Source organism: Megalops cyprinoides, chromosome 11 (assembly GCF_013368585.1).
Source record: "Megalops cyprinoides isolate fMegCyp1 chromosome 11, fMegCyp1.pri, whole genome shotgun sequence".
Classification (NCBI taxonomy): Eukaryota; Metazoa; Chordata; class Actinopteri; order Elopiformes; family Megalopidae; genus Megalops; species Megalops cyprinoides.
This window is the reverse complement of record NC_050593.1, coordinates 33,588,575-33,646,789: the sequence shown is the minus strand read 5'-3', so window position 1 is coordinate 33,646,789 and position 58,215 is coordinate 33,588,575. Positions and strand designations below refer to the sequence as shown.

At 42.3% G+C, this 58,215-nt stretch overlaps 1 protein-coding gene across 1 annotated transcript; it reads left to right on the top strand.

Annotated features, from left to right (window-relative positions):
* The first annotated feature begins 39,685 nt into the window (after window positions 1-39,685).
* Window positions 39,686-52,870, top strand: LOC118786036 (cysteine/serine-rich nuclear protein 3-like). The gene is made up of 5 exons (XM_036541055.1): window positions 39,686-39,720; window positions 43,935-44,094; window positions 49,411-49,670; window positions 50,237-50,533; window positions 51,760-52,870. The coding sequence occupies exons 2-5, from the start codon at window positions 43,950-43,952 to the stop codon at window positions 52,861-52,863; spliced, it is 1,806 nt and encodes a 601-aa protein (XP_036396948.1). The 5' UTR covers window positions 39,686-39,720; window positions 43,935-43,949; the 3' UTR covers window positions 52,864-52,870.
* Window positions 52,871-58,215: the final 5,345 nt, after the last annotated feature.

The window sequence follows — 58,215 nt, the reverse complement described above, 5'->3', positions numbered from 1 at the left end:
GCTGAGATTTGAAATTTCCTAACCTGACTGATAACTCGAGAGGTCTGCCACAGAATCCATACCACCGGGTGAAAAGAGCCTAAGCACAGCAAGCTTTAATATCACACTCAAAAATTAATTAGTGCTTGTCGAGCAGAAGACGTCCCTACAGCCACAGGTGTGTGGTGTTAAACCAGCCCAGACCTCACTGTTAGACTCCCCCAGCACACAGGATGCTGTGGAGTGTATGAATGGACTGGGGGGAGCAGGCCAGTTCGCCTAAAAGCAGGAAAAGTCTTCCTGAAAATGGCAGAGAGATCACTCAAGGTCTGTGATTCACTTGGAGGGCTTTATTTTAAAGACTGGCTCTCTGCTTCCCCCCCCCCACCTTGTTCTTCTCCCTCCCCACTGTAAATCACACAAATGTGTCACAGCCAGAAACATCAGCTTCAAATATTTCCATTTCAGGTACGTAAGCGAGGCAACCATTAAAATCACTATTCTCAATTCTTATTACATTCCTACTGCTACCCATATTATTTCTGCTGGTATTGTAGTATGTTTTATTTAGGCTTCTATCCAAAAGTATTTTTATGCTTTCAAAAGTCACACAAGTCCTGTTGAAAACCATTAGGAAAGTTTTCAGGAGCTTTTAGAAGCTTTAAAAGCAGAAAAGAATAGGAAAAGGTCTCTGTGCTGTACGCTGAAGCCTCAGTTGTGTATACTTTCCTTAACTAGCATACAGGAAATTGTCAACATTTATAATTTTTCATTCCAGCACTGTGAAAGGGGTCACACCTCATCCTCATATGACCCACTGACTATCCTACCCACAGACATTCAGCCAAATATTAATAGCCATATACATCCTGAGACATTAACACATTCTATATATGGTATGTTATGCACATCTGTTGAATATCTGTTTTCTAGCTCTAGTTTAGTGTGCAAGTCACATTCTGTGTTTGCTTTCAAACACTAATAGAATGACAACATGATATCAATTAATACTAAATTATGACATTCAATAAAAGACAGGGGAGATATACAGTAGAAAATATACCTTATTTAGCTGACCTACAGAGTGAGATAAAAGAATGCATCATACAGAGATATTAGGACATAATACTGAATGCTTAAAGCAGAAAATATTCACTGCATGCATATTTATCATATCAATATGGAAATCTGTAGTCATTCATTTTTAATCAAAAACTTGCCATGCCCAGAGTAGCTTGCTTCCCTGACACACTTCCATGGCAGGAACTCAGAACTGAAAGCTAGTTTCCCTTTGTCAGTAGCTGATGAAAAAAAAAAACTAAATAAGTAAATAAGATGAAAAAGTGTTTGCTTCCCAGTTCACAACCAACAAGTCCTACCTCATGCATTTTGCAGGTTCTTCCTCTACAATAGCTTCATCGATCTAATGCCCTAATTGCCTGCACATTAAAACCCATAAACACTGACAAAAAATAGCATTTTTTAATGTCCAAATCCATTGAGTTATTTGGCATCTACGCAAACAGATTCATTCTGCGAATGAGCCTCAAAGCAGCCAAAGGCAGAAGAAGAGGTGCGTCACGTCTCACACTGACCGCGTTCTTGGTTCTGCACGGAGCTCATCCTCTCTCCTGGCGATTGCTGGTCACTCGGGTCTATCGGCGCGGCACCGAACCTTCCTGCTGGTGCTCTCCTGTTTGCATTTACTCTGGCTCCCCTGTCCGCCCTGGTTCCCTGGACAGGGGGAAGGGAGCGGTTATCAGGGGAAACACACGCAGCTTTCCTGCAGCGGGGAGAGGTGGCCTCGCAGGCCTGTGTCCCACACCCCCCCGCCCTCACAAACAGCCAAATTGTTCCATGCTGTCTGGGTGAGGTTAGAAGAAAACACACCGATACACTGAAACCAGACATCACATAAAATATGAAAAAAGGGTGTCCAGCAATGAGAGCGACTGGGTTTGTGGGATGAAATGGAAATGAAACGCTCTCACTGTGCAAGCAGAAATGACCTTAAACTGAATGTGCAAAATAGGCTTGGAATATTCAACCAGCTCAGGCTTCCCGAAAGTAAATACACAAGAAAGCGAAATTATTTTTCATGAATGGGCCTCCTCTCAAGGATTGTTTTGATGGTCCCTGCTAACCTTGTTTGCAGGCCTTAAATATCATGTATCCCAGAGGAATGCTGTGTTCTCTCCAGGACATTTCTCTCTTTGAACCCTGCAGCAACCCTTCAAGCACTCATCTAAGTTATACTATTCCGCTCACTTTCGTGTCACATATAAGACCGATTTTGTTCTGTGCATTCAAAGGACATCATTATTAGCTATTCTATTTGTGCAAGTTGTACTGTTGCACATTTTCGTCAACTATATTAATACACTGGACGTATTTATGGATGGGAGCTGCACTCTGAGGAGAGGATCGGATTGCACCGTGGAAGGGCTCGGAGCCGGAGTCTCTGAAACCTCACCCTCTCCCTGTCTGTCTTAGATATATTGAGCCAGGAAGTCAGGGGTCACCTGCTGTTGCAAGGCGGCGTCGGCGGCTTCCACGCATGTCATGAAATCAGAGGGAAGAGTCAAAGCCCAGAGGGGTTGCAACACTTCAACACTCATTTCTGAAAGTGTAGTGTTAAAGTGTAGTGAACAAATCAAAATTATTAAATTATAATTCAAACCTTCTGGGAAATGGAACTAGAGAGAGATATGGCGATTATATAATTATGCTAAAGCTTCATAGTACTGCATATTGTTAAAGGAATGACCCTTGTGAAGACCTATCACAGACCTAACCCTTATTTTATGCTCTGTAGCGCGTATGTTACATTACATGGTTCCTCAAAGCTAATGTTATCTAGAATGTTTCCAATCTAGTGTTCTAATCATACCGGTTTGACCACATGTGCGAAAGGGCTAATCACACGGGTGTGACCGTATGCATGAAAGGATGAAAGGGTTAATGTCAGATTCATATGACCCAATCAAACAGCAAAACATTGCGGATTTCATGAAGTCTCACTCTCACATATATTAAACACAATCTCAGTGTAGCCCCACCTCCCGCTTTGGTCTGTAAATCGCACGACAGGAAATGCACACACAATCCCTGAAGCTGGCATTGAGCTTTCCACTTCTAAATCAGACTGATGTCGTTCTCATTAGAAAGAGCGATGCGCTTGCACCATCCGATTGCACATCCTGATGTCCCCGACTCGGGATCAGGCAGAGACGCAGACCACGGGGACCGAGACTCAGCTGATAATAAACCACAGAGGGGTTCGTGAGGCAGAACGCAGGCTTTCCATTCCAGCGTGGCCGGAGCAGCACTGGGAAAGTGCCGACACGGAAATGCACTCTGTGGGCACCTCCCTGCTCGGAGGGATTGTTCCATTTAAACTGCAGGTCTCCATCGATCTCAGCACAAAGGCCTCGTGTGATTGCTTTTTGGACTGGAGCATTTCTCCGGTTGCGATCACTGCCGGGCTCCTTATTGCTTTTCTGGCACAGCACATATATAGGATGTATTCAGATTTAACACTCTGACGTCTGGTAATAAACCGGATAACACCACCTGTCTGCTCTCTGAGACATGAATTACACTGAAATTCAGTTTCATTTTCTCTTTTCATATCACTTATATGAAAGCATTTTCAGTGATAAAGGTTCAGCTCCATTCTATTTTACCTGTATGCTGTGAATTTTTTTAATTTTTTTTTTTTAATACTAATTAAAGTATTACTAATACTAATAAAACATTCTAAAAAAACTGAGAAGCATATTCTACAGTGCAATCAACCCTAAAGTGATCTGTAAGCTTGTTTAGATTTTAATCTGTACACAAAAGGACAAATACATAAATGAAAGTAGGAGGATGGGGGCCCAGTGTATGTGTTGCACTAATATTACTGCCTAGCATTAGTACTTTAACCAAGATCCTTCCACCCAGTTTGTGCTGTAAGTATGATGTCACTTTTCCTATGACATCACATCTCTGGACAGACTAAACATAACATCTAACATCTACAGTCCTACAGATATGGCTGGTGTGTGACTTTGTGTGTGATCCATGTTGCTCCTTCATGCGTTCCTGTTTATTACTTACAGTACCAATCAAAAGTTTGAACATGACTTCAGTACATAGGACATAACTCTAGTACATAGTATGCAGTGACCAAAAAAGCATTAAACAAATCAAATCTTATTTGGATTCTTCAAAGTAGCCAGCAACTTCACCATCTATACTTGTCTAAGAAACAAATTTCAAACATTTAAGCATAAGTCTTTAGATCAAAATGTCTTTCGATGCATGTGTCCCGTTATCTTAACCAGGTGTGTCCAAGCTTTTGACCGGTACTGAACAAATCCCATGATACACCACTGCAAGCACTTTTGAGCCAATCTGGGCACACGTGATGCCTTGCCTCTGCGGTAAAGCAAAAACATGCAGGCACACAGGCTGTTAGAACAGCCATCCCAAAGGAGCACCTTCACCTGGATAACGAGGGTGAGCTCCGTGCATAACGGGCTGGAGCTCAGTTGCCTTTGCCATCCCAGGGTGGTTAGCGCTGGGTCTGTAATTAGAGCCTCACTCTGGTCCAGCTGAGAGACGAACACAGCGCAGGTTGTTGGCCTGCGCCAGCGCGCGCATCTGCTTTGTGATATGGGCGGCACACAGCCCCTCTTTGGAAACGCTTCCCTCTCACACTCTCCCCAGCTATTCACAGCTAGGCTGCAGGCCTGGACCCCATGCTGAGCGCTAGCCTAAAGCGAACTTTACACATGAAACAGGGCCACAGCAACTCCCTATATTCATTTTTAACAAACTCATCACTGTGTAGAGGCAACGACTCTGAATACTGGTGGTTATTCAAAATTAGTAATTATTCACAATTAGTATTATTAGTGTTGGTTTCTCTCAGTCTCCATCGGGCCGACAGAGCTGAGCCTGTATAACGCACAGAAAAACAATCGATCAGTCATGCTTTGGTCTTGTGCTGTTGTACAGTTTACACGTATTATCTGAAACTGTTATGTTAATTAATCATTTTTCACCATCTGCACTAAAAATAAATTTCCAGAGAATCAGACGAAAGCAACCCACACACAGTGGTCTTTCCTTATTGTATATAATGGTTATTATTCACAAGCTAACTGGTGATACACAGGGGGTGCCTATAGCTAGAGTTCTATAACATACAACAGAATACACAGCCATTAACTTAACTCATAAAAAAGTTTAAGACCATCATAAAATATAGATAGACCCCATCAGTGAGGTTGTGCTGACAACCATAGATGGAAACTAAGCTATTGCACTACGAGTACCACATCTTTATTTATTGTACTATGGGCTCGTCATTTCAGCTAAGACATCATGCCAGGCTTTGAGTACATCTGTTTTAGACTGCCTCTGTCCTCCGCTTCCTCACTGCTCCCCTCATTGGTGCTGAGGCAAATCTGCAGCTCATATCAAACCACCAAATTCTGCTAATACCCAGCGCCTGCAGTCAGGCCTGTTAATCTGACAGCAGTCCAAAATGCCAAGAGAGAGCTCACTTGCTTGTATTTCTGAAGTTTTACAAGCTCTGCAGCTCACTGGGTATCCACTGAATCGACCTCCGGTTCAAGGAATATTTATTTTAATAACTACATAACCAGGCACAGCGAGTTAGCTATTCTGCGTACATCTTTGCAGAACAAAATAACCTTGACATTAATGCGCACAGTGGCACCTGCCTCCCGTAGCAGAGTTAATGTCTGACTTCGGCATTCTGCCAGAATGTGCCTCACATTCTCCATTAACAGCATTTATTTTTCCAAAGCATAACCATTTCCTTGCCTAAATAATTTTTAATGGTAAACAAAGCACCTCCGATTTCAAAATTTTCTTTGAATTTAGCCTCTCCATTCACGTTGAATAAGCAACAGTTGTTCATTGGTTGTTCTTTTGCAGAATCTTGATAATTATATTCATTGTTATTCTTTACATTACATTAAATTGTTGTTGATAAGCCTTCTTGTGTCATTCATGTGTTTTGTTTCTAAAAGGTACTTTGCCCAGTTCCCAAAACACCCACATGGCTCAAATCCTATCTTTCTCAGCGGAGGCCATGATTACACTGTGCCCAGAGATTACTTCTGTTACTATGGCTGATGCGGTAGAATTGCTATGCATGATGCAGGGTGCCTGGCTTCACTGGGAAGAGCTTGAAAAAAAAAAAAAGAATCTGTGTGAGACAAAATGAAGCCACTGACAATGTCTAAGCAGAAAGAAGAGAATGGAATTGGCCAATGTGAATTTAAGCAGTGGGACAGAAGGGATTGATGGGAATTTTGCACAACATTTCATGCGATGTCTTTTTTCTCCTGAGAGAGACTGAGAGTCAGTGTGTAAGGCCAAGGGCTGTAACACCACCAGGACCAGCTCTGCCCCCCCTTAACCACGATGGGAACACAGGTGAGAGGAAAGTTTTAACCAAGGACCGGTACAGCGAAAATTTCCACCAAAATCAGATCTTTGGCAGTCCTTATAGATGTTATAGCATGAAAAACTAGTAATTTTCTGAGTTAACTTCTTTAAAATGACATATCCGATATGACTGCTGAGGTAGGATTGCAGCTGAATTAGCTCTCTTTATAGGAAATTAATGCTCTGCTGTACACCATGCTACTGGATGACTCATAGCTGTAAACATATTTTGCGTTATATAGTGCATTCAACCTACCACATCAGAGTCAGGAAAATGATTTGCTACCAGCACTATCTGTGCAATAATGGTGACCGCAAATAATTCCAACATTATTTATCAAAGACATATCAAAGATTTTGACTTAGACAGTGTAGTTTAATGCCAGTATATTATTAAAGTCATTCTATAGAAAAATGGAAAGGCACACTAGGAGGAAAGGAGAGAAGACAACAGGTTTGGACAAACTTAAACACATTTGTGAGGGAGTGTTTTTTTTTCTAAGACAGCAACCTTCAGAACCTGTGATTTCATATGATATGATATGATATGATATGACATGACATGGCATGATTTGATATGATGTATGTGCAAGTGTGTTGTTTTCAGGTTCCATAGGACCTCTCTGTAAACACCCAGTAATAGCACACATCGTGATGGGGATTACAGATGCATCAGTGGCAGAGTGAAAACGCAGAAGCGAACAGCATGTCCAGAGTGTGGAAGAAGAACATACACAGCTAACCCTTGCAGAGGCGTGGCTTGCGTGAAGCAGAATGTGTCCAGTGGCCTGCAAACGGGCACACTGAACCTCAAACCTTAATGTCCAACATAGTAAGAATTACATTCACTTCTGTAAGAAATGTATGTCAAGCAAAGACGAGCATAATGTCTCCATTCATAGCAACAGCGCATATATTTAACCGCTCCTTATCCTGTGACATGATCAAGTCCGGCTCCTTATCTTAGAAGGGAAAGCCATGACAGAATCTTAGAAAACATCTAAAAATAACCGACTTGAGTGACAAAAGAGAAATTAAAGGAGGTGGGATGAGACATATTCTGTATGCAGCATAGTACATGTGATTTCATCGTATGTCTGCCAATGGCTAAATATAGGATAACTTCCTATGCATCTAAGCCTACTTGATCTTTGACCTTAACTGACCTTAGACATTTTGTTTCACGATATATCTTGCTATTAATTAGTTCAATGCAACAAAACACCCTCAAACCTATTTATAGTAGCTAACTTCATAAACCACTGCTCCTACAGATCATTCCTCCAATGTAACATATTTATTTGCCTGGTGCAACGGTATCATTCTTAACCCTAGTTATGTAAAGACACGCAAAGCCATACGCTCTGTGAGAGAGGTGTCATAACTACAGCCATATAAGTTAAAGACAGAATACAGCCACATGCTGATATCCTTTCTTCCACCAGACTGACTTTGAACCGGGAAGGCACAAAGCTTGCATCAGAAAATCCCTGTATACGAAATAGGAAATAACACCTCAAGTGCATGAACTTATACTTTAAACCGTGCTAGAGTTTGGTCACATCATGGTGGTCTAATTCTGTTTGAGCCAGGGTGTCTGACCAAGTTCAAGATGTAGCTTTGTTTTCAAAACTGCTCATATTTACCAGACAGTGGATGCAGATTCAGAAAGAAACTAAAACAACCCCCAAATACATAAATTCATTGATCTGGAAGATTCAAATTTTGTAATCCCAACCACTTGATCAAAACATGCATTGGCAGTTTTTTGAAAATGTAGCTCTAAATATGTGTGTTTCGTCTTCTTCAGACTTTCATGAACAATGATCTGAAAGAATCCAGGGATTCTGGGATCCAGGGATCTCAATGCCCATCACATTGAGAAGATGATTCATTCCATTTTCCACCTAGCTGTGGTAAGACCTGCATCTGTGATACTTGGCTATCTTAATGGCTAAAAAGAAAGCATACAATACCGTTGTAATACAATTTGATATTTTCATATATAACAGACTATAATATATAATAGACTATATTGACACTGTGAAGCTATAAAAGTGATCTGTAATCTCTCACCAGACATTACACTGCCATCTTATGGTTCATGTAGGTCATTACACCCTGTGTTGTTTTTTTTTTTTTTTTTGGGGGGGGGGGGGGGGGGTTGATTTCACAATTTTGAATTAATTTAACATTATTTTATTAGTTTTTTAGTCCCCCTTTCTCCTACAAACAGCCTTAAGCACCACTCCCACCTAAGTGGGACATACAGATGTGAATTGGTTTTTGTGTAAAAACTACAAACACCACTTTTCCCTTCAGAATGACCAGTAACCAGAATGAAAAATGTAAATAAAAAACCTATTCCCACAGACAACTATTTCTCAAAGCCATCTGAACTACAGAGGGCCAGCCATAGTCTTCCCTCCAACCCATTTATTTTTCAAGCTATCAAGAGAACTACAAGCATATTAAATATATGCCCCAGGAAAAATCCCTGGGATGGCAGTTAAAAAGGCAACATAAAAATTATATCTATAAGAACACAATATTATTCTATATATCTAAAATATCTGCATGTGCAACCTATCTAACCCAAAGAGTCCAGAAATTTCCTCTATGCATTATTATATTAACACTCAGAGCATACATCATCCTTATTTACTGCTTTATACCACACACTTCTCTCTGCTCTCAATAATTTAATGTGGTTAGATATATCACTGACAGATTTACACCTTATTCAATTCAGGTTAACAATTCTAAAAGCACAGCAAGCCAATAAATTGATCCCTCAATAAAAATAAAGGAGCCCCCCCCCCCCAGCCACACACACACACACACACACACACACAGACATGTACACATCCAGTAAGGCCAAAACAACATGGAGAAGATCTTGATCTATTGGTGATGCTGTACAAATGAACCAGTCAAGCAACAGAGACAGGAACTTAATACAGACAGACACTTGGAGGTTAAATGGTGCAATTCATTCACAGAAAGTAGTACAAGTTATTGTATTGACAGCTATATCTGAAGGCTGAACATGAACATTATTGAGATTGGGTCAGTTCTCCTTTCCTGTAATTAGGATCACTGTCAGAACCACTCTCAACTATAATCCTAGTACTAATCCTAATACAAGACAAATAGAAAACAAATCAGTATGTTTCTGATCCTTTCACAGCCACTTACCCACAGACACAAGCAATTAAGTCATGGCAGAGTAAAGGTGTAAACATTGTGTAAGGAAGTAATGATCATCCCCATCAGTGCATCTGCCATGGGATGTGTGGGATGGATGGATGGACGAGGTAAAACTGCAATTACAAGTAGGATGAAAATGACCATTGAATTCAATTAAGTCTTATATTTACGCATACAACAACGTTAACCCACAGTTGCCTCAGTAAATATCCAGCTGTATAAATGGATAACGTTGTAAAGAACTTTAACCTGTGTAAGTCGCTTTGGATAAAAGCGTCTGCCAAATGAATAAATGTAAATGTTAACAGCTCAGAACACACACTTCATGGTCACTCCAACATACGTTTTACTGTCTTTAGTCAATCGCCTGAGGACTGTCTCGGAACATCAACGGACGACTGTGACATAAGGAAAGATGGACGTTGTGTGTTACTGACTGTGTTCTCATGTGCTCCCTATAAGTATTCTAAGGTGTTCTCCTGTAAAGGTAAAAGCTGTTGGAAATGAGTTTTCTAATCACTCCAATTTCTCACAATGAAAATGACAGCATTGTTTTAGTTTAACATCAAATTACATGTGCTCTACTGATTTTTTTTCTCAGTTCACATAAATGTTTAAAAGGGTTTGTAAATGAAATATGTAAATATTAGTATTTAAAACACACCTAATTAAAGTATCCTTGGAACTTGTGGTGTTCTGGCTAATACAACCCCTCTTCACTGAAACACATTGTAGAAACTGTACCTTTTGCAAGGCAGTTCTCTCTCTCTGTCTCTCAGAAAACGCATTATCTCAACAGCAACCTATGAAAATATATGTAAGTATGCCATTCCTATTCCGGGTTTTGTCATTTTCTATCATTTTTTGTTTATTTTAAATTGTGACTGATGTTGCAACCCAAATGAACATATTGTGGTGCTACGCACATCAATAAATTCCATGAGGGATCTAAGTGAAGCAATGCCATCTCTTGAGGAATACATAAAGTGCCTGAGGCATACCCATTACAGCAGAGTGGCATACCTCTAATAACTTCTATGTAAATTGCACAGACTTGCTTCCAATTATACACAGGAGGATTTTCTTAGAAAAGGGTAGTGAGGAAAGCTCACCATGTTTAAAACAACCAGAAAGCGACGCAAATACTAAAAAAGCTCCTTAGGGGGTTTTTGCTTGTTCTTGGATCTTTGATATCTGCCTCTCTGCGTTTCGGCAGTACCCGCATGGGGCAGCACCGGGTCCATTCTAGGCCAGGCTGGGTCAGAGGGCCACGTCCTCTCCCTGCTTGGAGGCTTGGCCAGGCCAGTTCGGCAGGGTAGGCCCTCACTCTCAGCCTCTCCAGACATGCCAATTAGCGGGATATTTTTAAAACCCCAGAGTTGGCCGTAAAACCCCAAAAATAGAGCTCAAATGGCACAGTGTCATGTTTCTCTCTCCCCCCGTGTCATGTCTGCATGGCACAGAGACAGGAACTGCCACCTACAAGCCTGAGTCAGCTGTGCGGAATTGGGGGGGTGCGTGAAAAGGAGGCACGGATTCCTCAGATATTCCAGGATAATGGTTCCAGCCACCTGCTCCAGCTCTAACAGTACCACCGGGCTGCTGAGCTATTTGCTCTAATGGCTTGCTGACTCACTCCCGCATTAAAGGCGCAAGACGCCGTGAAGGGAATTGTTCCCTCAAGCAGGGCGACGTTATGACTGTCGGCAAGAATCAATTGATCTTATTAAAGCAAAAAAAAAAAAAAAAGCCCTCTTAAAATATGCAGTGCACTTCCTGTTATTGTGTTTGAGGAGTATAATGACAGTCAGCTGTGTTCAGCCTGTTAGCCTCTCAATATGCTAACAGTATGGCTAGTGGGAGGGGATACCCTCCCGGCATTCCAGCAAACACATCAAATCTGTTTGCATATTAGTATGGCTCGTTATCAGGCTGTGATTCACAAAGAAAGAATAATGGGTACATCAGCAAAATTTTTAGGAGCAAAGGATTAGCCCAGCGTACAAAGTAAGGTGAATGTCTTGGTTCCTAAGCAAACTTTAATTATGAAATAAAGACAACTTTTTTTATCCAAATGGATTTTTGTCAAGTCTGTTCTGTGTCTTTGTTAGATAAAATAATGTTGTCTTCCTAGGAGCAAAGTAAGGTGAGGGCTTTATTCTGTACTTTACAATATAATGCACAATTAACACACTCAAAAACACACACGCACATAGGCACACACACACACACACACACACACACACACACACACACACACACACACACACACACGCACACACACACACACACACACACACACTTTTAGGAACATTCTGTTACATTTTAACAAGTAGACCGCTAACTAAATCAACCATGCAGAGGTCACTGATGAAAGGGAAGAGTAATATTTAGTGTTTCAGATGTTTAATGAATCAATCTGCAAGCTAGATGAAAAGAACCCTTAATCACAGTGAGGGTGCAGAGTGCACACCTCCGCTTTTTGGGGAATCAGATCTCTTCCTCCGAAGGCTCACTGTGTACCCGAGGAGAATATATTTTCCTTCATAAACAGCCAAAGATTGAAAAGTTAAACATGCCTCTCCCACAGTATTAGCGAAAGTAGGAGCAAGCATTTTTCATCAGAATCAATAATCTGTCGAGGGAATCCTGCCAAAGGGTGAATCATATTTCTCTGGCTTGTCAACAAAATATTCTAGGAAAGGATATCACCCTCTCTAAAAGTGTCATTGTTGTTCATGTGAATGTAGATGAGTGAAATAATGCTACTTTTTCCAATCAATGTACTATGAGATAGATTTTTTTTCCATTTACAGTTACATTAGATTACGTTACATGCATTTAGCAGATACTCTTATCCAGACCTACTTCAAGCACAATAGAACATAAGTGTATGAATTCAAGTTAAATAAACAACAGTTAAATCCACAAACTTTACTGCACTAACATGACTGCACACGAATGTGAACTTAACACAAACTAAACCAGCAGGGACTAAGCAACCGCCAAACACAGCTCCGTCAGACTATTTAATTCTCTGAGAGGCAAAAAGAGAATCGTCCTCAAAGGTAAGCTTATGCCACCATTAAACCTTAGGCGGGTTTGAAACGCATTTGAAAGTTTGGTGTCATTCCTGCATGCTGGGTGTTCACACAGCACATTACCTCTCAGAGTTGTGAGAGGTATATTAAAGTGATACACCCCCCCCCCCCCCCCCCGCCACACAACAGTAACAAATTATGAGGTACATACAGTGTTATACAGTAATGGGAAATGGGTCAAAAGGATGAGTCATTCTACTCACCCTTTTGTGCACTATGGGCTTCTCAAACACCTTCCTCAGGCTCTCCAGAGGAATGTCACACTTTTCGATCTTCTGGCTGGCCTGGAGGTCCCTTCTGAGCACCTCATTCCCGGCCGCGTGTGCTCGGGGGCCGGAGGGAGATGATGGGGATGTGAGCCCGGCGGTGCCGGCTCCTCTCAGCGCCGGCGCTCCATTTCCTGATTGAGTTTCCATTGTTGTCGAAACTTTATCCGCCCCCCGATCTCCAGCAGTGAAGGTCTGCTGAGAGGGAGAAAGAGAGGGAGAGTGAGAGAGAGAGAAAGAGAGAGAGATATAGGGCTACACGTCTCATGATACCAGTGAGACGGCACAGCAGGCAAGCGGATACACTAGCCTTGAATAGAATAGGGAGATGAGAAGAGAAAGAGAAAACAAAGAAAACCTTTCCGGCTTTCTCCCAGAAGAATGCTACAGGCATGCACATGTCTCTGTCTCTCTTTCTCTTGCACACACACACACACACACACACACACACACACAAAACATGCTCATACACACAGAGCCACTGGTGGAGTTTGTGTATCAGCTCCAATCCACAGTGGCTAAGCAGCAGCATAGCGCAAACCCCACTGCTGAGAGAGCTGTTCGCACTGAGAGCATCCCAGCTCTGGGCCTGCATCCAGATACTGAGTTCTGCACAAACCATCATCTCCCAGCTCCTCACTCGTCTGGCTGGCTCTGCAACCGAAACTCCCCCAGTCTCTCTCTCTTCCTCCTCTTCCTAGTCTCCATCCAGGACAGCATGGGGGAGCCAGAATGACACAGTTTTACATATGCAAACAATCACACCAGCCATGGCTCATGGAAAGCTAGAGGCGATTCCAGAAAACTTCTCCCAGCCGCGATACCTCCACCTCAGCCCTCCACCAACAAGCGCTACTCTGACTCTGAATCAGTGTGGGAGAATCCCCAGGGGGAGCCTTCCTTGGTTTCGGGAAACAAGACGAGGAAAAAACCTTTGGTTTCCGATCACATCCATCTGTGAGGCTGGGGAGCCCAGATGACAGAATTGTGGAAAGGCTATTATTCTAGAGCAAATGATGGAAGTCCCAGAACAATTAACCTCTCACTCCGCTTGCCAGTTTGTTCTTTTTTCTTTTCTTTTTTTCCCCACATAAACACTTTTCCTGGGAGCGTCCTTCCAACTGCTCCCCAGTTAAAGGGCTCTTTTATGCTCCACCTACTGTATTACTTGCTTACCATAGGGTTCCTATACGACCGGTATCTACCGGACCGAATCGCAACGCAGATTTCGGTGCCACTTTAGCGTGTACGGCCACACCGGTGTGCTTAGCCGTTTAGCGCGTATGCTAAAACCAGTGCGATCAGAACACTAGATTGGAGAAATTCTAGCTAGTTTTATCTTTGAGGAAACAGCGATTTAACTTTAAAAATATAGCAAATGCTAACTGAAAACTGTGAGAAGCTTAATAACGCTAATGAAAACACAACGGACCATGTAATGTAAGAGGCGCGCTGCATAAAAAATAAGTCACATGGGTATACAAGGGTATAACTGCAGTGTCTCACCGTGGATTCAGACAGGCATCTTTCCTGAGAACAAAACTATTTGTTTAGCCTGCACCTCACAATGCAGCCGTTCTGTATTCATACACATGTTTTACACCGTGATACATTTCAAAAAGGCCATGCAAAACCGCCGTTTCATGTTTATTCATAAAGAGACCACAAAACCGCACAAGGTGACTATATTCTACTGGATTATGCACACGCAGAGCATGGTTGGGGGTTTTGCATAAATGTTGCATCTGCATGTTGTGTCTGAGTTCACATGAAAAAGAGCCGTAAGGGCAGGGTGCGAAATTCGGGGGTTCGAGACCCCTTGATTGACACTTGAGACCCCCTGAAAGCCTCAACTGCAAAATTTTGGGGGGTCTCTTGAAAAATCTTTAAAAAATGTTTAAGATGCGAAGCATCATGCCGACCTCTTACTAATTACCATAGTGATGTGAACTGCGCGGAGCACGCTCTCAGATCAGTTCATAATGCATTTATGACGCACCCACGGTTCCTCGCGATAACCTTTTAATGGGACCCTGAACACGAGCAGCTCAAACATTTAACTTAACATTACAATATTAACACCAGACCATGTCACTCTGGATCAATATTGATGTGTCCCGAGATCTTTACCAGTCATCTGCATTTCTGTAAAATCATTAAATGCAGTGGAGATACACTGTAAAAAAAAAAAAAAAAAACATGTTACAACTCCAGGAAATAGAGAGGAGTTGAAAGTCATCAGAAGGAAGGACATGAAAAGTGCACTGAATGGTTCCTGCATTGAGCCATTGGGAGTGGTACAATCCACCAGCCCTGAGACCGTGAGCAGTGATACGCTGTACACAAAGCAGTGTGTTTAAACAGCCAGAAAGGTGCAAAGAACAGCAACAGGGAGGGCCAAAACCACCGGCGACAGGGCTAAAAGTATCTCAGGTGGGGAGGTGGGTGGGCGACTCCCGAGTGGCTCAATCGGTAAAAGCACCTGCCCGGAGAACAGACTGAACGCCACGGCCGCGGTTCGAACCCGACCACATCACCCACCGAGAGCGACTGGGAGCCCCCATGCGGAGCACAGCGGTCCCGCCCCCCCTGGGATAGGAGCCGGCACGCCAGCAGGGGTCCCGATCCCATTAGCAACAGCGGTCCCTGCTGGCCGATCGGGCGCTCGTGGCCCACGCAGCCAAAGCTGCATACGAAATGCCTTCCCCCGACTCGCCTCTGTGGTAGCTTGCGGGCCGCAGTCATGGTCGTGGGAAGCTCTAGTAGTTCTTCTCCTTTTAATTAATGTTCTTTTAATACGTTTAAATTTTTGTATCTGACATCTGATGTGATCACGGCACTGACATCTGATGTGATCACAGCGCACTGTGCCGAAAAATAAACGTATTAAAACATTTTTTAAAAATTCTCCTTCATGGCGACAGAGAATCCTTTACACTAGGAAGGGGCAAAGACTGTGTCTCAGACTGTTAGGCAATGTGTCATTATTATCACAACGATCACCCTAAATGCAATGCCTGTTCATAAATGTATGCCATTTACCGCATATGTGATATTGATTAGATAGATGCAGATATAAAATATTACATGTCTTGCTATTTATCTCTTATAGCTTGGTTTCATAGGACAGTGTTGCCATTGCCATTCACATGGGTAAATGTAAAGTATGGGGAAGTCTTTAGACTTGCATTGACAGGATATGGAACACATCACAAGAAAACTGGAGCTTTGTAATGATGCTAGTCACATATTTGTACATACCGAAGTAATCACGTTATGAAGACATCAAACTTCTGAAAAGTTTCCTCTGAATAATCGTCATACACGGATCCATAAGTTTTGTATTTTTATCTGACGTTACCCAAGTTGCCAGATCGTCTATGAAACACACACACAATCCACACACGGGGTAGGGGGGACCCCCCGATTACCATCGGGCATTTCGCACACTGTGTAAGGGAGTTCATTTTTAATGTCAAGATCAGTGTTGTTATCCAGCGATAAAACATTGTTTCATGCAAGAGCTACATTTATTCATTTATCTGCTGGTAATTTTGTGTTCTGTCCTCATGCTGCATAATGCCCATGTAGCTACTGTCTCAGGACTTCTTCAGCTGGTTTTGAAAAATACTGGATACTGGAAAATTGCAATCTAAAAAGATACATCTGGCGCATTAAATGCATCCTCCACCAAGTTGAGGCTCATCATAGTGCCCTTCAAAGTGTAGGAAACAAGGGTTCACGTGACATGATGAAATTCGAGGATGACACGCTGTCACAGATTGCTGTGACAGGTCGTGTCACAACAGGTCATCTTGCTGTCCTCACGTTTGACCCCTCTGTTTTAATACGACAAAACGGATGTTCGACAAATAGATCTCTCCAGCGGCTAACGTCAGAGTTAACTTCAGCGGTCTTACCTCCGTCCCTGTCATCAAGTCCAACTGAAAGAGAACGCAGGCGAAGAATTAAAGTGCCCGCTGAGCCGGGGGAGACGGCATCGTACTAATGAACACCGCGATGGACGCCGCTGATAGTCGCCCGCAGAGTGGACCGCTTCCACAGAATGCATTATTTAGCGGAGCCCAGAGTAACGCGTGTAACTTTCAGCCGTATCCCGTGTCGGTTCCGACTGCTCGTCTTACAGGATTAAACTCAGAAACTGCAGTCCACTCCACCCCCACCCCTTTCAAAGAGAGTGCAAGTATTGATTGACTCTACTCTAAGAGCTTACACCATCAGTTAAGAGTTCCGGTTGTGAGTGCTACAGCGTCATTAACGGCATATTAGTTTACCGGTCACATTTTCTCTCCTTCTTCCCTCCTGTATATCAAACAGCATTATGTCCGCAGATATGCGATAAAATTAATTAACACCGTGTCATACACTTCTTATTGCCAAACCTGGTGCTGTTGGTAGCATAATAGCGTGTCCTTCTTGTTTATTTTTATGTTGATCTGTTATAGAAATTCAATCAAACATAGCATTGATTTGTACTTTTGTACTGAATGTATTAGTATTAGCAAATTACGCTCATGTTGTTCATGTTTGGTTTTAAACATCCCACAGCCCCTAAAACCCATTGATATTGACCTCTTGGTTTGTTTGGCAGGATAATATTAAAATGTCTCTCTGATTGGCACAGTTGAAGAAAATAAAGTCCCATTTCGACATTAAAATGTAGCAAAGATTCATTACTATGCAGAGGGCTACGGTGATAAAGAGCATAATCCAACGGCTCTCTCTGTAATGCCATCAGGAGGCTGACACAGCAGACTCCCTGGGAAATGTCTGCTTCCATACACTGTGTTAGGGCTGCATTGCACCCCCAGACGGACCTCAGTGCACCCCCAGTTGTCTCCTTATATCCCAATGTCTAAATAGTATTAATGACTTTTTGTGCACCCCCGTGGATGGCAATTGCACCCCTCTGTATTTTCTCCTGGCGCAGTGCAGAGACCGGTGATGTGTCTGTGACCTGTGCTGTTAGGCTTTCCCCTGCTCAGCTGAACAGTGAGCCATACCCTCGTGACGCCTGGAGAGTCCTGCTTGCCCGACAGGAGCAGCCTATTTCTTCTTTTATGTGCAGAAATAAACACCACATTACAGGCCCACACTGGTGCATATTTGCATATTTACAGATTGCGGCATCTACTTCTCTACCAGTGGTGTGTGTCTGAGTGCACCTTGAAACTCTCATGGCACAAAGATGTTACATTACATTACATTACATTACTGCCATTTAGCAGGCACTCTTATCCAGAGCAACTTTGGTTACAACGTTTTTGCAATGTTATCCATTTATACAGCTGGATATTCACTGAGGCAATTGTGGGTTATGTACCGTGCCCAAGGGTACAGCAGCAGTGCCCCAGCAGAGAATTGAACTGGCAAACTTTCGGTTAGGAGTCCTGCTCCTTAACCACTATGCTTCACTGTCGCCCCAATGTTCCGAATGAAACCTAGGAAGTGCAGTGGCATTTAAAGAGTTAAGTATGTGGCAGGGGAGAGGGCAAAGACAGCTCAGTCATGGTTAGCCTTCCTCTCAGCTGACATAAAATGGATGGTGTTTAAAGTGATCTTGTCATATTGTACTGAACTGTGTCTAAAACTACTGAGGTTCATCCAACATGGATATGGCTTACTGTGACAGTTTAACAGTCTCACTGGTTTTTAGACAAGACTGTGTCTACAGTACATGAATGTCATTGGAAAGATATGTCTCTTCATATAATTAAATTGCTGAATGGCCTTTTGAGACCACTGGATACACAAGTGAGGGTAAAAATTTCTAGTAGAAAAGTATATTGCTGGCAATAGATTTGTTATGGTTCAGTACACGTATTGCAGTACTATATCACTGTCTATATATAATAAATTACATTTTTGTACAGCATCCATTAAAATATCATACTGTTTTTCAAAGGTGGCCTAATCAAAATGTACAATATGCAAGGTTCAGCTGCAGATGTTAAAACACTTGTCAGCATGGGTGTCATTCTCATTCATATAAAAAGTTTGTGTGTGTGTGTGTGTGTGTGTCTGTGTGTGTGTGTGTCTTACATATTCTCACCTTCATAAATAATCTCAGGACTCACAAATTGATTGTCTGTAAACATGCGGCAGATGGTTTATGGACCATTCATCCTATCTGTTCCTTTCACAACGTGACAACAGCCTTTGCAGCATAATTTGATTAGCTGGTATAGCTAAGTTTCATGACACTTCACTAACGTTAGCTAACCAAGTCTGCTGGCTGCCAAGTTAGCTAATGTTATCACTAATTCGTACTCAAAGTGTGACAGAATCGGTTTGCCGGTGTTTCATTAGATCTGGTTCCCTGTGTCACATCCACTTCAGTGCATAGAAGTGCTGGTTTACATGTTCTCTCATCCTCAATGGGTCACTGAAGCCAAACCCCACCTCGAACCCTTAACCTTAACCCAATTCTGACGGGTAAACCGGCTTGCTGAACAAGTCTTGAATGCAGGAGGACATAATCAAATTGCTGTGATTCAGCTAACCTAGCAATAGATATCTAGACAAGCGAGACAAAATGATTTTTTTCGCATTTTAGCCAACAGACCTAGCCTTGCTTTCCTTTATCTCATATCAATGTAGAATAGAGAATATTCTGGAACTGGGTACCAATTTGTTTCATTGGTTGTTTTTTTTTTTTTTCAATATTCAGTAAAACAGTGAGTTATACTTTGTTGATGATTAGCCTCTGTTGGAATATATAAAACATCACTCACATAAGGCACTCTTTATATGTTTATTTTCAGAAATTCCCATATCAGTTTACAGTCGAAAGAGTTGCTAAACGTCTGGTGACACAGTCTCAGTTTGTTTTCTTGACAGCAGGACAAAACGCTCCCCAGAAATATCTGTTAATAAAACAATCTCACAGGGGTGTTTACAAGACACAGTTTTAATGGCTAATAAATTTGAATCTCTTTGTAGAAAAAAAATCCTTGAAAGCCTCAGACCACAGTTAGTTTATTTGGTTTGGTTCAATGCCCAGACCTTCATTTAAATAGAAGCACAGATGGCAACTGTGAATTTTTTTTTTGCCCACTTTTTACGACTGGAGAAAGTGACTCTATTGGATCTCCATCACATTACTCACATATGACAGCAGTGTTATAGCCTACAGCTCCAGTGTACAGCGCAATACAAGTGCAGCAGAACAAGCACTGTAATAATGCTGTATTAAAGATATATTATGGCTATATTTACTTTTTTGCTTGTTTTGCATATGACAGAATTTGATCACGTTTGTGAAATATCATTCACATTTTACCTCATTGCTGTGACACCAATTATGTATAATAGGTAAATACCATTTTACATTTCAGTATGTGTGATGAAATGTTGTATTACTAAGATAAGAAAATATTGTAAAAGGTGTTATCACTATTCATATTTAACTGAGACGGATAGATGGGAACACAGTTAAAAATAAAGTAAAAATATGTGGGAATTACTTTCTATGAATATCATTCTTCCAGATGATGATGTGTTCTTCTTTGCACTGGTTTGGTGCTGTAACCGACAGAGTAGTGTGAGATACATATCAAAGTCCAGCGCCAGGAAAGACACTGCTGATGTACCTAATTTTAAGCAAAGCGGAAGAACTCAAGCATACTCCCACCACTTAGTGTAGCTCTACAGAACTGTGAGTGTTAAAGGCAAAATAGTGTTTACACATATGCAGACACGTACACATGCACACACATACACACACAAGAGGAAGCTAAAGATTAAAAATTTTCAGCATAATGTCTTCATCAATAAAAAAGATTCCTCTGATTGTAACCATTCGCTGCATACTTTACTTGAAAATGTCACCACAGGTGTATAAGACAATTATACAGGAGTTGCCAACCGCTGCCTCTATTTTCAGCAAGGCTATTGATGAGATCATAATTTGTGGCACCAAATCCAAAAAAAAAAAAAAGAATAATACATTTTGACTCAAACAGTCTTGTGAGGGCCCATCACATATGTCTGTGCCTGTTAGGGATAGGTGTCTCTTTTACATACACTTTGAGCAGCGAGGGACAGTGTGCTGTCTTTCTGCATGGTGCTTTTTCTTCACTGATAATTAATGTGGTCTGTCAGCGCCCCCTACTGGTCAGTATTATGTTAACGTTTACCTTCAGCCATCTCCAAATTGACAATAGCGCCATGGAACCTTCAGACTTTTTTCACGTTTCGTTGCACACACCGCATTCCATTATCGGGGGTTAAAAACACAGAAGTCTCATAGAACATTTTGGCTTCCTTTGCTAACATACCACCGTACATAAATAATTAAACTCTTTCTGGAAAATCCCATGTCAACACATTCCATTCTAAGAGCATTTTTTTCAGAGCAGGGAAGATACCTGTCCTAGTCCAATTGCTGAACAACATAACCTTTGTTACTGGGAATAATAACACATTGTATGTCTTTCTGTATCGAGCAACAATGTATTATTTGAGACAAAGCTCTACAGTTGTCTGAATTCAAGCTTCCTTCCCTCTGTTATAAAGTAAGACAGTTGGACTTATACCTCTGATCTCATTAAAGGGAGGGTACAGTGTTTTATATGGAATGATGTCAGTGCCATAGATAGGCCTAATTACATTTGCATTACAGTTATTGACATTAGTATCAATTTCAGATTCAGTTTCAGATTCAGTTAATGAATTCAGTAATGCAGGTTGTGAACTACAAATTCAGTTATTTTTTGGTACTGATAACGCTCCTTGGCTTTGTCCTTACAGCTCAGACACTTTATTGGAAATCAGCCACTAGATGTCATTGTTCTTCGTTAAATGCACCAATGGCTGAAAATGTTTCATTCAGTATGTTCAGAGATCCAGAAGTCTCAAGTTTAATCTTATCTTGGTCTGTATGAGTTCAGTCTACACCAACACACTTTTTTTGCTGAAGCTGTTAACATATACCTCAGCTAAACTAGAATGATGCAAAAATTTATTTGATTATAAATATGTTTTTTCATGTCAGCACTTCTCAGAACAATAACCCTGCCACTATCTCATTCAGTTTCAGGAAACAAGTGTTTTCTGAAATTACTACCTATCTTTATACATATCACTGCCACTAACAAAATACAAACTATAATGTTTGGAATCCAGTGTGGCTTGTCTATGTGCTAGACTGATTTATGTCCTCACATATCTCCCAGTGAGAAATAATATACTGCTGATCTCTGTAGATATGTTAAGTGTCTACAGTTACATCAGAAAATGAATATGAATTGGACTGTAACCATGAATGCTTACTCAACCTGATGATACACGCAAGCTGTTTTGGACAACATCCACCATAATAAATGTTCATATAAGAAGTAATCCACATGGATTAAAAAAATCATCTTTATTCTTTTTTCTGCTTAGACATTTAATGTTATGCACAACTGCACACCTGCACATGCACACGCACGCACACACACACACACACACACACACACACACACACACACACAAAACTGTCTACAACCTCTAAAAACCCAAAACAAGTCATAAAACAGTTATATTGAAAACAAGTACATGTATAAGTTGATAAAATGACAAACGTACTGATTGTCCAAACATCCGACCAGCTGATTAACTGATTAATCAATTAATCAATCAACCAACCAGTCAGACTTAATGGGGGTTAGTGGTCATAACAACAAAGAGTCACAGATAGCTTCACAGAGCTAATTTCTTAGAATCGTTGTCAGTTTTACCAGATGGACAGACCAGTCGTGGTGTTTTGGTATTTGTAGAAATTTAGAGCGATAGCAGCAGAAGCAAGGATTTGAAGCTACTTTGCTTGATTTGAGACAGTAAGATATCGTGATGGAAGAACTGGTAGATAAAACGGGAAAACATCACGTCACAAAAGCAATTTAGCGGTTTAAAAGATAATGCTGTCGGGGCTTGTAACAGTTGTAGGAAATGATAGCCAATAGCCCTGTTCATCCTTTCATAGACCACCCTTACAGTCCTGCCCAGCGACTGAGAGAGAATCTGAATTTTCCATGACACAATCGGACAGTAATGAAAAGTGATTACGCCGTTACTTCTGTAAGCTCTGATTGTTTTTACTGTACAAACCGAATGGCATTGTCTTATATGTGTAATTTAATCATTATACTTAATAGAGACCATTCAAATTCTGTTGTCTTTGTGTCCATTTCTCATGACACAAACCATATTTATTCATTTCAGTTTGACCTGGAAATAACCAGCTGTATAAGAAAAAAAGTGAAAACAAAAACTACTACGTGAGCACATTAAATGCATCACAATTATGGGCAGTCAATAATGTAATAGATTGTCAATAGATTGTCACTTTTACTAAGGCAACTATCTATAATATAATGTGTTTTTAATATCAATCTTTTGTCAGGATACCCGAAATGAAGCTCCACGGCTCTGTTGTTACAGCTGGGGTAGGCTACCCCAGAAAACTGTTTTTAGACACTTACACGTGTCAACATGTAACCTCTTATTCACATCCTGTGCCCCCCGCTGTGCCTACTGCCATAGCAGTTAAATGAATTGTTTTAACAAAGACAGTAGAGTGTATCTCCCGCAGCCCATAAACCACGCGTATGGCTGCCCAGTGCAGCCTATCCTGCGCTGCATACTGCAGTTAGTCGCTCACTCTGAAGCGGCTAGCGATTTTTTTATCCATCTGGGAATGATTGGTCAGCCGGAGTCACGTTGCCGTGTAACTCCGTCAGCCTGATCCTGCACCATTGTTTCCACGGGCAGCCGGAAGAGCGATTTATCTTGGGAGGCAAGTGTGGTAGATGCGGCTGCTGCCGGTTAGTCAGATCTTAATTACGGCTCACATCACAACACTGAAATACACCGGTTTTCCGTGTAGTGCAAGTTGATGTTGTGATGCGCAACTGAAACGTTTTACTTCGCTTTTAGTGACAGTCATTCATTCTTAGGGACGATGCGTAAGAGCGACCGAGTCATGCCATGATTTAACAAGATGCATGGTAAGTTCGCTTGTGTTTTTATTATTGCTGTTACTATTGCTTTTTCACTATCAGCGTATGTCTATGTTCATCCTTAGGATGTATTAAATTATGGATTCGCTTTACTCACAACGCAGTAAAATGACAGCAGTTGTAAAATTGGATGTTTTGTCTGCGATTCATGTACATCGTATATTTTACAGATAAACCAAAACAAAGCGCTAAAGGATAATTCACCATCAATAATGCTATTTGTTCATTGTTAACATGTTAGCGCGTAGCGATCTTTTCGTTTAATAGGTAACTGCTGAGAGTCGTTAATTCGTGGTCATTTCTTTGTTAACGGTCTCTCAAACCAATCGCCATACATCCAATCACCCTGGATGAAATTTTAGACAATGCAGTTGATTTCATTCAGATGTCTGTAGCCAGTTTGCTCTTAATCGTTTCTTATTATTCTATTATTATTATTATTTCTGCCTGTAGCCTCTAAATGATATATATATATATATATATATATATATATATATATATATATATATATATATATATATATATTACAGGCTATTTCTAATTTTGTATAAACATATAAACATCCTCAGTTATGCTGAACTGTAAATTGTATCACTGTATGTATTACGAATGTGTGTATGTATACAGCTGGTATCTTTATGCAGTAGAATTATGCTATGAATGAAATAAAACTGCTCAATTTAACCATCAATGTCTTTGTAAAACTCCTGATGCAATAATCCTTCACCCGTCTCTTGTGTGTGTGTGTGTGTGTTTGTGTGTGTTTGTAAAATCCATCATAGTGGTTGACTGACATCCTTTCATAGCCATGCATAAGTGAGAATAAGTGATAGTAATATAATATATTAATGTATTAATATATTAAGATTGAAAATATTTGTAAAAAAAATAGGGACCTGTCCAATTATGCCGAATTTTATGAGATATCGAATAATAATTACAATGATAATGTATAAAACCAGTACGCAGAGCCAATGTGCTTTAGATTGTATATCTATTAGGTGTATGTAGCTGTAAGGCACTCCATAAAATTGGTTTAAGACCATGCACACACATGCTATTACCACGTCTGGAGTGCTGGGGTGCATTAGTGCCCCTGCTCTGAGAGTGCAGGCTATTGCTCTTCAACACAAGCCCAGACTGAGCACCAGGACAGGCTGGGTGATGCTGGGGCCTGGCCCCCCCTGGAGCCTGCCTGCCTTAGGCCTCATGAGGCAGGGCACAGGGCAGGCCTCTCTCCAGCTTCCCTCTGGAGGCCGTTGTTCACCTCCTAATGAACGGGGGAACTCCACCTGCATGGCGCTGTGATCCAGATCTGGTGCATCCGCACTCTGGATAAACTGGGATGCTCGTAATTCTATTACTTCCTGCCTATCAAAATGACCGTTACAGTGGCAGTGAGTGACTCACTGTTACAGTAACACAGGGCACTAGTGATTTTTTTTTTTTACTCTTAGATGACCACTTGCAAATGTCTCTGGAGCTAAATCAATTTGAAAAAAAAACCTGAAATCCAGAGTGGTTTTTGATTTTTAATGCTAAAAAAAATGTGTCACCCTCCTTAAATCAAATTAGGCAAAACAATGCATAATGAACCACTGGTGCTAATTGAAACATGAGTAAGGTGATAAAGTCAGGAGTAAGCTGATAAAAATGATGTGTTGTTGAGGAGTACTGGCTTGGGGGGTACATGTTCCTGCCTTGCAGAGTAGTGCGTACGTTGTCCTAGCGTGTACCTAAGCATGTACCCTCGTTTCATGTTCCCTCACATCTGTGTGGCACCTCATGTTCTTCAGCCAGTTTACTGATGATTCAACTGCTGGCTGATCGTATCCCTCTTCTCATTTCTCTTCATTTTCTTCCAGGACAGAGCAACTGCAGAAGGACTTAACCACATCGTTTTCTTGTGTAAGGTAAGGAACATCTGTGCTAATGTGTCATGTGGTGCAGTGGACTAAGTGATCCAGGTTCGAACATTCAGTGACACTTGCCTTTGATGCAGCAGACTCATTAAATGTATTGATCAGTTCTCCTGAATAAAGACACAACTCCTGTAGTAACGGGTACATGTTGTAAAAGCCGGTATTATTGTGGTATTTTCTCCTGCAGTTGTATTGGGTATCTCTCAGTGTGAAGTTGGTATTGGGCCCATTTGCATGCTCAAAATGCTTGTCTCAGGAAACCGTAGACTCCGGCAAAGCGCCGGATGTTATAAGAATTAATTCATAACACTGTAAATCCAGACACCTCTCAGCTGCGGCCTGAAGTTGCAGATTACTGAGAGGTCCTCCGCTGAACAGGAGTAAGTGCTTTCTGAAGGAGAGCCGTCACTTGTTTTCTGAGAGGCGGAGGCTGCTGATGGATGGCTGCTGCTGCTTTGGGCCCCTAATTGTCTGGCAGTGTCTCCCTTCTTAAGCTTCGTCAATAATGACCACAGGACTTAGCAGCAGATGCAAGGCTTGCCTCTGTTTCCATTGTGAAAACTAGAAATGTGTGAGGTTATGACCAGGCCCTCTGGTGCAAAAACTCTTTTGTTTGCACCTTTGCTGCCTCTACAAGAGTCAATATGCATTGCTTTAATACATCAGTACCTGGAGTTGCCTTAAATGCGTGAGGTGCGGAGGTCAGGAATGACAAGAGTCCCAGTCTGGAGTGCCCCTCTCCTTATCATTGTATGTCATTAGGTCACAATTTCAAACAATGCACAAAGTCTAATTTAAGTGAAACAACCCGCATGTTTAATTGATGCCCTGGACATCTTGTGTTGCAGTGCTCTTTGGAGGAGGCCCTATCTTAATGTCGGTTTAAAGCGGTGTGAATAACAGAGAGCGTGTAGCGGAGTGTCAGGTCTTGGCGGCGGTCGGCAGGGCAAGCTGTGCTGTGCTGGCAGCAGTGGCAGGAAGAGAGGGTGGCAGCAGGGGGTGGAAGCATGGTGGGGGCAGGATTTTTGTTGCTCTGCATTGCCCCTTTTTTCACACCCCGAACTACTCCCCCTAGCCACTGCTCCGTACAGCACCCTGCCCTGGCACAGAGAGTGTGACAGGCCCACCGCTCAGCTGGGAGATTGAGGTCTTTAATGGGACCTTAGCCCCCTGCTGTTAGCCTGCATTATATCACACAAAGTATGAATTGTCTGTCTTTCTGTCTGTCTGTCCGGTCCAGCACCAGGCACCTCCCACAGGACCGGAACTTAATTAAAGCATGCAAAAGAGTTAACGTGCATTAAAATGTCCTCTCAACGCAGTTATTGTGCCATTGTGCGAGTATGATTAGGCAAGGCCGTTTGCACAGTGGAGTGCGTCGTACGTTGTTACAGCATGGGCACAGATGGCTGGAGCTGTCTACCATTGGATCTGGAGCATTAAAGATTCACAGGAAAGGTGGCGTGGCCAGCTGTTTTTAAAGATAGCAGAACGGGGCGAGGGACTCTGCATGAGAGGCCTCCTCACAGAGTCGTGTAGAGAATCAAATCAATTTGGCTTCCTTTTGTGGAGGAACAGATAGAATCCATGCGTGCTGATAAACCTTACCTGCTGCTTCATTCTTATTCTTATTCATATTCATTCTTTTTTATTGTACAGCACAATGAGAATGGTCAGGCTCCAAACTTCCATTTTTGTGTGGATGTTGGCTTAAAGGTAGTAGATGTGATTAAAGAAGATGTACATTTTTTTAGATATTCATTTGCAGGATCAAATAAGTGTGGGTAGAATGTATTAATTTAAAACACAAATTAATGTATTTAAAAAGTGTTTTGAGAAACAAACAAAACCTTACTGTACTGATGAACATAGATGTTTGACTTATCAGTACCAGTCAGAGTGATTATGCTTTTGTAAAGAAAACTGAAGGGTTTTGCCCATGCATTTTAGACTGATCTCTTAGAGAAAAGCCACATTAAAATATGAATAGCCTTGATTTTTAGAATAAGAATGAAATGCTGATTTAAAGATACCATATATGTGCACTGAAATTTGTTTAGCATAGTCTTGAATTTCTGGCATGAGCATTTCAAAGTGTGAATCAAGGTAAACAAGATTACCAAAAAAAAGACTAAATCGAAAATGAACCTGTGTTTCAGTTGGACAGTAGAGTGTGTTTAGATAGCAGATCCATCTCTCTTCTCGGGTTTAAACGTAGCAGTCAGCCACCGAAGTAAAGCTTTCAGAGACACAGTCCTGGCTTCCTTCAGGCATGGCACGTTGCCATGGCGGCTGGCTGGAATGTTCCGTCTGTCTCCGGCTTATTACTTGTTCACCCTAAGGAAAGCACGGAATTTGATAAGCAATTGCAAGCCCGTGTAGATAACGCATTCTTAAAGTCCAAAAATAAAATATTGATATGGCAAAATCTTCCTGTTTCAATCTTTATTATATGTGCTGCTAGCTAGTTGTCAGGTGCATGTCTGCTGAATAACGCAGGTGCATACTAACCCTGTTCACCCCCACCCCAAAAAAAAAGATTGAATACTCCACACTCATCTTTCAGATGATCTGTAGGGTTTACACCTATGACAATTAAAAGCAAAGCTATTAATTTCTGCAAGTGACTGCAGTTTCCAGGAAAGGGTTAATCCTCGTCCCCAGCGGTCGTCCGATGAGAAGCAGTACATGAAACCACTCACCTTTACCCTCAATTAAACAAAGTACTGTTCTGTAAGACTGGCTCTGTTCAGCAGGTAGAACACTGTGGTGTGATTCAGAACAACCACTGAATCTGGTATAGGTCTTTAATTTGTGATGATCTGAACAAACTGTGGTTGTAGTAGGTGGGACCTGACACCTTTAAATGTATATGCAGATGAATATCATTCCATGTGAGTTAGTCTGATAGGATGCTTTAATATTGTGTGTTTTTGTGCCCACATACGTATAAGAATAGGAATATGTATTTGTATGCTCAACATGTCATCACACATGCTTTTGAATGGTTGATCATGGATCCACCAGTCCTTACAGTGGATGCTCCAGAAATGCAAATTACAGGCAGTGCTGCCCTACAGATCTCTGCCCTTGCAAATTCTGTCATGGTAAATGGAAGAGGCAGTTGCTTTTTTATTTAATAAATTGTGTGTCCACATGTGGCTTCCTGGAGTATTTCCTTAGTAGATTTATCTGGGCCTTTATAAATATTTTATTAGTTTCTATTAGAAGCAATCTCCTCGCGCCCCGAACATACTGATGCTATGTAAGGTGACTGGAAAGAATATATTATGTATTTAAAGATGTGCATTCTTTGAATGTCCCATACATAATAAATTCATTAATAAATAAAATGCTATTTGAAGGTGTGTGATAGATTATAAAATAATAATTGGAATCATACATTTAAAGATGATTGCATTTTGGGTGCAATATTTTCCTCAAACGCAATAGCATTGCCTTGTAAAAAAAATACAGCATTCATTAGTTTTTAGTTTGATATATTGCAGTGTTAATATTTTATGATGTGAATTTCACTGAACATACCTCATACACTGGTTGGTTCAAAATATTTAGCAAAGTTGACCCCAAGTGTAATGCTTTTTTCCCATGCATGCTGTTTAATGTGTCCTTGTACTGCAGTTATGTTCTGTAACCTTATACAGACTTAATCAGTGTTCAGACTGCGATCTTATACTGACACCATAAAGAGGTTGGAGTGCATTTTTACTGCTACAGACTTGAAGGACGTTTGGATACAGTAAACGCAGACATTTACAGTGGTTCATAAATCATGCCGGCTCCAAGGTGACCACCATACTCGAAGTATAATAATTTCAAATTGCAACATAACAGCTATAAATTATTAGCAGAAAAAAAAATCGAACTGTTATTTTTTTCTATAATGCTTGTGTTGTTCTGCAGCCATTTTAATGTGATGGTTAAGAAAATGGGGGAATGGTGATTCTTTTTCATTCAGTGAGCACAGGACTGCCTCTCAAGGCTCGGGACCCTGGCTGTTATTTTCCATAGAATGTACTGTATTCTCAACAGATGTTTCCCATCATGCAGTGGCGGAGCTTTCTAGGCCTGTCATCACTATGGCAACCGGTTTTAATGTGGGAAAACTGCTTGGCAAGATAACTACTGTCGCTGAATACATTTCAGCATGTTTAATAGTTCAGAAATAGAGGAGATTAAACAATGTACATGTGTTTTTTGTGTGAAAAATGTTATTCGATGTCCTCATATTATGTGGTGTGAAGAATGCCTTGGTCCCTTAATGCATGCTTTGTAAGCTTTTGCTGTTTGTTTTGCCATTAGCTTTTTTTCATTCATGGTGCAATATTGATTGCTGTTCGTTAAAAATCTACATTCAGAGACGCTGAAAGCATGGCACCATGGGCTCTGTGTGCCGGGGCCGATGTTTTGTGCGCCTTGCAGTGGATTGGCCGGCCTTTAAAGGATTGTGTCGTGGATTCTTTGAGAAGGAAGGCGACGAGGAGTGGTGGGAAATTCGGATACGGTTAAATAAGGTTGGGCTTGCCATTCACCCGGCGCCCATTCCCCAGAGGAGCCAATGTTCCCATTGAAATGAAAAGAGGTTCAATATCACGATCCTGGCAAGCCAGCCAGGATCTTTTGTAGATATCGCAGTGTGAAGTTGAGGCTGTAATGAGCTCTAATGAATACCCTGGCTGCTTGAGGCGGACAGATGAAGCACTGCGGTTTGTGTGCTTGCAAAATTTTTTTTTTTTTTTTTGTATTTCAGACTCGTTGGCAAAACATATTCTGAATTAACCAAACTGTACTGTGAACACCAGCCTTCATTTTGTTCTAATTTAAATTAAAAACCCTCTACAAATAAGGTGGGGTTCTGAACAGACTGCAGCAGGGATCCTTAGCGGTTCACATGCCTACAGAATGTGAACCAGCGAGGGTATGGACCAGTGCTGTTGTCTCCTTCCATTCACATTCCTTTGTTCCCAAGGGAAATGCCTTCTTATCAGCTAACTGCTCTGCAGCATCGTTTGCCTGGATGCTTCAGTCAAGGTCTGGTTTAAACCCCAGCGGATGGAGTCGGGCCTCATGCAAGGAAGTGCGTGTGAAATCCCGGGACTGTGTCAGGAGTGCGATGCCGGTGGGGTTGGACTCGTTCGCTCGGTTGAGTCATCTTTTTGTGGCATCTGTTCTTTCTCAGAGTCTAATTTTAGCTCTTCTTCTCCCTCTGCCGGCCCCTTGACTTTGACCCCCCCCACACACTCCCCCCCCAGCTGACTGCCTCCTTACGTCACTGGTTCTCACCTGTTCTCAGTATCAGCAGGATGCGGGAGGAGGCCTTGGACTGAGGTGGAAAGCTGCTTCGCATTCACATGTTGAAACCATGTGTGTGCACAATTGATCAAATGCACCTTACCTCTGACAATTCTCCCATTCTTGTGAGAGGCAACCTAAACATTTAATAACGTCTTACAGACATGTTTGCAGTATCGTATAGCTCTGTTTTCACATCGTTAAGTACAGATACTGTAGGACTCCCCTCAGAAACTTCTCCTGTCGGTTACATTTTAGCTATATAATACATTAAAGTGTATTGATAATTAGAGAGCCGGTGAAAAAACTTGGATCGCAGGCCCAATCCCTCAGCTTACATTAAAGATTAAAGGAGCGCTCTTTGTTAGGAGGTTCAGCGGCTCTGTTTCTGCCAGACTGTGGGCTTCGCATAACTTTTAGCAAGCATGGGAAAACACAGTCATAAATAAAATATTCCTTTTTATGAATTATTCAGGTAATCATTGTGATTGACACTGAGGTGAGAGCACCTGATTATTCTTCTACGTGACTTGAATTGTAGAGAATAAGCAAATGTGCTTCTGTGTAGTGACAAATTAGGCTTCCATCTCCATCTCGGCGGTGGTATCAAATTTTAATTCCTGTCAATGAGAGAAAACAAATTTAGACAATAATGTTACAAAATGGTTTCTGCTGTCGCTTTTGTGTCACAAAAATAAGATGCCTGCAATGGCACTGTGGAAGAGACCGTTACTCACTGTAAAAATTACGCATCTAGAAATATTTACTTAATCAATAAAACAATGAAATCAGTAATCTGAGTCAATATTTGTCTTAAATACATGCAAGAAAGGATATTGATAAGTAGCTTTAATCTTTTGTGTAAACACTGCTCATTTGGAACCAATACAATTAGGTAATCATTTTGGGATAACGACTGGGATCATGCAATCTGTTAATAACAAACAAAAACATCTCTTAGCCAACAGTGCTATACACTCGAAACTGAGAATATTTTGTGCCTAACAAAAACCATTTCACGTAAGTAAGTGCTCAAATTGTAGCTTACATGGACCAAAAAGCAGTCAGGTGTTTGGATAATCGTGGATGAAATTATGTACGTTAGACGTTGCTTTATTCGATATTGATTACTTGCCTCGTAACCAGTTTGGTAAATAGTGAATGTGCTCTGCTTAGCATTTTCTGAATAATTGCAAGATAAACCTCCATATGATGTGATGAACGAGGCATTGCAGCCATAGCTCCATGGTAACAGACACAGCCCCCTGTATGCTCTACAGCCCCATGCTTTCAAGGTAAAAGGCATGCTACCCTGATGAGGAACTTCACACCATAAATTTCCTCTTGTCACTTTTTCCCCCTGCAGTTATCACTGGGCTGGCACCTCCAGCACCCCTGAATGTAAAAAAAAAAAGAAAAAAAAAGAAGAAAAAATGTGTTTTTCTGTTGTCGGGCGGAAGATGGGGAGATCAATACCCTGCACGCTGGCTGTTGCAACCGCGTCCGTGTGCAGAGTGCAGAGCAGGGCCCGTCTGATCCTCTCCTTTCATGTGTGTGCAGAGATGTCTATGGCCTCGGGCAACACCAACTTAACAAATGTACGAGAGCTTCATTTACATAAATCAGTAACTGCACCGCATTTGCCTAAATGCCTTCTTTTGTGTTTAATTGCCTCGTGTGTCCTTGCTTGTGATTTGCAAATTAACTCGGGGTTTACCAAACGCTGATCCTTCGATCTGTGGCTTTGTATGGCATGCGCCTTTACCTGCGGCGTTGTCTTTACCTGTACAGGATGCGTGTTTATGTATTCATTCACATTTCAAAGGTAAACTGGGAGACAGAAACAGAAATTGCGTTTCGTAATTAGAATTTCGTGTGGCTTATTAGCACGGTGCCATGTTTCAGCCTCATCTCCAGCCACAGTTGCGGTGTCTCCCAGAGGAGGGGATGCAGAATATTCATACAACAGAAGTAATGCAAATACATAGGCCTGCTGTTGCCATTTTTGGCCAGCATTTCACAGAAGCACTGTATGTCAGACAGTGTCCTGTTTTCTAAAGGAGCTCACTCATATTTTTATCAAGCTAGCTTCCTTTATATGGACTCGTGCCCATACAAGGGCTACAAAACTCAGTATTTCAAAAAAATGTGAGACCAGGAAGAAGTCTGTAATTTAGCTCTTCAGGCATAATAAAAATGACAGAAGGGTCACGGACCTTAAAACATATTGTCAAGTAAGAGGACACCATTTTCATGGCATGTAAACATTGGCTCAGTAATCACTGAAGTCATGTTTGAAGTATCTCCTAAATTTAGCTCCTGTGAGCATTTCATTTGACAAAAATCGTGCAGCGATATGAATAATAATAACAAAAAAAAAACAAAAAAAACTTACCTTTCCTTGGCATGGAAGTGTCTCATTTCCAGCAATGGTATTTTTAGTGGAAGAGACTCCATGGTGACACTGAAAGGTCTGTATTAGACTCCCATTCATCCCATGCTGATGTAAGATTGAGTCATAAAACTAAAATTAGAGAGTGTGATTTCCTGTGAGAAAATGATGCTAAAAGAGTATTTGATTCCATATTTATATGTCATTATACCATTGCAGGTTTGAACTGTGCTCAACATTTATCGTGAAATTGCTTCAATACGAAACTTTTTCCTGTATGGTTTGCACATGCTGTGGATATTGTTCAGGCATCTATTTAATTCCAACAGTACGCTTCAATTCTGCCTAATTAAATACCATACCTATTTTGTCAAAGTCCTTCTCAACATTAAAATGGTCTTTGGATTATTGTGTTGCAATGGGAGTGGATATTCTGAAAGACACTGTAATGTAAATGGCAGCTTGTACGGTGTCATCATAAGCATGCATGTAGATAGAACACAGAAGCTGGAGAAGCAGATATACCGTAGCCATTAACCTGCTTCAGCACATCTCGTGAGGCGTTCCCAGCTTGCCCTCACAGGTCTGAGAGCGTTAGTGGCTTTAAGAGTGCGGGGAGGTCTGCTGGATTGGGGTTACCAGACACTCCTTTTCGGGGAACCCCAGACGAGACCCTGCCCCTTGGGGTTCCAGCCTGTGACCAGAACTGACACAGCTGCTCTCTGAGGTTTGAGCTGTCTGATCTCGGACTGCCAAGAGAACTCCAGCTATTCCCTTGCTGTGGTCCCAGCTCACTACATCTCTGTAATGGTCTCAGGGTCTCAGCGGTGGAGACAGAATTGAGATCCCCATCCCCTGTTAAAAGGAAGCAGAGCTGTCTGGGTCCATGTCCTTTGAAAGTGTTGAGATGGGGTATACTGAGTATACCGAGCAAAGGTTTTGAAGGCATTTTTTTTCTGGCTTTGCAGAAACTGTACAGGTCACCACAAAAAAGGAGATGCCCTCTCTTTGGGACCAGGAGTCTCCCCAGTCTGGTGCCAGTGGAACTTCACCCATAAATCTGTATGAAATATGTGTCACAGTGAAATATGGCTGCACAGTTCTTCAATATGTGCTTATGCAACACCCCACCCCCCACCCCCTGAAAAAAAAAAAAAAAAAAAAAAAACAAAGAGAAGAGTGTCAGTGGCTGACAGTGGATAATCCTCATACCGGGAGTAAGATGTTTATTGAATATCTGAATGGTAATGTTATGCCTAAGTAACATGCCATAGGATAATCTGCTCACCCACATGTCCCAGCTGTCTCCTTACTTTCACACCGCCCACGCAGTGACCTCCAATTTTGTTTAAACCACACTGTAGCCCATGGTCCCTGTTTTTATTTCTGTTCGTTCAACTCTCAGCCCCCCTTGGACAGAGAAGAGAAGCCATGCGTTGCCCCTCCTGACCCCCTCTGAGTCGCCTGCCCCATTCGCAGCCCCAGGGGGGTGGATGTAGGTCAGGCCTGGCACTAATTAAAGCCGGCCGGTTGAGGGAGAGGCACTGGAATTCCCCCCCCCCCCCCCCCCCTCACCCCCACACAGCGAGTATGAAAAGCTGGCAGTGGGACGGAGGGGTGGGGTTTTTGCGGAATACCTCCACTCTGGGGAGACCAGGGTAAAGCTGAACTGACAGCCGGCCGCGGACTCCCCGCTCGGAGTGTCCGTCCCTCACGCTACGCCCCCTCCGTGGAGCGAGTTCAGCTCTTTAGAGCTGGGCGTGCGTGTGTCCCCTCTCTGCACCTCGTTATGCCAGCTCACTGAACTGCCATTTAGGCCTCTCCCCATCGTTATGAACCCTTCAGTGCTTTCGGAAGCCGTCACATGACACCCGGCGATCGTGCAGGTTTATTCGGGTTCTGTTTTATGCTCATTGATTAACAGCCTGTATGATGATGTTTCCTACAGTTTTGAGAAACCAACATTTAATTGTGAATGTTTTCACAATTTCATTTCAAAGCATCTTTCAGGTGAGCTTAAAAAGATGTTAAGTGCTATTAGGTATATCTACAGTTATAAACAGCAGTGAAATACCGTCTTCAGTGCTCTTTATTGTCAAAACACTGCTGTGGTGTGGTGTTGTGTGCATTGTTTTCTTTGTTGTCAGTGACATAACATTGAAAGGCTTGTTAAGAAACTGAAAAGACAATAGAATTAAAGAGTAATAAAAAAAAAACAGTTGAAGCACACTGAAAATGGACACTAATTAATCAACCTAATTATTGCATCTTGCTTGCGTGATCACTAATCACTGATCAGCAAAGACAAACTTTAACTGAATACCCTGTATTTATTTCTTTTAAAAACTACACATGCTGTTCGTGTTGTAAGGCGCTGCTTTACACTATAAGGAAATGAAGGTGCATCTGTTCTCTTTCAGCTAATTAACCTCCGTCTGTAAAACTGCACTCAGCTGCCCGCAGATCACAAGAAACTCCCCAAGGCAGCCGCCGACTGGAGATGACCAGCTTCCTGTATGCAAATTACATTTCCTGGAGGCAGTGTTTTTGAGAGCTGCTGGATTGAGCTGGACCTTCGCCAGACTCGCAAAGGCACAGAAAAACCCTGTCTGACAAACAGGAAAATACCAAAGCACCCGGATTCGGTGTCGAACGTGTTCGGAAATAAATTTCACGTCGGCAGAGGGGAAAGCAAGTTTGTATGCAGAATTAAGGGCTATCAGTCAGATGGTGTAAGAGCGGGGCTGGATCCCTTCCAAGACATGGGGGGAACAACAGTCTCAGTCTAACCTTTACGCTGGTGTCAGCGCTGAGAGGAGTGATTTGTCTCTGCCCTTGCTCGGTGTGTAACAGCAGGTCATTTGCACTCCCTGACAGCAGATATAGACGTAGCCTGATGTGCTACAGTACCTCTCGTATCCTCAACAAAGGCAGATCACAGGCATGCAGTTTTACAGAGGCGTGATTGACTAGGTCATGTAGTACTTTATTTAATGTGTGCTCTGCCAGTGTGCTCTGCTTTGTGGCGGAAGCAACGCTCAGGAGAAAACGCTGGCTTCCCTTTAAGACTGTTTTTGAGTCTGTTTGTGCTTGTTTTACAGTGTTCTGTAAAATGGTGCTATTTTTTCTATATTTTCGCACAGTGCAAGTAAAAGACATCCTTAAAGATCTAATAAAATACACCTGGGCATAAATATGTTGTAACTGGAAGTGCACTGCACTTTGTTGATGAATTTGCGTTGAATTGCATAGACAGGGAGTTTGTCAAGGTTAATGTCCTGCAAGCGCAGCTTTAATTTTTAATTGGATCTAAGGATGTATAAAGTGAGAACCTTTCAAAGACCTTCCATTGGTTGCTGTATAAAGAACCAGATTTTTCTGCATGCACTTCTGAGTATGTGGACAATGGCAATGAGCGGACATTTATCATCATAGCAGGTTACTGTTTGTGTTGAATGATCTATAGTTCTGTATTCATAAGGAAAGCTCAAACAATGAACAGTTGAAGTGCTGCTTCCAGTTTTAGTTTCCAGTTTTAGTTTTTCTTCCAGATCAATTATTTGTGACACATTTGTTTGTTTCCATGTGGAAAAAAGTATGTTCTCAATAATATCTTATTAAAATCTTAAAAATAATATCGTAATCCATCAGAGCAGAGATAAAAGCTGCCTCACATCATCGTTTATCTTCATAATTAGCTCTTCTTGTCCCGAAACATTCTGCAATCTTTTTATGTATTATGTACATGGAAAATACATGAGCTGGTCATCAAGAAATCATCATCATGAGTCATCAAAGTTAGTCAGAGAAATTTAAATTCCATAGATGGTATCGGTGGGGAAGAGTATGTGCGTACAATAGCGCTGTCGTAAATTTGTGAGCGTGGCGCAAGGCAAATGCAGTCCTTCAATACACATACGCATATCTACGACTGTTTTCCATATCGCGTGTCCCACAATACACTAGGAGGCAGGAACTGAACAGATGATAGGCGCATCCCTCAGAACTGGTCCAAGCAGCTCATGGGCACCCAAATGACAATTCTGAGAGTGGCGCAATGAGACCTTTTCTGGTATAACTACCGTATCCTGTGCCTAGTGGAGCCAGTTCCGCCAGTATGGGCTCCTGGTCATTGCAGATGACACAGCCAGGTTTGAAACCTGGGCCGTAGGGCTTAACCTGTGCTTGCAATGAGCGCCTTAACCAGGAGGCCAGACTGTAGTACTTCTACAAATGTTCACAGTAACCTGATACATCACAGGTGCTTTGTCTGAGGGTGAGAGATCAGTCTAGCAGCTCCAGCGGCTTGATGTGTGAACAGTTTCTCTTTCTCATTGTGGAGGCGCAGTTGAGAGGGACCATCCTTCCGCGCAGACCGAGCCAGAGGTCCATTAAATCTAAGCTCCATGGCGCAGGCTCGTGCAATAAGTTAAAATCGATTTTATTGTTGGCTGTAAATCACTGGAATAAAGCCATGCAGCTGTGGAGGAAGTGCGCCCACAACTGAAGTCCTTTTTTTATTCTTTTTTTCCTCCTCCCTCTGAGTGTGAGAACCATATCATCCTTCACCATCTCCACAGGCTGGAGCTGCTCGTTAATATTCAGCAGCCTCTCCCGGGACGGGACGGGACGTGCCTGGGCTGCAGTCGATTAGGGTGGCACGATAGCACCAACGCCGGTGATGCACTGCTCTACCGAAATATGACCTGAATTTTTTTTTTTTTTTTTTTTACCTCTGAGAAACAGTGATTCTGTCGGAGGCACACAGACGCTGGTGTACGCTGCTGGCACCACAGTTAATGTGCGTTGTGTGACGGCAAGGAAGTGACTTCCTTTGCAAGGGTAAATATTTGTTTTTCGCCTCAGCACTTCTAAAGAAATCTCAATCCAATGCTTTAACTTTAACTCGCAGATCGGAAGATAATGCAACCAAAATCAAATATGTCAAAATCAAAAGAGATGAAACAGAATTTGCATAATCCTGATATTATGTGTCACACAACTTAGTGCAACAGCAAGTACATTTAAAATGTCGCTGCAAATGTTGCTGATACTAAACAAAGCTTTATTCATTCAGAATCTATAGGCATTATCATACTCTGTTCATTAATAATGCAATAGAATGAGAATGTCACATTTTACACTCCTGTTTTGACAACCAAAAATAAAAGATTTTGTTCATCTGCTCTGTGCAGCTCTAATATTAGGACAGGTACAGTAACCATGCACAATGGGTGAATACTGTTTGCAGAGCTGAAATGCAGAATCCTAAAGAGTAATGAAGGATTCCCCTGGAGACTGCATCGCTCCCGGTGGATCAAGGTTAGAAATTAGCCCTCTCTGCACAGTCGCAAGGTAGCCAGACAACCGAATCCTGCCTGCATTTGTCTCCTCTAATTTGAAGCAGCGCGCCCATTAATCTGGCTGGTTTATTGTGCAGTTCTGGCACCGACTTGCTCTCCCTCTCTCTCGCTCTCGCTCGCTCTCTCACTCTTGCTCTCTCGCTCTCCCCCGCCCGCCCTCCCTCCCTCCCTCTCTCTCTCTGTCTCCCTCTGGTTCTGGCTGGGGGGAAATATCTGCAGACAGTAGAAGTGTAGGCACGCCTGACTCTCTCGCAGACGTACCACCCATGTGATCTCGCTGGCTGCCTCCGCTCCAGTCACACTCCAGAGCTTCAGCCGGCAGCAGCTAATGAGTCTTTGTGTGGTGAGAAGAGAGAGAGAGAGAGAGGGAGCGAGAGAGCAACAGAGAGGGGGAGAGAGAGAGTGAGAGAGAGGGAGAGAGAGAGAGAGAGACCCTCGTCATTAAACAATAAAGCATATGGTTCCAGCAGTGGAATCGGCGCTGGGAAATTCACAGGTCACTCCCTCCCTCTTTTCTGTGCCCCAGAGCATCTGGATCACTGTACTGTACGTCAGTGGACTAAAGCAACATGGGATACCTCATCTGTTTTTGAATTGCTTCATTCCTGTTTTTTTTTTTTTTAATATTGTTCCAAGGAGGAGTCAGTGCAGCTGGAACACACAGCCCTGGTGGAAACAGGTCAGTTATTGCTTTGAGGGGGGCTGGTGCAAAGTTCACAGTTTCTGTACTTACTCTGTGCAGTTTTAATGTGTCACGACTTGCTTACAGAAGCGCCGGTCTGGCTTCTAACTCTGGTGATTAAGGAATTTATTGTCCTGGTATGCCGCACACTTTGGCTGTTCTGCAGTGCAAGGTGGATGTTGTAATGGCAAGTCAGGTGGATAAGCTGTCCCCCCTCTTTAATGGGAAACGCTACAGCTTCCTGAACAAGGTGGGGGGGGGGGGGGTACCCTAGTGCTTCCATTCTGTATCTCGGCTCAGTGAAGACAGTCTAGGGAGGGGCTTTGTCGAGAACTGGCTTTTGCTGCATTATTTTTTTTTTCCAGGAGTTTTTCTGCACGGTGGTGTGATGCCTTGTGTTCAGCTCCAGTGTAACACTGGAGGAGACAAAGACAGAACAGTGCAATGCTGCAGGATAGCAGGCACTTCTACCCGGCTGCCTCATAAACCTTGAAGCAGAAGAGTCTGGTGTCATCACCTACTGTACTGCATATTATGTCATCCTGATGCACAGAACGCTGGGTCACAGACTCATTTTTTACTGAGGAGGAGATGCCAAAGATGCAAAGAAGTTTTCCAGCTTGTTTTGCCTAGATAGATAATCAAAGAGGTTTGAAGAGAGATTCTACCTCCCTGATAATGAGCTTTTAATTACAAACCAGTTGACAGATATGATTATGCTTTAAATGAAGTCTGTGCTTCTGTCCTGGAGAGGCAGAAATGATCTGTTTGCTGTGGTAGCCCATTGCCAGGATTTAAATAGCACATAAGTGTTAATCAGTCAGTGGGATTGGGTTAAGAACAGAAAGAGTGCTTCAGTAACTAATTTATGAGGAGTAGAGAAATATACATATTTTTCACTATTGTTATTATTAGTTTTAGAATTATTCATTGTAGCACTAATCACCATCATCATAGTAATGAAGAAAAAGGCATTTTCTACTCAAGGTTAAGTAGATTAACGTAATAATATAATTTTAAACAATGAATGTAATTTTGACTGGCATTAATACACTCCAAACGCAGTAGCCATGATATCCATATTTTTCGAATATAGAGGCTTGCAGTTGCTTGATGTGCAACTGCTAGATTACTTTCAAATATTGAATCGCTAATGGTGCAAGTATACTAGAGTCTCCATGGAAACCACTTTGGGTATCAAAGCGAAGTGCAGCCACTGCCGAGGGCTAAGAACACGAATGGGTTTTCAGCAAGGGGGAATTGATCATGATGATTATAAAGTAATAGAAGTACACCATGGCCAAAAGATGGACAAAATCATTTTTTTTTGCTTTCTTAACCTTCTCTATGTTTAGCCCAGCACTGAAAGCCAGCAAGAGTCATGGATGCTAGGTTTCTGCAAGATAGTTATTGGAGGTTATGGCATATTTTTGTTGAATAGAGTGCAAATCAAAAACTCTATTTAAAAATTCTCCATTCTGAAAATATACACAAAGTTCTGAAAAAATACACAAAGATGATAAATATTTCAGTGGGAAAACCATCTTGATATGCGCTGGAAGATTTCTAATTATGGCATTATAAATAAGAACACTTTGAACAGTGAGTCACCAGCTGTATAAAAGCGTGATTCAGTTAATAATGTACACCTTCATAGATCAGGCTTATTAAAAGTGTGACATGCACCATATTAAATTGCATGTCTGCATGTTTGATTGCTTTGCTTTGCTCCTTTCACCTTACTTTGGTAGATTATGGTTTCATATATCTCTCTGAGACATCATGAGAAGACATTCAGTACATAGTGATAAAACCTCTAGTCGTAACTGCCAGAATCATCACTACTGCAAATAGTAATAGGTTTTCTCAGTCAGTTTTCTTCAGCTGGCCAGCATAATAAAAGCCATCATCTCTGTGATTATTCACCAGTCCACATACCTCGTATCTGCAGAAGGAGAGACGTCAGAGAGGTGTCTCTTTCCTTAAGCAACTGACGACATGTGCCACAATACAGCACAGCAGCACTGCGCTAGGCTAGGCTTCATGTCCCTCTCCTCCAGTCTCCATGACGGTACACCCAGAATAATGTTCCCATCGGCAGGACAGGTCTGCTACAGGTGCCTCCAAGTAGCTTCAAACAACGCCAGGACCTGAAACCAGCAGACAGTGGGAAGCCGCTTCAGTACGAAGCTGAGTCTGGATGGGTCTCCCAAACAAGCTGCTTTGGCAGATACAGTACCAACTCTGACACATTAAGCTTCTCTCTGTCTTGAGTCCCTCTGAAAATAAAAATACATTAAAAAAAAACAAAAAAAACTGCCAGTCATGCTCCTACACATCTCTGCTTAGAGAAAGCTTTCGGTTCTGTTGTCATGTCTTATTTATTCAATAATGGCTTCAGCCTTAGATTTAAATGTGCAGTCAAACCAATTTGTTACATTTTTGTAAAAGGCCTCTGGACATTACTAAAATCAACATCACACTTGTATGATGTTCATTAAAATAAATTTACTGCAAATTGCCCCTGCAGAAGAATTAGGAATAGTTAATAAGGCAAGAAGAAATAAGATTAGATGTGAAATAAGAAGAAACGGAATACCCTGCAAATTACATATTTGAATACAAATAAAAGATATTCTATACATTTTGTTAACATCAGGGACAGCAATACACTTTCTTTCATTTGTTTGCTCAGAGTTGAGGACAAAGTGCATTGTGCTTAAATTTTATCAGAACCATGTACATTTTGTCAAATAGAATTATCTGTGGTTCTAAAAATTATCAAAAGTGCGTGTAGAGCTAATTTGTGATGGGCATAGACAGATATTGATAGCATTAGCATTAATAAAATGGCGCTATTTCACTCACAGATTCTGCCTACATTACCTGATCTTTGCACATAATCACGATATCGGCAATGATTACATCAGTGAAAAGCCCACTCACAGTGTAATTTTATTGGTGATGCCTTGTGCAGAGAGCATAATATGCCAATCCGTATTTCTATATAAGCCACTGAGATTCACGATGCTAAGAAAACCGAATCCTTCCTGCAAAGTCTTGCATTGTGATGATCAATCCACTTAGCAGATACAGTGAATACAGCATAGGAGATCACTGGGACTACAGTACTAAGTGATCCATGGAAACGCATTTCCATAAAGACTGCAGCCACAGGGAGAGTCTAAATCTATTCCGCCTCTAATGAAGTCAGTGAGGGTCCCCTCCCCCCGCACGCCCGCTACCTGGCACCGCCAAGGCCGCAAACATCTGTATTCCAGGTGTGTCTCTGACCGGCGGTCTGCCACCGCGGCCCCCGCTCTCTGTGTGTTTTGACACGGTCCATTTGAAAACGGTCACATTGTTTATTGAGGACTTATCTGCACGGCTCTCTGTGGCCTCGCTCACGCTGAGAGCCTGCCCATGTGTGACTAAACTGTTTTATTTTCACATACACTTTTCTGCTCTGATGCCTCCCAGAGCAGGTTATGATTTTCTTGTTTCTATGGGGGGGGGGGTGTATTAATGTATTATTCATACAGACACACAAACACACATGTGCACCCATGCACACATATGTGTGAGTATTGTGCGTATATGAACAAGGGATTTAGCAACAAAGACATGGAGTACATAATATTCAGTTTAACAGATCTCAATCAAACTGTTGTATATGTACATGTATGCAAACAGTAAATATGTATGTATTGATCGATAAGTTTTGATAGAAATTTTTGAATGCACTGCGCATGCAATTGTTAAAATTCAATTGCGGGCTCACATTTTTGGCTCCCTCATGAAGCCGGCTGTTAGTTATTCCATTGATGAGGATGAAAAGCATAACATTTATTCAGTCTAAGACTTAAGACGTGAAATCAGAGGGATCAAAGTGGCTTTTTATTAATGCCCTTGCGGGACTGACTCAGTGGTTACTCCATCAAAGGCGACAGAGCGGACTTCCTGAACGCGAGCGCTAGCGTGCAATTAGGGGGCCCTCTCCTTCCTGCGCAAGGGTCCTCCGCGGCACGGCGATCAATTGCTCGGGGGACGCTGGCGGAGAGGGTGCGAGGAATGGGGGCGGGGGGTGGCGGGGGTGGTGGTGGGGGGGAGGGGCGGCCCCGGCGCACGGCGCTAATTGAGTGCGCTGAGGATTGCGCGGGGCGCAGGCCGGGTATTAAACAGCGCTCTCCCTTGTGGCTTTTGCATAACAGGTGCAGCCGGCGGCCATGAGCGGAATACTGAAGAGGAAGTTCGAGGAGGTGGACGGCGTCTCGCCGTGCTCATCCCTGCGCGAGTCTGACGACGAGGTCTCCAGCGAGAGCGGGAACAGCAGTGACAGCGTCAACCCCTCCGGATCCAGCCCCTTCACCCGTGAGCCACCCCCCCCATCTCCCGCTGTGCCCCGAATATCAGCTGCACCAACACCAGCAATTACCGTCATGTCACCCATATAAGATGCATTTTCAAGTGGAGGTTTCTCATATTCAGCTCAAGAAATTATGAAAAATGAATTTTTTTTTTTTAGCAGTGTACCTCTCACCCCTTAAATGTACTGTAAAAAATTTTAATTATCATCATTATTAATACTTCATAAAAAATATATTACCTACTTCTGGTCTCCAGTCACATCAGACTATCATCAATTATGGACTCACCCATACAAAAAAACATAAATTGAGAATATATTTTGAGAATATATTTTTTAGCTCAATCACATATTTAAAATGTGTAATTTACTGCCATTTTATTGTATTGCAATATATATCTATTTCCATTAATAGATTTTTTTGTATTTGTGACACATCATGAACAATATATTCCTCAATATAGTACTGTATATCTCATTTCCCTATGGGCAGTCTAGGCCCTGATGACTCACTTTAGCTGTGTGGGTGCCATCCTAATATGAGACAATATGGTGGTTTGCAGCTCAGCTGATGGAGTTTCACCTTCTGCTCAAGTGCTGTCGACACCACAACGTCTTGTCTAGATTTTAACTTTTCTGGTAATGACTACAGCATCACTGAGCGAGACCATCCAGGTAGCAATCCTGATGATTGTGCTTCTCCTTCCCTCATTTTGGAGAAACCACCACCAAAAGATGTAACAAATGTTGCTGATTGTACACAGATCTGCTGTACTGTCAGAACGGGTCAAATTGCTCACCTCAAGCATAGCTGACGTAGAGCTAAACCAGTTCAGTGGCTTTATATGTTTAGCTTATGTTGCTCTGGTTTGAAGAAACAGTGAAATACGCAGGTACTGAGTAAAATAGTAACGTCATAGGATCAAACGCAGTATTATCTCTACCTTTAACAGACACTCCTCCTGCAGGTGGGATTGGCTTGAATAATAACTCCGTGCTAGTTCTGAACAGTGACAGAGAGCTGAGGTCTGGAAGCTCATTTCAGCCGACCAGATGAATGGGGAGCGCAGTCTTTCATTAAGAGCGACACCAGCGAGGAGAGGCAGATGAATGAAGCAATGTTCTCTGCCCCTGAACCAGCGCGCCGTGCAGGGGCCAATAACAAGCAGGGTCTCGGCCGGGTTAACCTCAGACTCCACTGCTAAATAACCCTGATTCCATCACGCACTTCACGCAGTAATGAGGCACCGTTCGACTTCCTCAGCCTCAAAAGAAGCAGGGTCTGTCTTTGTGAATATGGCGAGTTTGTGTGTGTGTGTGTGTGTGTGTGTGTGTGTGTGTGTGCTGCTTTGATCTCTGAGCCGTGTTTGGTGGCGTGGTTCCTGTCTCTCTGGATCATGCTGGGACAGGGTGATGCAGTTCCCCTCCACGGTGATGAAGTGCTCGAGGATTTCCAGGGACTCTGTGTGTGTGTGTGTGTGTGTGTGTGTGTGCCTGCCGATAATCACAGGCAGAAATTCGGGGATTAGGGAGCGCTGTTGCTACACGGCCCCGATAAGCCACAGCCCAAGGACTCCTCCTCCTTCGGTCCCCAGTCGAGAGGTCTCGCACCGGCACACACGTTTTTCCGTGAGATACCGCTGCCAAACACTCCTTCCCTTTCTTCATCCTCGTGTCTGTTGTTTTGTCTACAAATGCGTGTGTTTCACAAAAGAACTTACCATTCCTCAACAGGTCCCCCCCCCCCCCCCCCCCCAGAAAACAGAGCAGGGACTGCATCAGAGGATAATTTAATTGAAATTCTAACTCCCAGGAGTTGGGTTGGCTCTGGAGGTTTATTGCGTGGGGGGGGGGTGCTTGAGAAACAATGCATTTCCTCGAGTTTCCCTCTGATGTAGCCTTTCAAAAGCCGTGGAACCATGCAGGGTTCTTTTCAGACTACTGCCATAGCAACATCACATTCTTATTGTTAGCAAAGCTATTTTAAGACACGTGTTATGGAACTAATCTTAAAACATAAATCTCTCACTGTAGTATGGGCAGCTGAATACCTATGTAAAATTACCTATGTAAAAAAATACCTATGTACCTATGTATTGTTTAAATATAAATTATATATACACTAACATAAATTATATATACACTATATGGCCAAAAGTATGTGGACACCCCTCCTAATTATTGAGTTCAGGTGTTTCAGCCACACTGATTGTTAACAGGTGCATAAAATCAAGCACATAGCCATGCAATCTCCATAGACAAACCTTGGAAGTAGAATGGGTCTTACTGCAGAGCTCAGTGACTTTAAACGTGGCACTGTCATAGGATGCCATCTTTGACGCAAGTCAGTTCGCAAAACTTCTGCCCTGCTAGATCTGCCCCGGTCAACTGTAAGTGCTATTATTGTCAAGTCGAAGCGTCTAGGGGCAACAACAGCTCAGTCACGAAGCGGTAGACCACGCAAGGCGGGGCCACCGGGTATTGAAGCGCATAGCATGTAAAAACCGCCTATCCTCTGTTGAATCACTCGCTACAGAGTTCCAAACCGTCTCTGACTGCAACATCAGCACAAGAACTGTGCGTTGAGAGCTTCATGAAATGGGTTTCCATGGCCGAGCAGCTGCACACAAGCCCAACATCACTATGCGCAATGCCAAGCAACGGCTGGAGTGGTGCAAAGCACGCCGCTACTGGACTCTGGAGCAGTGGAAACACGTTCTCTAGAGTGATGAATCACGCTTCACTATCTGGCAGTCTGATGGATGAATCTGGGTTTGGCGGGTGCCAGGAGAGCACTACCTACCGGAATGCACAGTGCTTACTGTAAAGTTTGGTGGATTATGGTCTGGGGCTGTTTTTCAGGGTTTGGGCTAGGCCCCTTAGTTCCAGTGAAGAATAACATTAATGCTACAGCATACAAAGACATTTTAGACAATTGTATGCTTCCAACTTTGTGGCAACAGTTTGGGGAAGGCCCTTTCCTGTTCCAGCATGACTGTGCCCCTGTGCACAATGCAACGTCCATAAAGACATGGTTTGACGAGTTTGGTGTGGAGGAACTCCAGTGGCCTGCACAGAGCCCTGACCTCAACCCCACTGAACACCTTTGGGATAAATTAGAACACCGATTGCGAGCCAGGCCTTCTCGTCCAACATCAGTGCCTAACCTCATAAATGCTCTTTTGGCTGAATGGGCACAAATTCCCACAGACACACTCCACAATCTTGTGGAAAGCCTTCCCAGAAGAGTGGAGGCTGTTATAGCTGCAAAGGGGGGAAACTCCATATTAATACCCACGGTTTTTGAATGGGATGTCCAATAAGCTAACATAGGTGTGATGGTCAGGTGTCCACATACTTTTAGCTATATAGTGTACATGTAGTAGGAGATCTGGCAAATAGGCAGGTTACCTGCCATGTGCAGTAAAATACCAACAATCGACTACAAAATATGAGGCGAAATTATGGGTTTGTTGAAGAGTTCCAAATATACAGTCTGGTTCAGGTACATAAATATTCCAAAACAAAAGGTTGAAGGCCAGGCAGTCTCTCACCCAGTCACATGTATGTATATGTGAAAACATGTAAGCATATGGAGTTTCCACAGTAAGGCATAATCAGACTCAGAATAAGACAGCTCATCAGTTTTCAGGCAGTCATCAAGTCTGTTAAATATCCTGACATATGGCCGTCTGCTGAAGGTCTCATGTCCCCATCCACTGCGCGTCCCCTCCCTCACCTCCAGCTCAGAGAGCTTTATCTTCCATGTAGTCGGTCACCCGTGTGAAAGTCCCGCAGTAAATCAGATTTATACTTTATTTACTCCAGATGTTGGAAGAAATATGTCCTTGTGTGACTGTGACTCTCAGTCTGATACATGCGCTTCACCCATCGCCCTCAGCCATGAACGCAGGGGTGAGATATTCCAGCTTTACATGTTTCAGTGGTTATGTTCTACGTGTTTTGGCAACTGTTGGACAATCCTAGCAGAATTCATTTCAGATGGGCAGTTTGGACCTGACTTAGACCAGACCCTTCTCAGACTTGACTCAGTGTAATCGGATTCCATATAAAAAAAGCCTAACAGGGTTTGGGTGTACTGTAAGCAGTCCTGAAGCAGACCGTGGTTCAAATTTAATCTCTCCCTTTTATTCATGTATCACCTATAAATAACTACATTTAAAATCAAGGGAAAGGAATGAAGTGTATCGTGTACCAAATATATATATATATATATATATATATATATATATATATATATAATTTACTCAGTGTTGCTGAAATAGCATCGGCTGGATTGATGTTGCAGTCAGACATGGCAGGAGGTCACTGCAGGCCCCTGTAAGATGTGCTGTGTGTGTGTGTGTGTGCTGTGTGTGTGCTGTGTGTGTGCTGTGTGTGTGTGTGTGTGTGTGTGTGTGTGTGTGTGTGTGTGTGTGTGTGTGTGTGTGTGTGTGTGTGTCCTTGTGGTTCGGGGTGGATTCTCAGCTGTTTGAAGCAGATGGTTCCCATTTGTTGTGCTTGTCTGACATCAATAGAGGAGCTGAACTCCTGAACCCGGCCAGGAAGGGCCTTATTTACGCACGGTGTCCACGGCAACCCTCTCGCTAACGGCAGGCTGAGCCGCGTGAACCTCAGTGCATGCAAAGTGCACAGTGCAAACGGAAATAAGCAGGTCCAGTATACCCAATAACCCACAAGTGTCGTAACATTCTGTATCAGCAGCAGAGACCTGCGAATGCAACTTTAACCACGGACCCAGAATGAATCAGAATACTTTTGGCCTACGATGTTAAGGTTAGCGATTGACAAAAGTCAGAAAGGTCTAATGTACAGTAGAAGATAATCTCGGTCCATCCAACAGATTTCAACCTACCAGCAACACTTATCCTGTCACTAAAAATACACTTTTCCCATACAAATTGGGTTTATTTGACCATTTCAACATCCACCTTTCCACTCCTTTCTGACTCTGCTGCCACCTACATGCGGGAGGAGTCATTGCAGTCAATCATTTAAAATCACCTACCACATAGCACACAACTTCATTTCAGTTCTTTCCTTTTTTGAAGGAGGTGTTGGTAATGGGACAACAGACAACTTCTTTAACTGCAAAAGAAGGAAGGTCTGTAGCAGCTGCTCCTTTCTGACTCTGCTGCCACCTACATGCAGGAGGAGTCATTGCAGTCAATAATTCAAAATGACCTACCATGTAGCATGCTACTTGGCTTTAGAGTTGTCCTGTTTTTTTTTTTTTTGGAGGAGGTGTTGTTAATGAGCAGATGTGTTGACTGGAGCCGCTGTGTCTTCTCTGGGTGCAGCCGCCTCCATCCTGAAGCGGGGAAAGCGCATGCGCGGCAGGAGCGTGCACTTCCAGAACGTGACGGTGTACTACTTCACCCGGCGGCAGGGCTTCACCAGCGTGCCCAGCCAGGGCGGCAGCACCCTGGGCATGTCCAGCCGGCACAGCTGCATGCGCCAGTATACGCTGGGGGAGTTCGCCCTGGAGCAGGAGAGGCTGCACCGGGACATGCTCAGAGACCACCTGAAGGAGGAGAAGCTCAACTCCCTCAAGCTCAAGGTTCTGCTTAAATCAGTGCTAAACCACTGACTGTTTTATGTGTGTGTGTGTGTGTGTGTGTGTGTGTGTGTGTGTGTGTGTGTGTGTGTGTGGACCGGAGTGAGGTGTAGCGGTAAGGAGCAGGGCTTGTAATCGAAAGGTTGCCGATTCAGTTCTCCCCCGAATCGCTGTTGTTGTACCCAAGGGCAAAGTACTTAACTGACAATTGCCTCATTAAATATCCAGGTGTATAAATGAATAAAATTGTAACCTACATGTATGTAAGTTGCTCTAGAAAAGAGCCTCTGCTAAATGACGATAATGTAATGTGATGTATGTTGCAGTTGTGTTTAGAACAATAATGTACACTTGACACAATTGGACACCTAACTTTTCCAAAATTAAAAGATTGGTTTGGGGATATAGTTCGTCACATTTTCAGTTTTTAGTTATTACTATTATCGGTATTATTAGTAGTTTGTCATTGTTCTTCTGTTCTGTGATGCTAAGCTGTTTTTATGAAATTATAATTAAAATCTTTTCTGTGTGACTGTGTCCATTGCTCATGTCTGATCCTCTGATTTCAGCTAACGAAGAACGGCACGGTGGAGTCGGAGGAGGCCAACGTGCTGACGGTGGACGACATCTCGGACGACGACATCGACCTGGACAACACCGAGGTGGACGAGTACTTCTTCCTGCAGCCGCTGACCACCAAGAAGCGGCGGGCCCTGCTGCGGGCGTCGGGGGTGAAGAAGATCGACGTGGAGGAGAAGCACGAGCTGCGAGCCATCCGCGTGTCCCGGGAGGACTGCGGCTGCGACTGCAGGATCTTCTGCGACCCCGAGACCTGCGCCTGCAGCATGGCGGGCATCAAGTGCCAGGTAAACGGCCCCGACCAATCACAGAACCCCAGCCTCGTTTTCATCCGCTAATGCGTCGCCATGATGTCCCTGTGTTTCACTCTCAGACAAATACCGCATTGCACATTGCATTACTGTCTTTTAAAGAAAATGGGGTGGCAGTGTAGCGCAGTGGTAATGAGCAGGGCCGGAAGGAAACTGGAAGATTGCCGGTTCGATTCCCCGCTGGGACATTGCCGCTGTACTTTTGGGCAAAGTCCTTAACCCAGAATTGCCTCAAGAAATATACATCTGTATAAATGGATAGCAGATATTGGATATACAGTAACTTGTAAATACTGTAACCTGTGAAGGTTGGTCTGGAAAAGAGTGTCTTTTCCATTAATGTAATGTAAAGAAAAGGAATATTGTATTATTAAATGTTATGTTTTGATCAGAAAGACTGCGACAGAATCATTCTCAGAATCGTAATCATTAAAAAGTCTGCTGAAAACAATCAAGCAATCTGCTTATAAGTATCAATTTGGGCTTCCTCATCACAGGTAATACAGTACTCAGTGGAGTGGAGCAGCACTTAATTAATGACAAAAAGCCATTAGAATTTCAATGCATTGCATTGATCTCACGCTAATTATGGAAACACCTAGTCCATGAAATATTTTGAGGAAAGAAAAGTTCAGCGGTGCCCTTTATCTACACACCTTGGTGGCAGTCAGTGTAGCAGAAATAAAAAAAGACACTTTCCACAGAAAACTCTGCCATCTTGAGTCCTCTTGTAGTCTTAAGATCAGTGAAAAAATGCAGCATTCCTACAACCCACACTGCCTGAACAACACTGTAAAAATTGGGCATTCCGCAGCCCACACTGTCTAGATGCTAAGAAGAACGAAGAAGGAGCTACATCCTGAAAGCTAATGCAAGCCAGTAATGATCCACAGAACCAAATACTGTATCATGGAGTATCAGAAATAATTAACGTTGGGTCAAATTATTATTTTATGTTTTAATTTATTTAGAAACCTGTGCATCAGCATCAATATATTACCCCTTTGTGCTTATGTTTGCATTACCGTTGTAAAAAAATGCAGCATCGTTATGCGCACAGACCTTTACCCGCCCATCCGCAGTGCGACTGCTCATTGTGAAGCTCTCTCTAGGCGTCGCTATGACGTATCTGCCTGTGCGTTTCTGTGTTATGCGAACTCCCGTTTCGGCGATCCACGTTGCGTCTGCTCTGCTTCCTGCAGGTCGACCGCATGTCGTTCCCGTGCGGCTGCACCAAAGAGGGCTGCAGCAACACTGCGGGCCGGATCGAATTCAACCCCATCCGGGTACGGACTCACTTCCTGCACACCATCATGAAGCTGGAGCTGGAGAAGAGCCGCGAGCAACAGCAGCAGCAGGTCTCCTCCACCCCCGGCGGTTTCCACGGAGATGCGGCGGCGCACGGCGGCCCCCTGGTGCAGGTGGGGCACGGGCTGGAGTACCCCCTGCCCGACAGCGTGCCGCAGACCGCCCTCATGCACCTGCAGGCTGCCGACGACATGGACGAGCCCATCGAGGACGAGGACGACGAGGACGAAGACAACGAGGACGAGGAGGACGAGGAAGAGGAGGAGGAGGAGGAGGATGAGGAAGAAGATGGCAACAGCCTGTGCAGCGGGCTCACCGACTCCAGCACGCAGAGCCTGGCGGCCAGCGACTCCGAGGAAGAGGATGACGACGAAGACAAGTCGGACGACTTCGAGGATGGGATCGGCGTGCCCCCGGTGTCTCACACTGAAGTGGTGCCCCTGTCCTCAGTGCTGTGCTACTCCGACAGCCCGGCGGTGCACAACGGCCACAGCAACAGCAACTCCTACTTCGCCAGCCCCTCCGCCGAGTATTACCAAATGCAGAACTCCAGCTCTGCCTCGGCTGGCGTGGCTGCCGAAGCCCCGCCCTTCCAGGACAGGGTGACCAACCACGGCGACGCCATTTCACTGGGGCCCTTCGGCCTGTCCTCCGAGCAGTACGTCGGTTACTCCAGGCAGTCCGAGGAACAGTACGGCGCTCACCGTTTCTCCGTGACCAACGGTCCCTCTTCGGTCATCGTCTGCTGCGGTCCGGACCAGGAGAACAACGTCCAGGCCAATGGGCTGTACCCCGGAGAGCCCGGCCTTCACTCCCAGATGGAGTTCCAGAACTACTTAAACAATAACTCGCAAGAGCACTACATCAGCAACGGGAACTGCTTTGTGTCTGAGCAACCCGAGGAGGTCTCTAACGCTCTGTCTGAAAGCTCGTCTTTACCGGAGAGTAAAAAGAACCCTGCGTCACTAGAGAGTTTTCCCAAAGTCACACCAGTTTAGTGTGCCTCGCCCATCTAGGATTTTTTAAACTGAGTTTTGGTCCAATTAATGAATGATTCAAGGTAATATATATGAGATAAAACAATGGCGTGTATGGGAAAATGATAAATTTGTGACTTTTACTTAAAATAGCGATAGTTTTGGTTTTTTTTTGAAGGAAGTGACCTACTTGCACATGAAATTTTTATTTGAAAACATTTGCCTGTTTTAAATGATGGTTCAGGCTCTAAATATATGTAACTTTTTGGAAATATCCTACGTTTAAATGGGTAGTCATTCAAAATGCAAAGTGAAAGCAAACTCGATAAATTGTAAGCTTTAGGCCTGTGTAATGTAAGTATCTTGCAATTTCAAAGCAAAGGTTTTAGTTTTAAGCAAATATTGTGGATAGGACTTTTATATGTCCATGTGTCAATTGTGAAAAAAAGTATTGTTGCAGTGTATTTATGGGGTTATGAAGTGTATGTAAAATGATACATTTTGATAATGAAAAGCATGTTATTTTTGAGCTCTTAATGACATTTATGACAAATTGACAATATGGGTTTATAAAATCTGTATCAATGTACTGTATAATTTTATTTTTGTGTTGTCACATATCTACTGTGTGCTTTTCTATTGTTTGTAAAAGCATGAACCGGGCTCTGAATATTTTTATGTTCATTGTTTGCTTTTGGTCAAAACAACCAAAAGCATAAGTTGATCTGAGACATTCTTATAAAATACAAAGATAAACAACGTTGCACTTTTTTAGGCTTATATCTGAGAAGGGGCAGTTGCTATGTAATTATTTTAATTACCAGTATTTGAAACATGATAAGATTAATAGACCCCACTCAAACTGATTTGAGTATTTTTCCAACATTTGCTAATTTCAAGAAGCAAATTGGGTTTACATTACTAGTAACATGTAAAATATATCTGACATTTTTAAAAGAATGCAAATCTCAGTGTGGAGGAAAAAAAAACTTTCATGTAGATGAAACCGTCAGCGCTCACTTGCTGATACAGCATTGCATCATCATATCAGGTGTGAACAGGGATTTTTAACCATAAGCACTTTGACATGCATTAAAGGCACCTAGGTCTGTTGTAAGAAGTATAATATGTTGGTTAACTTACCTCAGTTATATTGGAATTAACAGTTTATAGGGAATAAAGACACAGTTTTGATAGTGATTCCTTGGGAAGGTTTTAAGTTGGATGTACCAAGCACATGCAGCATATTGTAATTAGCTCTGATCAGACGATTTAAAAGACGCTTGATGCTTCCAACCAAACTCTTTTCCCTCTTTAATCCCACAGAATCACCCTGGGTGCCTTACATGGAATTTCATTTTGTCAAGTATTGTATTTTCCCAATATATGTTTCAGTCAGATATTTAAACATGGCGTTAGGAGGGTAACTGAAAGTACAAGGTACAGTACCTGAGAAGCCAGTTGCTTCAGAGCTAAAGTAATGGTATTTACTAAGGTTGCAGAGCACTTAATGGTGCGAACTGCTCTGATCGATTCAGGACAGTTCGGAAAGGGTCGATAGCACTTTCTGGTACGCCTGTGTTGTTTTGTAACTGTTTTGAGAGGCAGGACACGTGTGAGACGGAACATGATTATTAATTAATGTAAATGTCGTGAAGGTACATCATGAAGCCGTACAGAGAACACATACTGTACAGAATGAGACATCCCGCAGCAGACTTGGAGCCAATACAGATACGAGTAAGGTGACGTGAAACACAACCGCACGTGTTTGAAAGTTGTTGTGCTTTTTATTTAGGAAGTCTATTTCATGTGCAGAGTGCAATAGCATCTGAAAAGTAAAAGAGTGCAATTAACTTCTATTATCTTCATAATGTTTACATTGGCTTTGACCGCCTCTGTACCTACTGCGTTTTCACATTGCAGTTAGAAAGGGCAGAGTTTTCCACACCAAGGACACCATCTACTTTATAAAGGACATCGCATACAGCACTGTAACCGCTTACTCAGTACTGCTTTTAGTCATTAGCTGTTGCTTAGATTGGCATTTGCCTCCTGAAATGTTTTTTGAGAGAAGACAATCCTCTAATCTTCACCATTTCCTATGCCAGCCAATTCTCTGTTAAGACGATTAGTTATAATGAATCTGCATACTTCCTTTTTGAGACACAGATGTTAGCGTACTCGGAGCCAAGCTGACACCCCATATGAGAGGGCAGCTGTGAAATCTGTACAGTCAGCACCAACGCACCAAGCAGGTTTCCGAATTGAGCAGTGGTGTGGAATATGTCACCACCTCAGGACCCAACAGCAGCCCAAACTGTTCACCCTGTCACAACGCTCTGGCACACCCCCAGCGAGTTCCACCTTACACTTCTGTTCAGACCATACCAGCTTTCTGCTTGTGCCTCTTCTCCTCTTTCCACGGCTCTCTGGCTGATTCTTGGTGTGGCTGTGCAGACAACAGCTTACAGAAACAGCCCTTTCCTGTCGGCATGTGACTATTTAACAGCCCATTCAACAGTTGTTGGTAGTTCCTCACAGCCCTTGAAACATGACACAGAGTGGCAAAATTTTCCTCTGATGTGTTAAGAATTAACACTTGAAAGAACAGTCCTCTTCGTGTGTTAGAACCTGGTGTTAAACAGAGATACTACTCCAGTGTGCAATGTAGCAAACTCATAATGGCTACTAAAGAGTTAAATTGGAGATACGACTGTAATATGAGTTTTAATATTGTGAAATCACTTGATATGCAAAGCCTCTTCAGAGAGGGGACTCCTACAGGATCTAGTAACACAAAATTTTAAATGCTTTCCTAATCTGGTAAAATGCTCCTGTTATCTGCTGATAAAGGAATACCAAATATTCGATCTAACAGATCAGTTTAAGCAGCAGCAATAATACCTTTGTAAAGTTCTGCTTCACAATACACAAGTCAGCAACAGATTTTGAACAGTTTTCCCTCAACTGTGGTACTGTGGAAAACAGCACTGAGCTCTACACAGCAGGCATGAAACTCCTACTCAAGTGTGCCAAATACTGAAGACCTGGCAAACAATGGTAAGATGGCAGTTGGTGTTTTTCTGCTGTATTTATGATTTCAGTATTTATTACAAATGATATTGACATTGTGTATTTATTGTGGTTTATTGCAACAGTCTGTATTGAAAAAGAGTTAAATTCTGTCTTAAATCGTTCTTTGTTTCATGATGGTTGTGAATTGTACCAAGCTCTTGCTTTCTCAGCTAAATGTGCCTGTTTTATTCAATTCAGCTTTCAGATGGTTTGATCTAATCCTGGAAATCAGTTCAATTGAAAAGAACTAAGATCTTGTTTGCACAGATTGCTAAATGGATGATTAAAATTATGCTTTGATTTGTAATCCATTTAGAAATTTGATCCGAAATGTTCGATTTTATTTAATTTTCTTTTGTCTTTTTTCACCAATTCCAGACCTTGAAATAAAAGAGAACAAAAGGAGTCGCGTGTTGAGCGTTTTTTCGACAGGCTTAGATTTTTGTGGGAAAAGCAGCAGAAACCATCCCCCTTTTTATCTTGAAAAGCTAATATGTTAATATAGGACTGCTGTTCCAATGTGAAAGGCCAGATTAGTGACATGTACAGCATGTTCTAAATGGGAGAATTCCTATGAAAACAGCTCCCTCTTCAGGTCACGAGGAGAGCAGCAATGGAAGGGAGACAACGACCACTTAACATTACATTACAATTCCTGTCTGGAAGGAAAAACAGGAGAAATAACACAAACACAAAAACTGGACGACAGGTATCGGAAAACACCAAAGGCGTTTTCTGTTTTGTTTTTTTTTTTTTTTGAACGATAAACACATGACTCATACACATTTTGCGGACAGGATCATTCAATTTCGGTTCTAGACGTCCGAACAAATTATACGCTACAGTATCTTTTTCCCCCACAAAGACCCTCGAGGGAAATTGTACCTTCACATTGACTGGACTCCCTGTGGAGTGAAATGCATTCTCTAGGCACAGGGCTGATTACCAAGAAGAGCAGCAGCCATGTATCACTATGCCACAATAGACAGTTCAGTGAATTGTGATAAATATGGTTTTAAAAAAAACACCTTAGATTTACCCAGACCTTACAAAGCTGGAAAAATCACTGTTAAAGCAAAATCAAGTAAGGACATTTTCATTTACATGACGCATTATACTACAAGTTGAACAATTACAGCTCCTACCCCATGGTAAATGCAACGCTCACATTTAGTTACATTTTATATGATGACAGTAATTTATGAGTGTGTTACAATAATTACATCTTGTTACAACATTGTTACAGTAAAGATACAGACAGTTGAATCAGTTTGTGACTTTAAGAATTTGTGAATGTATACACTTATGAAATTAGCAAACCTTGAAATTGTGAAAAAAACATTCAGCATTTCCTTCTAATTCAAGGGAACCGTATTAAGGCACTTATGAAATAATTGCTCTTACAGCAAGACATCTCTCACTTGTTCATAAATGCCAACAGTAAACACCGATCAGCTGAAATCTTAACATAAAATGAGATATACAAAGGCATTTCAAAAAGTAACATCACCTCAACCTTTATAAAACTATACATATAAAAACCTCCCAGATAAAATAAATTGTTAGTTATACACTTTTAAGACAGCCTGAAAAATGGCACTTCTATTCCTACAAATCATTTGCTCATATCATTAAGATAATATGTTCAAAGTAAATGACAGCTATATATCGAGCCATCAGAAAGTCTCACTATCTGTAAATACAGGGATAACCAACAGATTCCAGTTCCTTTCATCTTCCATTGGTCAGAGATTCTCCAAACATGTTGCCACACAAATGTGGGTAAAATACCACAGATTATAATTTTATATTTGTTAAAAACATACTTGCATGGCAGAATTCACTTCAAATACAACAAAGCTAAAAACTGAATCATTTCTAGCATGCTCTGTTATTGCTGAAGAGAATAAAGACCAGACGGTTATATGCCATATGGTGAACAATGACCCCCTTCTCTGGATCACCTCCATTCGTTAAGAAAAATAGACGTTTACTATCAATTTCAATGAGATATTTGAATAATTACAATAATACAATATATACATAAAAACTCTATGCAGTAGATCAACTACTAAATGGAAGTGTTTCAGCAGAGGTATTCTATGTACTTATCATGGACATTTATCCAAACAGAACACCAAAAACAAGTCTCACAGACATAGGACTACTAATATGCAAAAATACACAAGTCTCAAGGCACAATAAAGAGACATAATTAGAAATGCATATCTATATGCTGCCAATCTTTATAATATAAGTCATACTTTGGAGGACATTTTGATTTGTAGATGTGCA

What these genes read in the sequence shown, in the direction of transcription:
- LOC118786036 (XM_036541055.1), top strand. Translation starts at nt 43,950, where the DNA reads ATGAGCGGAATACTGAAGAGGAAGTTCGAGGAGGTGGACGGCGTCTCG. An exon ending in CGGATCCAGCCCCTTCACCC is followed by an intron (nt 44,095 to 49,410) that starts GTGAGCCACCCC and finishes CTCTGGGTGCAG; the next exon opens with CCGCCTCCATCCTGAAGCGG. An exon ending in TCAACTCCCTCAAGCTCAAG is followed by an intron (nt 49,671 to 50,236) that starts GTTCTGCTTAAA and finishes CTCTGATTTCAG; the next exon opens with CTAACGAAGAACGGCACGGT.